Source organism: Balaenoptera borealis (genome assembly GCF_965194805.1).
Source record: "Balaenoptera borealis genome assembly, chromosome: 2".
Classification (NCBI taxonomy): Eukaryota; Metazoa; Chordata; class Mammalia; order Artiodactyla; family Balaenopteridae; genus Balaenoptera; species Balaenoptera borealis.
The window spans coordinates 76,470,325-76,542,413 of NC_138867.1; positions in this window are offsets into that span (position 1 = coordinate 76,470,325).

Consider the following 72,089-nt stretch of genomic DNA (forward strand, 5'->3'; position numbering starts at 1 on the left):
CTAGGCACTGTGGATAGATCTTTTAAATACATTATTTCAGTTATTGTCAGAACAGCTTAAGAAGTAGAGATTGTTATCCCTGTCTTACTAATGGAAAAGTTAACGGTAAAAAATTTTAAATACTCTGCCAAAATCACATGCTAGTAAGTGATAGAGCCTCGATCCCAACACAAGCCTGCTTGTCACGAAGGACCATGTTTTTACCAATAATCTAAACTGTCTCCTAAAGCCTCAGCAGAGTGTTCAAAGCTAGTTTTATTCAGTTCTGTCAGATGAGATATTCCTATAACCAGGTAAGAATATCAAGGGGGGGGGGGCACTTCCCTGGTGGTGCAGTGGTTAAGAATCCGCCTGCCAATGCAGGGGACACGGGTTCAAGCCCTGGTCCGGGAGGATCCCACATGCCGCGGAGCAACTAAGTCCATGAGCCACAACTATTGAGCCTGTGCTCTAGAGCCCGTGAGCCACAACACTGAGCCCACGTGCCACAACTATTGAAACCGCGCACCTAGAGCCCGTGCTCTGCAACAGGGGAAGCCACCACAATGAGAAGCCCGTGCACCACAATGGAGTAGCCCCCACTCACTGTAACTAGAGAAAGCCTGCGCGCAGCAACGAAGATCCAACACAGCCAAAGATTAATTAATTAATTATTTTAAAAAAATTCTATTAAAAAAAAGAATATCAAGGGGAAGGACGATGTTGCAAACTAAATTCAACTCATATTTATTGATTTACATAGGTTGTATTAAGTACTGTGCTGGACACTGAGTTTAGGATGATGAACAGGACATAAGCCTTCAAGAAAATCACAAATTGGTCAGGAAGACAGACACTTACATGACAAACTGCAATGTAATAGCGTAAGTCCTAGAGACTTATTACTCAGCAGGCTGTCTAAGGCATTATTTGGTAAAAGTATAAGAAATCCTCTATATTATAAAACACACTAAATACTATAGCAGTTCTTACCATAATACTTGTGACAATCATTTTATAATTAAAAAATAACTAGATAAATGGCAAGAAATCCTGCTTGCATGTTCTTAAGGCTCAGTTCTATCACATTCTATTTCAGTAAATTCCAACAAAGTTCAGCTGAATTGTTTCATTTAAATTTTACTATAACATTTTTACAAGCCACAGTTTCTGGTCAATGATGCTTTGGCTATGGAACTGAGTACATGGTAATACCTATTCTGTGCTTTAACATACAGCCCTCTATTTACCAAGCAGAAAGACAAATGCCAGTTAAACTACTCTTAGTTCCATCTTTCTGATGTTCAAGTGCAGGAACAATTATCTCCATCAATATTTAATGGCCTAATCCTAAGCAGACAGTGCCACAGTGTAGGCAATAGTCCTGTTAACATGCTGTTAATTTCCAAGCATAGAGGCAGAAATGGACTATACAGTTACTGAAAGTGCACAGCAGTACATTTCACTAAGGTAAAATTCTCTCCGCATTCTCTGGTCTACCTTCATTGATAGTAAGGGAATTAGAAACATTTCAGAGTTTTGTTCAGTGGGTTAAGCTTGTTCACTCTTTAAAATTGGTGGAGAGAATGCAGCTTTCCCACTTCTCCAGTATTTTGAATAACAAGGTTTGCAGCTCATGGATTCAAGGCACATATCTCATGACCCCACCTACCTGCAGCTTTATTTTGTTTGGTTTGGTCTTTTTCTGATGTAATGCTTTAAATATCCATTATATAACAAGAGTCGTTGCCTAGATACTTGAAATCTAGACCCTTGGACTTCAATTAGAAATCTTCCTATAAAATAAGAGAGAGAAATGCCAACATAACGAGAGTCCTAAGAAAATGTAATGCAAATAATTTTTACAACTACAGCATGGATAGAGAGGACTTCAGTAGCCTAAATAATTTCATTAAGAAGATCGCATTGTTAACCGTATAGGATTAGTTCTCTTTCTCTTCCTATTCTTTTAAAAAGATTGAAGACTGCGCGGGGGAGGGATGTAGGAGGAAAACCACCACGTAAAACAATCCTTTGGGAGAAAACAGCTTAGAGAAAGTGCGGGCAGAGAAATCACGTAAGGATTCAAAGAGCAAGAGCAACGGTAGAAGAAACAAAAGCGCCTTCTTTTTTTTTTTTTTTAATTTATTTTTGGCTGTGTTGGGTCTTCGTTTCTGTGCGAGGGCTTTCTCTAGTTGCGGCGAGCGGGGGCCACTCTTCATCGCGGTGCGCAGGCCTCTCACTATCGCGGCCTCTCTTGTTGCGGAGCACAGGCTCCAGACGCGCAGGCTCAGTAGTTGTGGCTCACGGGCCTAGTTGCTCCGCGGCATGTGGGATCTTCCCAGACCAGGGCTCGAACCCGCGTCCCCTGCATTGGCAGGCAGATTCTCAACCACTGCGCCACCAGGGAAGCCCAGATTCTTCTTTATCTGTTTATTAATAGGCTAAATACATTCCTGGCAGCTGTACTTGAGAATAAAGTCTGTATTATCTTCCTTGTGACTTCAAGTTTGACCTTAAAAATTATCTAACCTCCTCTAAGTCTGATACAATTGGTTTTTAAACCCAACTTAGTTCAGATTTTCCACTGAATGGAAAATTTCCCCAAGTTTCCCTCTTAAAGGTGTTGTATTACTTAAAATGCTTTCGGGTTACTCTCCTTATTTTTTCTTTCCTTTTTGTACGTCATGAGAATCCAGATTTTCCAGTGTTAAATATCAAACATAGTGTCAACATTACAGAATAAAGCTCAAATACATTTCTCCTAAGTATAAAGGTAATAAACATCAAATTTGTCAACGTTATCCAACTGGAGTAAAAGCAAGAAAGCTTGATCGGTTTGGTAATCTTGTTGAGTCAGGTGAACATGGTAGTAGCTACTCACTTTTCACAAATTGGAGGGGAAGGAACTTCATGTCTTTATACAATTCTCTAGTTCTTATAAAGAAAAGTGCAGAATGTCCCTGTAAGAATATTTCTTGTTTCTTTGCCAAATACAGCTCTTAAGTACTATGTTTATATAACCATCTGCCATGTTTACGCAGGAGAACTCAAAGGCAGAAATCTCTCTTTCGTCAAAAGCATAGCCATTCCCATTCGCTTACCTATTAGATAAATTAATATGGAGTAGATTACAATCTTTCTCCATAAATGTTCATTAACTTAAAAGCAGTGTTAGGCCTAATGTAAAATGGGGGTGTGGATAATTTTGTCTTTTACATGCTACCTTTCTCCTCTTGCCCTCCATCAGGAATCTAGTGACTGCTGATTGCCTGGTCGTTTCCATTCTGCACTTCACGTAGACAATGTTCCTGCCCACGTCCTTCCCTTCATTCGTTCAACAGATACCTGTCGAGCTACCACATGTCATCAGGCAGTGTTCCAAGCAGGTATTTGGGTTATATCGGTGAACCAAACAGAGATCCCTGGCCCCAAGAAGCTTACATTATAAGAAGGGAAACAGAAAGAGAATAATAAATATAATAAATGAATAAATTATATAGGATGTCAGCAGATAATATGGTATGCAAAAGAGAAAAGTAAAGCATGGTAGGGAGGACTGTAGGGGTGCTCCATGTGGGAAGGAAACTGTGCTCCCCATGAACTAGAAGTTGGCCATGAGAAAGTCTGGAGGAAAGCTCATAGGAGGACAGGCCAACGCCCAAAGGCCCCAAGGTCAGTGTCTGCTTGATGTGTTTGGGGAGCCACAGGAAGGCCACTGTGCTGAAATGGGATGAACGAAAAGGGGAGGACTACGAGAAGAGGGAGAAAGGATACAGGCTGAGGGAGGAGTGGGGATCCTAGCAGGCCACTGGGAAGCTTTGCTTTTTAATCTACCTTTAACCTCATTCCACAAAGTTCTGTGCCTTCTTAAGGCTCAGAGCTGATTGGTTTGATGATATATTTATTTATTCATTTAATCCTTTATTCATTCATTCAGCAAATATCTATGGAGGGCATAGTACTGTACTAGGGATCATGATAGGCAGTAAGGATGTAACAGTAAGCAAAGGCAGACATAAGCCCTGTCCTCAGGGAGTTTATGATCAAGTGAGGAAGACAGTAATCTGATCATCGTAGGAGAAGTGCTGTGAAGCCAGTGGCACAGAGGCACATGGTGCTCTGGGAGTCTGGCATAGGAGGACGTGACTTAGTCCTGAAGGTCAGCGAACACTGCCCCAGGAAAGCAGCAATTAAGTGGCAAGCCAAAGATAACTAGGTGCTCACTACGCTGTCTAGGAAAAAGTGGTGAGGGGAAGAGCAAGCGGTAGCAGGGTGATTGCTGGAGACTAAAAGAGCTGGTGGAGGGCTTCCCTTCCCTGGTGGCGCAGTGGTTGGGAGTCTGCCTGCCAATGCAGGGGACACGGGTTCGAGCCCTGGTCTGGGAAGATCCCACATGCCGCGGAGCAACTAGGCCCGTGAGCCACAATTACTGAGCCTGCGCATCTGGAGCCTGTGCTCCGCGACGAGAGGCCGCGATACTGAGAGGCCCGCACACTGCGATGAAGAGTGGCCCCCGCTTGCCACAACTAGAGAAAGCCCTCGCACAGAAACGAAGACCCAACACAGCCATAAATAAATAAAAAATAAATAAAAATAAAAATAAAATAAAAGAGCTGGTGGAGAGTGATGGGGATGAGTCTGCAGAGGGGGATAGGGAGGTGAAAGTTGAATTTCTAGGGTTCAAAGGCCACAATAAGAAGTTTCTCTTTAACCTAAGTGCATTGGGAAGCCACCAAAAGATTTTAAGTAAGGCAGTGATCTGATCAGATTGAAGTTTTAAAGATCATTAATCCATATTGAATATGTATTAATGAGTTTATATGTCTATCTTCTAGAGAGTTTGTTGGCATTTTAAAGAGATCCTTATAGGGATAACCTTGAACCCAAACAAATCTGGGTGGGAATGTTAAATATTGTAACAAGTCAATGCAGGGGAAAAAACTAGTTGGTTTGGGAGATTATTGAGCAGCCCATCAATTAAGTCACAAAACAAAGTCAGATTCTATGTACTAAGCCTATAAAATATGGCTTTCATTAAACTATTAAGATGTCAATGAAGAACAAAATATTGGTTTAGTGTGAATACTAAATCCCTTTCATTTCTTTGATAAGCATTTTGAGGCCTAGTGATATTAAATGACTTTCCCAAGGTCACAGAGAAATTTCATAGCCGTTTACACAGCGTAAATTGCTTTTAAAAAAGTAAAATGGGCAAATTAATTCAAGAGTCAAACTGGAAGGTGTGGACATGTTAATGACTCCTCACTTTTGTTTCCACTTCTAAAACATTATGGAACACTTATGTCCATACGGCCTTTAAAATCCTGCTGTTCTCTGGGCACAGTTCATAAATCCCAGTCAAAAGGCTCGCCTGCAATATCTTTCTCACAGTTGTGTATTGAGTCTTCTCAAATTAGTCCTCAGAGGGAAAGCTGTTTGGTGCGCACCTTTCCTCTCCCTCATCTTCAGCACTATGCCCTCCCGCCATTATCACGGCCACACACATTTAATTCAGTCAACATTATTGAGCGTCGACTGTACACCAGACAGTCTGATAAGATACAAAGATTTTTAAAAAATTAAATTCCTATCCTCCAAAAATTCAGTGTAGTGAGAGCAACTGGCAGGCAAATGATTGGATAAAAACAATGTCACGGCTCCTCTTTAGAGTTGGACACGGAATGTTGTAGAGCAAGACAAACATCACACCTAAACGTGCCATAGAAGAGGCTGCACAGAAATGACCAAAGTGGCTCGTTCTGATGGACTTGGAAGAGTTTGCCACGCAGACAGGGGAGAAGGGGTACTTCAGGCAAGCAGAACTGCACGAATAAACAGCTACTTCAGACGGTGTGGACAGCTACAGCACGGGGTAGGTATAGGGAAGTAAGGCACGATTAGACTACAGAAGTAACCAGGACATAGATCCTAGAGGAAATCTTATACCCGTATAAGAATTTGGAATTTTCTCCTTAGAGCAACAGAGAAACCTTGAAGGTGTTTTAACAGATATTAAGATGTAAGGTAAGATACAGAGAAACTGATAAGATTTGCCTCTTTGATACAATTAGTAAATATTACATTCCTAGCATAGTTATTAAATGGTTTACATATTTCTGGCAATATGTTCATTGAGTTCGACTAGATTGGCATTCATTCTAAATTGTCATTGTCCTGAATTATCAAAACATCCATTTTTTTTTTAAATTTATACTGGCCCACACTAGATCACAGAAAATATTCTCCATACAATAACTTGATATTCATCCTCAAGGTTACATTATTTCTTCAGAGTATCAAATGGTACTCATGTAATCTGAAAGAGTTGTGTCCAATTCCCTTCCCAGGGAAGAATTTGCTGACCATGAAAAAGATGTCAGTTAGACAAAATATCACAGTGTGTCTGTTCAGGGCATGTTGGCAAACAGTGCATATGGTTAGGCTTTCCAAAAAAAAAAAATGATAACATTTAAGTTTCGGGTTTTTCTGTTTTTTTTTTTTTTTTTTTTTTAAAGGAATGCCATGATTAGCAATAGGAAGCCTTAAACACAATAGTGGGCTGGCCAAAAAGTTCGTTCGGGTTTTTCTGTTAGATGTTATGGAAAAATCCGAACAAACTTTGTGGCCAACCCAATAGCATTGAATAGATAGAACTCCCAACTCATTAGAATCAGAATGATCTATGGGTTAAAAAATTGCTGCCTAGGAAAGGGTTGACACAGTTAGAGCTCATCTTTGAGAAATAAGGATCTGCAAATAATTTCAAATGCATTAGGCAAAATGGCAGTGGTATATACTGAAGCATTCAGGGAATGGCATTTTAAATAAATACTTTAAGATATTTTTTAAGTGAAAGAATATTTATGGAATATTTCTTGATTATATGATATTCATAAATTTTTCAATTATTGTCATATGATTTTCAAATGTGTGTGCATGTGTATTAGGGTTTTGCTGTAGTAATATATCTCCTCTGATATTCTCATTATCTCTTTGATAATTCCAAGAGATTTGGTATGGTTTATGTAATTTTCTTCAATTTATTTTTAGTCTAAAGCAACACTGCCTCTACCAAAGTGAGTAAAGTACTGAATTTCCCAAGACATGACAACAAATATACCCATATTTATATCTTTCGATGACATTCAAGGCTTAATGTCAAACGATAACCAGAGAGGTTTTCTCTTCTGTCCAGTGTAGCCAAAACACAAGAGGAAGCACTTAATGTTAAAGTATATTATATTTTATTGTGTTTTCCCCAGATTAAGTTTGTAAATTAAGCTTTTTTGAAGTGACATGAATGAATAGGGAATTTAAATTATTAAATTGGATTGAACATTTGCCACTTATACAGAACATTATTCTCTTATTTAAAATTTGTGACATAAAAAATGCTGTTGAAAATTGGTGTTTTATACCTGCACACATTTTATGACTACAATGAGATGATACAGGTGCCACAAAATTAATTTTATGTCTTTATGTCTTAATGACCACACCTTACCCTTTCACCCTTGCCTTCTCCACCCTTCCTTTACATTGTTTTGTGCTTGTAATCATTAAAAGTAGTCTTTAGAAACCAATATTATTTGAAAGCTAAGCTATATAGAAGATCCTTCAAAGGCTATGTTAAAATTTACCTCTAGATTGCGCAAAATAAGGATATTTTTTTTCTTAGATTACATGGAGTTGACACACCTCGAATTAATTTTACTCAGCTGTGTTTTGCTATGATGCCATCTGCTTATATTGAGGCATCCAAAAGGAAACATTTCAGTGAAACCCATCATTGTTCATGTAGGACCTTATTGTGTGATTAACACATTGTTCCCTTTGTGAAGGCACATCTGGTATCAACATAAATAGTAGTTGAACTTCCTCAGAGTTCCCAGTATTTTTTTCTCCATTCTGTATCTTGTAAATTATGTAACTGAACAAATTTTCTTTTTCCCATTATAAAACCTGGAGCCAGCTTTGAAACCTAAATACTTTAGTCTTATATTTTTTTCTATTTGTTGTACAATTCTATGTATTTTAACACACGTATGGATTTGTGTGATCACCATCACAATCAGGATTCAGAACGATTACACCTTCCCTGTACCTAAGCACTGGCAACCTCTGCTGTTTTCCATCACTGTATTTGTCTTTTCTAGCCTGTCACATAAATGGACTCGTATGTAATCTTTTGAGACTGGCTTCTTTCACTCAGCATAGCATCGTTTGTAAGGCTTATCTAAGGTATTGCATGTATTGGCATCTTGTTCCTTCTTATTGCTCAGTACCAGTTTGTACGCTCACCCATTAGAAGGCTTTAGATGGTTTTCAAGTGTGGGACACTAACATACAGAACTGCTATCAACTTTCATCTACAGGCGTTTGTGTCAATATAAGGTTTAATTTCTACAGATAAACATCAGGAGTGATATTGCTGATTCATATGGTAGGTATATGTTTAACTTCATAAGAAACTGCTGTACTGTTTTCCAGAGTGGATGCACCATTTTTCATCCCCACCAGCAATGTGTGAGAGGTCTATTTTCTCTACAGTCTCACCAGCACGTGGTATTGCCAGTATTTTCATTTAAGCCATTTTGTTTATTTATTTTTTTTATACATCTTTATTGGAGTATAATTGCTTCACAACGCTGTGTTAGTTTCTGTTGTACAACAAAGTGAATCAGCCATATGCATACATATGCATTCCCATATCCCCTCCTTCTTGAGCCTCCCTCCCATCCTCCCTATCTCACCCCTCTAGGTCATCGAAAAGCACCAAGCTGATCTCCCTGTGCTATGCTGCTGCTTCCTGCTAGCTATCTATTTTACCTTTGGTAGCGTATATATGTCAATGCTACTCTCACTTCGCCCCAGCGTCCCCTCCCCCCTCCCCGTGTCCTCAAATCAAAACTACAATGAGGTATCACCTCATACCGGTCAGAATGGCCATTGTCAAAAAATCTAGAAACAATAAATCGTGGCGAGGGTGTGGAGAAAAGAGAACCCTCCTGCACTGTTGGAGGGAATGTAAATTGATACAGGCACTATGGAGAACAGTATGGAGGTTCCTTAAAAAACTAAAAATAGAACTACCATATGACTAAGCCATTTTAATAGATTTGTGATAATATCTCACTGAGGTTTTAATCTGAATTTCCCTAAAGGCTAAGAATATTGTACATCTTTTCATGAACGTATTTTCTTTGGTCATTTTAATTCTATTACATGTCCACTTTTGCTTTTCCGTCTTTTTTGTGGCTTTTAAATTTATATCACTGCTTTTTAGCACAGCTTTTCCTCCGTTATTGAAGAAACTTAAAACATTTCTGGAATAAGTGTGAGTATAAATGCATAAGTTAAATTAAATACAAAATAAAGTCACATAAATGTAGCATTTCAACAAATTCCAATGTTAGTTGTTTTATTATTTTAGTCTTATACTGGATGTGTTTTGTGGTCTATGAAAGGTATAAAGAATTGTATTTTCCTCTTCTCATTTCTAATTCTGTTACTTTCTAAGCTCTGGAATGAAATCTAGAAGGAAAAAAAAAACAGTAGATCATTGAAAGCAGACAAAATAATACTTCCAACAAAGAACCCCATGGAACTGTTCTTTTGAAATGTTATTACGTTGTCTTTGTGTGTATTTGGCTCTGCCAGTTGCATTCTGCAATTCCTGTTCTCTGCCAGCTCTGGAGAGATAATAGAGCCAAATAACTGTGGGTTTTTTTGATCTAGTTGTCACCAAAAAGTTTGACAAAAGTCCCATAAGCATTAGAACTATAAAAAAAAATTTACAGCAAAATCGGTAAAAGCTTGAAGTTTAACTGAATTGGTTCTGCATTAAACCCATGGTTTAGACCAGGCTCATTAAAAGCACAAATCTTGTTGCAAACCCAAGATTATTTCAAATGATGTGATTCATGCTCTAGATAGCTGCCATAAAGGTTTTGGTAAAATATGATGGTTTCAATTAACTCTTCATTTGAAATTGTGTATGTAAAATGCACAGCTAAAAGCAAAACTCAAGTACTATATCGCATAAACAAAAATGCCCCATCACTTTTCCCTGAAGAAGTTAGGGCAAATGCTCTGCCAGCTCGTAACAGGAGATCACTGTGCTTGGAGCACTTCACATGAAATGCTTGCCTGCTAAGTCTATGAATCTAAGCCCTAAAATCGAGAGGAATTTGTAAAGGCTTCAGAGGGGTCTATGTGTATTTTTTTAAGCTTCTCTAGGGGATTAGGACTATCTGGTTTTGGAGAAGTGAGTGACTTTCTGACTCTGTTGGTCTTCTTCTCTCCAAAATGGTTAAAAAAGTTTACCTTGAGGCCAGTCTGTGGTTTAGCAGAATCTCAAAAGCAAGAAGAAGACCTTACATCTCCTCCACTTCATTGCCGTACTTCTTTAAGAGAGAAGGAAGGGAATTAGGGACAATGGAAGGAAAAGAAAGAGAAAGGGAGGAAGGAAGAAAGGAAGGAAAGAAGGAAGGAAGGAAGGGAGGAAAGGGAAAGGAAAGAGGTTTCTGGAACACAATAAAACCTCAATACATATATGTGGAGTGAATGAATGAATGAATATAAATTACTTAAAAGAAGATATCACAATGTGAATGGATTTAGTCAATGCATAAATGATGAATACTGCATTCTTTCTTCTACATAAGGTGTGAATGGTGGCAGAGAATAAGCCGGTGGGGTAAAGACTGCTCCTAAATGTAAGGGAAGGGTCCTGGAAAAGGACATGAAAGATGTCAAGTAGTTTTCTCAAGAGGACACTAAGATACAAAGATGCAAGTAGTTCACAGGATTTTGCCTAGAGCTGGTCCAGTTTAACTTTATCGAATCATCATGAATTGTTTGATGTGGTATAGCATGTTCATAAGCCAGGTTCCAAGGGCAAATTTCTTGGGTTGAATTCCTGTCACCAACTACTGACTATCTGTCCTTAAGCTTTACCATCTCTGTGCCTCAGTTTCTTCATCCGTTCAGTGAAGTTTAGTGGAACCTATCTAATAGTGTTGTTATGAGGATTGAGTTAATGTAAATAAAAACACTTAGTTCAGTAAGCGTATTGAAGCCTTAATGTGTTGGCTCTTATTATTCAGTAAAACTAAATTATGAAAGGTATATCAACCTATTGTCCATAAAGAAAGAGTGGGGCTATCTTCTTTGTGATTATAGGCCCTCAAAATTAGCCTCCCATCAGTTTAAGCACTTTTTCCTTTGACAGAAAAAGGCTTCCCAAGACAGGTTAAACGTAAGATCCTAGAACTGCAGAGTTGAGAAATATATAAGGAGAGAAATTATTCTTAATGTATCAAGAAAGGCACTCCTCACAGCCCCTGTTGGTGACCTGCAGCTTGTTGAATAAAGCCAACTGCCACGCATAGGAGTAAGCAACTTGTGCGTCTCAGGTCTGGAACACGACTAACAATTACTTATTGCCAGTAGTGTCTCACAGCAGACTGAGAAGACAACCATTCTCTGTCAGTAAAGTTATATTGATTGCATTCTGGGAAAAAAAATGGCATGTTGTTTGAGCTGAAATTTGGCCATAATACCCAAATTTAGTGTTCTTAAGATTGTAAAAATTATTGGTGATGATAAGAAAACAAGACCATATTTTTATATTTTAATTTTAATCCAAAGAGAGAAAACCCCAACAGAGTTGGCAGGAAAAAACAATTGGAAAGGATTCAACTCTCCCAAATATTCATTGATACAGAAATGGTTTTGAACACAAGTGATGAGGAAATCCCGCAAACTGAGTTGGCATGGATTAAAGGAATAACACAAAAAGTTGAGGAGGTTTAGTCCATGCAGAATGGGAAGGACTGAACAGCTCTAAAAGGGCTGAACTATACAGAACGCTAAATTCCTAATGTATTACTTACTAACAAGTTTTCAATATTAATCTGTTTATTCTTTTAACAAGGTCATTCATGAATCAATCAACAGTTAGTTCCAAGGGCAAAAGACTAAATTGCCCATTGACTGCTGCAAGAGCTTTCAAAAACACCTACTGATCAATAGTGATCATTGGTACAGCAAACTTTCATTTCTTTAGGGATTTGCTATACCACAGACTTTCTCTGGAACCAGTCTCATAATGCAGCATCCCTTTGCATCTTCAGTAACCTCATTAATGGCTGCCCTGTGTTCCCTGTCTACTTTTAATTTCTTCTAGTAATAGAAAATACTTCATAATGGAAGATTTAATTAACTGAGTTTCCAAAAAGCTATTTACAGTGAACTGGGAACATTAGCTTTAATTTTTATTGTTCAAGAATGAAGATACCCTTTTTACAACAGATTAAATGCAGCAGGAAAACAACATTTTAACCACACTAAAGCATGGGAACCCCCCGGCAAAAGACAACTGAGCTGCTGAGAAGACAAAGGCTATGACGGTCTGATCTGAGGAGAAAGGCCTTTCTTGAAACTTGTAATCCTTTCCTTAACTTTCCTTGGGTGACTCTCATCAGGCCTCACTCATATCTATAGAAGCTCTAACCTGGGTGAGGGTCCACTTTCCACAACCAGAAGAAAAGCATTATAGTTAGATATGCAAGAAGGAGGGTCCTTTCCTTTCCTCCATCCCGTACAATAGAATCTTGCTTATTTTTCAAAAAATATATAAGAAGTTTTTCTAGGCTCATTAGAAATGTGCCTTTTACAGCTAGGCCCTATTTCCAAGAAATATGTCATTGGGCCCCACTAAAGAGGGGGAAGAAAAATCAGTGTAACCTTGACAAAACACAGAGGTCTTGGGATCAATCAGCTGAATACTTGTTCAAAAATATTTTTTTAAATATTTATTTATTTATTTTGTTGCACTAGGTCTTTTAGTTGTGGCTTGAGGGCTCCTTAGTTGTGGCAGATGGGCTCCTTAGTTGTGGCATGTGAACTCTTAGTTGTGGCATGCTTGTGGGATCTAGTTTCCTGACCAGGGACCAAACCCGGGCCCCCTGTGTTGGGAGGGAGGAATCTGAACCACTGCACACCAGGTAAGTACCCCAAAAATATTTTTCCACAACATTTATTATTTTATAACCTTTGAGCTTGTCCTGCATAAGTTTACTATACACATAATTTGGTTGGCTGTTATTTACCTGACAAAGTGATAGAGCACTCATTGATTAAGTGGTCCCAATCCCATACATACACATCTATTTGGGGCATGCACCCCCTTTGTTTAAAGTGTGTCTTTAAAAACCTTATGGAAATTAGCTGCTGAATATTACACACTAGCCATTTTTTAAAGTGAATATCTTTCACAGTTTTACCTTTTTCTCTCATTTACCAAATGAAATTAGACCACATTACAGACTAATACCTTGTGAATTGCATTTATTAGATCAGAGCCAGTCTGAGTTATAGAGGCAAATGCACCCAGAAGCACTAAATGTCCTGTGAAAAAGCAGAAAGGTAGCTTAAAGGTTTATAGCACCAAGTAGCTTTTTATCTGTGAAAGACCTGGGTTCAATTCTTTGCTTGCAGCCTGAGTAAAACTGACATTCATGACTATATCATGACTTGTGTCACAAAAGCCACATTGTTGGTTCACTACAAACATGGAAGCTGAACAAAGAATGGCAGCTACATATTGCACATTTCTGTAAAAGTGGAAATCATGAGTGTCGATCGGTTTCTGAGTCCACTATGCACAAACTAGGAACAGAAACTTATTTGTAAGAGCTCTAAAATTTACTCTTCAATAAAAGCAGAATAATTTTCACGTATATTATCCAAAAAGACTTGATACAGTTCACAAGAACCAATCTTCAAAGACAAACACAAATCCCAAATTCCCTTTTTTCAGAAAGGTCTAAATATATAGTTTCTTTGTGGTTGGACCTCTGAAGCAACTGATTTAAGAGTTAACTTTTGTAGGAGTTTACTGCTCCCCCAAATAATTCATTACCGATGGTTATTCTGCCTTTGCAATTAATCAGGTTTGAAAGTGCTTCTTGGTGCATTGGTATTGTTTAAATAAATCTGGAAACACTAACCCTGTCACATTCAGGGGTCGAGTGTGGGAATGAATCTGTAGACAGAGAGGGTAAAATACTTCAAGGCGTATCCCTAAGAGATTTCCAGCTGGACAATCAGAATTTATTTTCTGAGAGGACAGGGTCCCCGTGCAAGTGAGCCCTATGGTGTGTTTTAAGGTCTCCTTAACCTGTCTCGGCCAATTGCATAAATCACAGCAATAAAGTCTTCCTATTCAGCATGTTAGGGCTAGGGAAAGCTGACCAGCTTCTGACCTCTTATTCTGGGCTCCACCTGACCCTAACTTCGAAGTTCAAGCGGTCAATTGCAGGTCACTGAGGGCAGTCTCAGAGTCTTTTTCATTCCACTTGGGCTGCAAGGTTAAATTTACGCAGCACAGGTACTTTCCTAGGTGTTCTAGATGTGCTGCTCATGGAGTGCACACCTAGATGACCAAAGGAGGGGGGAAAAGGAGAAAAAAACCCACAAACTCTAAGTGGGTGTCCTCCTAACCAGCTCTGCTTTAGTATACACCAAGGCAGTCGTTTATCAGTATAATGGATCTACAGACAGCCTTAAACAATTGTCAAACATTCTTTTAAAAGCCATTAGTTTTTCAACTAATATATATCTGTTTTGTGCATTTGTTGAACCCTTCACTTGTCACTGAGATCAGCCTGTTAAACTAAGCAGAGGCCTGATCAGTTTTCAGTGAGTGCCGAGCCTCAGGGTTCACCTGGGTCAGCCACAAGATTTATGAGGCCCAGAGCCAGTATCTGATTGGGGCTGTTAGTGCTAAAGAAAGCTGACACTTCCTCTCTTTCTCTCCGCCTCAAGCTCAACACACAAAGTCCAGTGACTTAACTGGTACATTCCCACTGGCTGCCTAAGAGGCAGCAAAATTGATGACCTGTACAGACACCAAAGTGGACATCAATAAAAAAAGATGGATGTGAACGAGTGGAGTGACATGCCTCATTGCTGAGGGGACTGGGGAGGGGAGAGAAAAGGTTAAAAAAACACTGGAAAGTTATTTATATAAGCTTCAAGGACAAGGATTTTGTCACTACTTGCCTAAGGATTTGCTCTTAAAATATTCTTTCCTCTGACTTCCATCCTTCCCCAGTTGGCAAAAAGTCTGGGGACCTCTGGTTATTACTATTTATTTTATTTGTTGGTTTAAGTTAAGAAATTTTTATTAATCATTTTTGGTCACAAAAGAGTGATACCATGCTATGGACTGAAAACTTGAAATATATGCAAGAAAAATGTAGGGTGACATTTTCAAAAGGAGCCAGGATTGATTAAGCATTACCATTGTGCTTCTTAATTAATAAGGATGGTTTAAAGCTGAGCAGATTACATTTTCTATAAACTGGTAGATGTAAATGCTCTGAAATAACGTGCTCATTGTGAAACATCTCCCAAGGAACTGCCCTGAAACACTGGGAATTATATTCTGAAAGTTGGAATCCATGGAATAATTTACCAATGGGAGATGAATAAAAATAACTGGATTAGACATTAAAATAGAAAACACACTCAGTATACTAAAGTGCTTGTGAGAAAAGTTATTTGGTAGCTTAGCTAGCATTCCAAAAAAAGGTCCAAAAAAGAGAAGTAAAACGAATCAAAGAATAATTTTCAGTGTTTCTTCTCTTTCATTCTTGATGTGTTTATCTGCCCTCTGGGATGTTTTCTGCATGCTTATAAATTATGTAAATGATATCTAAATCTAAAATGTGATCAGAGAAGTTAGGAGTGATTATGTACTCAGCCATATCAGAATAAATGGCAGACTCCCTAGACCACAACGTTTATAAGCGATTGTTCCATTCTAACTCTGCCTCGATTTTGAGGTTTTTTTCAGTAAACATGGTCTGATGGTCTAGTCTACTATCTTATAGCAGAAGAACACTGCAAAAATATGGAATTTATTTTTAATAATTTCAGGTACTCCCGATTATAATAGTGTCTATTATGTTGAGACAAACCCTTACTAGGTTCAAAATTAACACAGTAAGAATTAAGGCTGTCACACTGTCCCTTCTGTGTACAGAGACGGAACTTGACAACATCTGGAACTGGAGTTTGAAGTTCTTACCATTTCAGCAATGTTAAGATGGGTCACTTCCACAGTCCACAGTCAAATGTCTCTTACACTCCTGCCGATGGCAGAATAGGCTTTGCACTAATATCACAACAGAACTTGTGACAAGGTGGAGGGAGGAAGTCCTTATCTCTGGTGACTTTGTTTCCTAGCTCAGAATAGCATCCCATGTAGAATCAAAAACCCTAAGTGAGGTTGTCTATGAAATCCATCCTCTCTTCTGCCCAGTTCCTGATCCAACCTACCTTCCCATGCACTGCTTTATCCAGTGTGCACAAAGCAACTCGTGAGCGCAAAGGTTTACTGTTAAGGAGAGAGTAATATCAGCCAAGTTTGGTTAGTCACCATTTCCATACTAAAATAGCATATGGTACACCATCAAATAATCTGTCAGAGGAGGCTTCTCCCAACTCTGCTACTTTGGCTGATACCATCTTAATTTTAGAAGTGGCACCAAACCAATCTCTCCAGTTTCCCCAAGTAAGACGTCTCATCATTGCCCTTGGGATTCTCACAGACTCCTGACATACCACTGACTTTTCTCCAGGCTCAACAAGCTATCCCTTTTTTCTGTAAAGAGAGCAAAGTCCCCACGAGGACTTCAATGAGATCAGGAGGAAGGATTGGCATAGGCAGTCTCAAGCTCAACTTATGAGCTAAAGTAACTGCAAGCAGGAAAATGATATGAGTTTATAAAATCCCTGACCAATGTATGTTAAGAAGCATTTTTAAGAATTTGAGTGTGAGCTATTTATTTTTATTTCCCTTAACATCAAATGTGGTTTTGTTTGTTTGTTATTATTATTATAGTAATAAACTGCTTTGGGTTTATTTTTACCTCTTTATAACAAAGACTTGACAGAGTTGTGAGATTTACCTAGCATAGTGCTTGGCATCGAGTAGGTATTTAATACATTTTAATTGATTTACCCAGCTCCCTCTGGTCTTCTTTGCAGCTGGACCATCATCTGTCTGGGGTATGGACTTTCAGGGGACCTTAGTCAAAACACATAGCTCAACATTTGACTGTAGTTTGAGAATATGATAAAGAAGTCCCAGGTAACAACCCTCACTTTCTCTGCAATATCTAAGAAAGTCTCTGGAATATCTATCTTAGATCCCAATGCCTGTTCATTTTCATTTAGATGCACAAGTATCATTGGAGACTTTGTCAATAGATGGTTAACAGCTCATGGTTACATTCTCTGGGCCTATCACAATCCATAAGGTCTTCTAAAGGGTTGACTGGGGATGCAAGAATGACACTTCCAAGGTGTTCAATGTCATCTGTTTGAGAGAGGATTTGAGTTCCTAGAGGGTTAAATGTAAGTCTGGTTCTTCAAGAACAAACTCCGGATCCCCTATCTGCCAGAACACTTCTGATCTTTCTTTCTAGTAAACTAACAACATGGATTTCTCATTAGCATCAGGCAACAATAGTTGAAAATTCCCTCAAGCTGCTCAGGATTGAAGTCTAGTGTGCTCTTTTCTAGGTAGTCAGTTACACATCTTCTCTGGGACCCCTTCACTGAAGAAGTCCCAAGGAGACATCTTTCATATTTATCAGAGTAGAATGAAAGAATTCTTAAATTCTTAATTCAGGGTCTAGAGTATATGAGAAGATTCTCAGACTACTGGGACTCAAGGGACCTTAGTCAAGGGAAAGTTCCTTCTTCCAGGCTCATGGGTTCTGGGAAGTGACATTCCAGAGTTTCTCCAACTTAAGGGAAATAATTGATTCTATCTCACTTGATCTGGAAGAAAGAGCTTAACAAAATCTCCTTGGTGTCTTTTTATGCAATATAAAGCTTTCCTGGAATTTAAACTCATATTGTTAATCTAAAAATCATGGATTTTACCAAAGAATGAAGGCACCTGGGACATATAACAAAGAGGGTAAAAATAACTTCACAGATAAACACAAAAGTTTGCCAGCTCTCAGACTGTTTCTACTAGTAGTTCTCTCCTTTTGAGAGAGAGAATCATGGTAAAATGAATCAAATTATACCCCTTTCTCCTTTTTGATATTTAATGTTATTTTTCAGTTTAAAAAAATCACATGTGACAATTATGCATAAAATCTAAAAAAAAGGTACTAAGAATTAAATTAGAGAACCAGCCAATGTTGGTAGTTTAGTGGAATCACAACCAAGTGAATTCAATACTATTGAATTCATCAATTAATGTAGATGTTTCAATTGAAAGACTGAGTTATGAAGTTAATATCTCCACCTAAATCTCGATTTTATATGTAAGTTAATAGCCACATATTTCATATTTTCCTTTCTGAAGACAGATCATAACATTACCAGATACCAATACCAACACAGTATCAGATATTCTATCCAGGTGTCTCCCCATAAGATCAAAGTGCTCCAGACATCTTAATGATTTAGTATATACACTACACCACCCAAAACTTCTCTCAGAATCAAAAAAGGAAAAAAAATCCACTGTCAAGCTGTTTTGTTCAGAAAATATGGTGTTGTCAGTCTTTAGCCATTGACAAATAGGGCATTGTCAGGATGGACAGCAAAGAATGTTCTTGAAGACTTCTATGTTTTAAATATTTTTTTTACTCCTACCAGGCAAACTTATACTAAACATCTGCTCAGTTTCTAGAGATGAGGCATTCCTGTCACATAAGAGCACTTCACAGGGACCGTGGATCTAGTCCTTAATAGCAAGGGACTGTTTACTGTGCTCCCACAGCAAGATAGTCTTTTGCCACAATGATCAGAAATGTTATTTCCACTCAAAACATGTCTCAATAAAACAAGCATTTGCTTTCAAAATTCCTTCTTAAGCTATTTGAACTCTACCAAGTAAAATATTTATTTGGCAAAATTACTATTTTAGAAGAAAAATATTTTCCAAAGTAGATGCAATTGAGGATAGCCTGTCTCCTTCTTAAATGGAAATAGAATCTCAGTTATTTTAAAAGATAAACTACTATTGTTTATTATTCTTATCATTATTTTATTATTACTTTCATAGGAAGGAAAAGGAAAAGGAGAAGGATGAGGGTGAGGGGGAAGAAAGAAGAGAGAAAGGTGTCTTTCATTTTTGCCCAGAATTATAAAGGATTTTCATCAATAGTTCCATTGAGATATGCATCTTATCTCTTCCTAGGACTCTTGAACTAGTTCACTGAAACCATCTATTAACAATTTTGGACAAATAGTACAACCAAAGTGAAAAATGGCAGATATGTGGTTAATTTAATTAAATGGCTACCTGCATTGATCCAGTAAAGAGATGCATACATAACTAGAACAAAAGAGTGCCCCACTCTGTACACATAATCCAAGCAACCATCTTCATAATCCTTGCAACCACCCCACCTAAATTTAATGTTCAGCCCCTCATAAGCATTAAGACCTCTGGTGGTTAAACAGCCTTCTTTGCCATGCTGGCATCCAATTTCTATTTTTCTCCCAGACATAGCCAACATTCCACAGCACAGAAATTTCTCTTTTTTTAAATATTACTTTCTACTACTTATTCTATTCTGCTACAATAAAAAAAAATCTACATTGCAAACTGTGGGTAATACTTTCCATTGTCTATTCCCAGGATAACTTTTTTGTTGTTATAATAAAAAATTGATTTATTCAAAATTAAGAAATAAAAATTCGAATTCTAATGCTCACTTCACTTTCTTTTTTTTTAACATCTTAATTGGAGTATAATTGCTCTACATTGTTGTGTTAGTTTCTGCTGTATAACAAAGTGAATCAGCTATACATATACATATATCCCCTTATCCCCTCCCTCTTGCGTCTCCCTCCCACCCTCCCTGACCCACCCCTCTAGGTGGTCACAAAGCACTGAGCTGATCTCCCTGTTCTATGAGGCTGCTTCCCACCAGCTATTTTACATTTGGTAGTGCATATATGTCAATGCCACTCTCTCACTTTGTCCCAGCTTATCCTTCCCCCTCCCCATGTCCTCAAGTTCATTCTCTACCTCTGCATCTTTATTTCCAGGATAACTTTTTAAACTATGCTGTGGCTCGCGATTGTGCTGATACTCATTCAACAAACAAAACTTACACCTCTATAAACAGCAAGTCTGCATTTTAGATGAGAAAAGGATATGCAGCAAAAAGCACAGTTTCTAAGAAACAAGAAAAAAAGAAAAGAGAAGCCTGCAGTGCAAATTGGAGAATGGGATTTTTGCCCCCTATTCCAGAGGACTGCTTCTGTCACCAAGTTTTCTCTCATTTCCATGAATTGCTTTTTCTATTAAGATCTGCTGGGGAACTAGAAGCAAAGGGTTGAGCAGAGCTTGCTGGAGATGACAGATGGCTCTTCTTTAATGACTTATAAAAGTGGCATCCCAAGTTTTACTTTATGGAACACAGAAGGAAAATGCTAAGCAATGCTATAGATTTTATCTAACATGCCCATTTTGCTTATTTGTGGAAATATTCTCATTTGACAATTATGATTATTGACACATTTCTAAGGAGCATGTCTATTTATCTTGAAAAGATTAGGCAAATGCAAATCTAAGTTCTTTTCTCCTTTCTAAATTCTTATTAAGAATTAATATCCTTAAAATGAAGCTTCTGGTCAGTATAAGAGAAAATTTGCAACTAAGTAGACTAGTTGTAGCACGCAGGGGAGTTTTCTTCAGCTAAAGCAATTTTCCATTAAAAATAAAGAACCTTAAGTTTGCTGCTCTATGGCAGGTATTGTATGAAACGTTCCTTACAAAAACTAAACAGTAGTTAAATTAAACCTCAGTGAAGTTACAGGTTAAAACAAAACAAATCAAAACAAAAAACCTGTTCATCCCCTCTACAGGTAACATCACTTTTTTTTTTTTAGTGATAGATACACATTTATTGCAAAAAAAAAAAAAAAACCACCAAAAAGTCCAATATTAACCATAGTCAAAATTCTGGTGATAATTTTTTCCCAGCTTGTCATTTATCTCTTTAATCTTATTTATGGTGAGTTTTGGTCATTAGATACTTTTGATTGTTAAGCAATCAGATATTCTTTTATGGTTTCTGGTCCACATGAAATGTCGCCAAAGTATCCATATATTCATTGTTCTAAAATTTTAAAACTTTCTATTTAGGGTCCATGTGCTTTTAATGGAATGCTTCTATAAGAAGCTTCATTGTCATGAAAATCGCATGCTTGGTAAATATTTTCTTTATTTTTAAATTAGATGGCACTATTCCAATGTAAGAAAAAAAATTATTGTTACCCTATTTGTTTGAATATATTTTAGATAAGTTGTTTATTAAAAATATTATTGTATTTGAAAACATAACTCATATTCTGCTTTTCTTTTTATGTCCTATGTATTTAATTGTACACTGTACAGCTTAAATAACAAGGTGGCCAAATTTTAAGATAAGAACCCTCAGATTTCACTTCTTCATATGCTGTTACATATAATTTTTCTTCCTCAAATAAGCCAAAAACTAAATATCTTCTTTGATATGTATTATCTCTTTATCCTTCTTGTACTTAATGTAGAATTTAAGATTTTACGATCTTAAAACAATTTAAAATGTACAATTATTATATTCTTCCTAGACTTCATAGAAATCATAAGATCATAGAATCAGTCAAAATCAAACATTTTAAGAAGCTTCTGTATCAGGTTTTTAGTTACAAGAACTAAACAGCCGCAATTGTATTTTCTTATCCTACTGAACCTCTAAACTTTTTTACATCACTTGAAAAGTTTAGTGTTATATTTTAAATTGATCTAACTCTCTGCAGCCTGTTTCGTCTGAGACAAAGACCAGGAGACTCTCTTTTCCTGTGTCTTTAAACTAGTACATAACTTCTGTTTAAGGGCCTAGTGACAACTGTAATGGATAATTTACAACCTACAGGGCTTCTGGATTAAATAACAGAGGTTCTGTAAACCAACAGGCTTCAGACTTCGGTGAAAGCACCAGTAATTTGTTTATTGCCCTTTCTCAGTTCCTCAATTACAATTGATCTCTGCTAAACAGTCTAGTGCTGCTAATTGTTGAGAAAGGGGGAAATACCTTAATCTTTATAGGCATCTCATAGCCTAATGTTAGTCCTTATAATTCAGTGCCATAATTGCACCAAAGCACAGATAAATGGAATCCATACACCTAACTGTAGCCAAGGACTTTTGAAATTAATTTATAAACAACCAAAGTAGAAGAAGCTGTGTTTGGAACAGAAGAAATGGTGACTGATTGTATCTCATATTGAGCCAATGACAGACAAACAAGAGCACTTGATTAGAGCTCTTGTCCTGCCACATCAGTATTTGAATTCTACTGATAGGAGTTTAATCAGGACTTAATCTCCTTATCTTGTCTAGGGTGTTGACCAACTTTAAGTACTTAACATAATACAGAACCCCTACAGGCATTTCCACTTCAAAGCCTGAAGTGCAGTGGTTAGGTGTCTCCCTAATCTTATTTTTTTCCCATTAATAGTGTTGAAAAGAAATACTTGTCATCATCAACTAAGCATATCCTAATTTAGTCTGTTTAACTTCTGAATTGTTTTAGAAAGGTTTGACTTATTCATACTAATCCTTCATTTTCTTGACCCACCACGTTAGAAATTGAAAAATACTGTACACATACATGTGTGTAAAGCATGTCCTAATTTACACTGTTTAACTTTTGAATTATTTATTTTAGAAAGGTTTGACTAACTTATTCTAAACCTTTATTTTCTTGACCTAAGAAAAAATATTAAATATATATCCACACATATATATATACATTAAATATCTATCTATACATACATATATATGTTTGTACAGTATGTGCTTTAAATTCTAGCTTCTCCCTTTAATACAGTATATCACTTGAATGTCCAGTTGAACAAGTAGTACATTAAAACACAAAGCAAAATCACCCTTCAAATCTTTTCAATGTTACGCATTACAGGTAAAGTTCAACGACAACTTTTGTAGATCACTCCCTGGACTTAGTATTCCACTTTTTCACATTAAAGTTTGTCCTTTAATCCTTACTGCAGCCCAATGAGAAAGAGCAGGTATGTTTACTGTCTATTTGCAGTAAGTTAAAACTGTTTATTTCACTATAGCATATCCTCCTAAGGATACATTAATCGTTAATCGTTTTTTTGCCAAAATGTAAATATTTGTCACATGAATTGTTTTCATGTCTCCACAACAGATTGAAATTACTTTAAAAAAATTGAAGCAAAATTAACAAAATTGATAACCAAAATAATTAAAACTTCATAAACCAGATACTATTTATCTAGAAATGAGGACTTCTACATTTGGTATTTAATATACTCTTAGTATTTTAATTATTCCAAATGTCCAATAGTCTACTAAATTTTATGGTAGCATATATCCAAAACAGTGGATATATGCTACCATATATCCTCTATTTTGTCTAATGTACTTTAACTGGAAGATATTAATCTCAGAGATGAAAGATATTTTACTATTCAGAAAGATCAGTAAACTCAAATGTTCAACTCAGTTCAAGTTAATCCTTCATAAAAGAAATTATTTAGAAGCAAATAGAAAATTTTTCTCACTTTATTATTTCTTCAATTATTCATTATTTACATTTTGCTCAACTCAAAATACTATACTTTGGAGCTTTATTTTTACTTTGTCTTCTCTGAAATAAGTTTACCCATTCCTAGTTTTAAATATAACCATAACATTAAATCAAATGCTAAATATTCAACCATCCATGATACAACTAAATGCGATTGAATTTAGTGGGATAGTCCCATCTAAAAGAGAGGCTTGAGAACAACTATACAGATAAAAGATAAAGTAGGCAAAAGCATTATAAATGTTGCCTCAATTTTCACAGAAGGATTTTCAGCAATTTTATTTTTTGAGAATTTCTACAAACATCCATAAACATTACTTTATGGTATTTCACTTAACTCAGAAGGTTATCTGTGATAAATGCCCCTGTACTGACATGTATATAAAATTTTAAGAGATAAATTAATAGATTATAAATAAACCTAACCCTTTATAAAAGATGTATATTAATGATATTTTAAAGTATATTTTAATAATCTATTTTAAACAAATATGTAACAGAAAACTTGATTTATGTAAATAATGGTCTAATCTTGGAACTGCTGATAGGATTCATTAAATTTAAATTTGGAAAGATCATGTATCTCAAAAAATGTGTAATATTGAGCTAAATAACAATGTTAGCTAAGTAGCACTGAGGCATAAATAGGGAAAAATAAAATAAAAGCCTATTATTTCTTGACTACGAATTCTTCCTAAAGTAACTCAGGTACTTCCATTTTATTTGAATATTGCTTTTTGTTTCCTCTATTAAGTAGTGCTTAAAAACCACAACTTCAGTCAATCAGTAAACAGGATCATTACTTCTAAGTGTTTCAGATTCTAAATCAAGGGTTTCATTTAATTTTCCTAGCAGAATAGTGCATATAGATGAGGATGTCAAACTGCAAATAACCTGTATTAGAATAGGGTTTACAGTGCTTATGGTAAGTAATCAACATTATTGACTTAGCTTAGGGATTTAAAATGCTGAAAAACACTAACAGAATAAATTGATTGGAAGAATAGAGAAGTACATCACTGTGTTAAAGATTTGAAATGAAAGTAAAACACATTATATGATTTTGTAGTTTAAAAGTACATGTGCATATATAGATATGCACATAGATGGATAATGTGGCATTATTGATTTAAATTCCCTATTGGGACTAAAGGGAGAATGCTTCGTTTCTTTTCAATGGTAATGTTGGCATTCATTATCAATATGATAAAAGACAAATTGGTGGCTATGTAATTCAGATATAATGCCCCTGCTGAACTTCTTTCCATTAGTAGCTAATGGCTATCCTGTTTACCTTCTATGACTCCAAATGCTCATTCCATCTTCTTTTCTGTGATCATCATGGTTGTACAGGAAATGATTTTGCTAAAAATGAAAATATCCTGCTTTAGTTTAAAAATGATAGAACTTGCATCTGTAAACATTACTTTAATCTATGCCTTCCATGATGTGTCAGCATTCTTAAAAGGAATCTTGTTCAGAGTTTATAAAATAGAAGTGAAACATTTTATAACTTAGAATAGTTAGTAAGAAAAAGGCTTGTTGAAATTACTAAAGTGAAACATTTTACTCTCAGAATAGTTTATATTTTTCAACATATATACATAAAGTGAGCATTTCCTGTCCATTATTAAAAATCTTTTTATCATGATAAACAAATCTATCCATTGAATTGCTTTTCTCTATTCTATGTAGCAACAGTTTATTTTTAGGATGGCTTTCCACTACCAAGTTGGATTTATTTTAGAGAAAGAGGAGTACAAAAACTCCTATTAATTTATTTTAATTAAGCCCATTACGATAATCCCTGGGGAGAAAACAATTAAACATTGAATAAGAAACAATAGAAAATTAAGATCATTTCCTCTTTGCAGTTGAGTTCCCTTAGTCATCTCTTTTTCTCAAAACAAACCCTTTAAGTCTCATAGATTTTTCAGTGAAATAGCATAATTTTAAATGAGGTTATAATACTACTTCTTAATATTATTGCACATCTACTGTATACCAGACAGTGTTCTTAGTACTTAATGTACTTGCATAATTCTACCAAACTTGTGGTATAATATAAAGAAATAAACCAACTTAAAAATGGGCAAAGGATCTGAACATTTCTTCAAGGATATACAAATGGCCAATAGGCACACAAAATAAGTTCAAGATTATTAACTATCAGGGAAATGCAGATTAAAACCATAGCAAGATACCACTTCACATCATTATTACCACTATAATCAAAAAGACGGGTAATAGAAAGTGTTGGCAAGAATCTTTAGAAATTGAAACCCACACATACTGCTATTAGGAATGCAAAATGGTGCAACTCCTTTGGAAAACAGTTTGGCATTTCCTTAAAAGATAAAAAACAGAGTTACCGTAAGGTCCAACAATTAAACTCCTAGTCATATACCGAAGAGAAGTAAGGACCCATGTTTACACAAAAACTTATACAGATGTTCATAAATAGCCAAGAAATGGAAACAACCCAAATTTCTATCAACTGATGAATGAGTAAATAAAACATAGTATATACATTCAATGGAATATTGTTTGACAATAAAAAGGAATTATCTGATGTTATATGCTACAGCATGGATGAAACTTGTATACATTATGCTAAGTGAAAGAAGCTAGACACAAAAAATGACATATTGCATGATTTCATTTATGTGAAATACCCAGAATAGGCAAATCTATTAAAACAGTAGAGTTGTGGTTGCCTAAGGTTGACAAGTTTTGGGGAATGGACAGTGACCGCCAATGGGTATGGGATTTCTTTTTGAGGTGATGAAAATGTTCTAAAATTGATTGTGGCATTGGTTGCACAACTCTATGAAGATATTTAAAGACCATTGACTTCTACACTTTTTTTTTTCTGGCCACGGCATGCAGGATATTAGTTCCCCAACCAGGGATCGAACCCACACCCCCTGTGCTGGGAGCATGATGTCTTAACCACTGGACCACCAGGGAAGCCCCTGACTTGTACACTTTAAATGGGCAAGTTGTATGGTATGTGAATAATATCTCAATAAAGCTGTTTTGTGTGTTTATTTTTTTTCTCTTCCCCCTTGCCCCAAAAGACAGCAAGAAAGGTATAAAGAAGTTTAACAACTTAACCAAAGTGACAGTGAGAGGTGATCCTGAACTTAAACCATGAAATCTGGCTCCAAAGTTCATACATACACCCACTGAGCTTACTGACTCTGCTGATGGAAGTTTTGCTCTTCAATGTGAAGATTTATTTCATTGAATCAAATATTTTGTTTAAAAAGCCACTCCCCAACCGAGCTCCAAATGAAAGTGTTTTGTGTTAACATAGATGGTAGTTCTTTCTATAATAAAAAATGACATATGGTGAATAACAAGGTTGACTAAGTTATTTCAAGGTATTATATGATTAATTCTGAATGTCTAGATTCTTAATAAATTAGGACAACCTGCAAAGACTGTTACTAACAACAACAAATTCTCCACAGATACTTAGAGTTTTTATTACTTTAATCCCAAAGCATTTTAGTTATTATCGAATCATGTTTCTTAGTCTAGAAAAAAAAGTCACATGTCAAAACATATTTGTGTTTTTTGTTTGTTTGTTTGTTTTAATAGATCTTTATTGGAGTATAATTGCTTCACAATACCGTGTTAGTTTCTGTTGCATAACAAAGCGAATCAGCCATATACATACACATGTCCCCATATCCCCTCCCTCTTGAGACTCCCTCCCATCCTCCCTATCCCACCCCTCTAGGTCATCGCAAAGCACAGAGCAGATCTCCCTGTGCTATGCTGTTGCTTCCCACCAGCCAACTAGTTTACATCTGGTAGTGTGTATATGTCGATGCTACTCTCACTTCATCCCAACTTCAACTTCCCACCCCATGTCATCAAGTCCATTCTCTATGTGTACCTCTTTATTCCTGCCCTGCAACTAGGTTCATCAGTACCATTTTTTTTTTTTTTTTTTTTGGATTCCATATATATGTGTTAGCATACGGTATTTGTTTTTCTCTCTCTGACTTACTTCACTCTGTGTGACAGACTCTAGGTCCATCCACCTCATTACAAATAACTCAATTTCATTTCTTTTTATGGCTGAGTAATATCCCATTATATGTATATACCACATCTTCTTTATCCATTCCTCTGTCCATGGACATTTAGGTTGCTTCCATGTCCTGGCTATTGTAAATAGAGCTGCAATGAACATTGTGGTATATGTCTCTTTTTGAATTATGGTTTTCTCAGGGTATATGCCCAGTAGTGGGATTGCTGGGTCGTATGGTAGTTCTATTTTTAGTTTTTAAGGAACCTCCATACTGTTTTCCAGAGTGGTTGTATCAATTTACATTCCCACCAACAGTATAGGAGAGTTCCCTTTTCACCACACCCTTTCCAGCATTTATTGTTTCTAGCTTTTTTGATAATGGCCATTCTGACCAGCATGAGGTGACACCTTATTGCAGTTTTGATTTGCATTTCTCTAATAATTAGTGATGTTGAGAAGCTTTTCATGTGTCTCTTGGCCATCTGTATGTCTTCCTTGGTGAAATGTCTATTTAGGCCTTCAGGCCATTTTTTAACTGGATTGTTTGCTTTTTGATATTGAGTTCCATGAGCTATTCGTATATTTTGGAGATTAATCCTTTGTCAGTTGTTTCATTTGCAAATATTTTCTCCCATTCTGAGGGTTGTCTTTTTGTCTTGTTTATGGTTTCCATTGCTGTGCAAAAGCTTTTAAGTTTCATTAGGTCCCATTTGTTTATTTTTGTTTTTATTTCCATTTCTCTAGGAGGTGGGTCAAAAAAGATCTTGCTGTGGTTTATGTCAAAGAGTGTTTTTCCTATGCTTTCCTCTAAAAGTTTCATAGTGTCTGGTCTTATATTTAAGTCTTTAATCCATTTTGAGCTTACTTTTGTGTATGGTGTTAGGGAGTGTTCTAATTTCATTCTTTTACATGTAGCTGTCCAGTTTTCCCAGCACCACTTATTGAAGAGGCTGTCTTTTCTCCATTGTATGTTCTTGCCTCCTTTGTCATAAATTAGGTGCCCATATGTGCATGGGTTTATCTCTGGGCATTCTATCCTGTACCATTGATCTATATTTCTGTTTTTGTGCCAGTACCATACTGTCTTGATTACTGTAGCTTTGTAATATAGTCTGGATCCAGGAAGCCTGATTCCTCCAGCTCCGTTTTTCTTTCTCAAGATTGCTTTTGCTCTTCGGGGTCTTTTGTGTTTCCATACGAATTGTAAGTTTTTTTTGTTCTAATTCTGTGAAGATGGCCATTGGTAGTTTGATAAGGATTGCATTGACTCTGTAGATTGCTTTGGGCAGTAGAGTCATTTTCACAATATTGATTCTTCCAATCCAAGAACATGGTATATTTCTCCATCTGTTTATGTCATCTTTGATTTCTTTCATCAGTGTCTTATAGTTTTCTGAGTACAAGTCTTTAGCCTCCTTAGGTAGCTTTATTCCTAGGTATTTTATTCTTTTTGTTGCAATGGTAAATGAGAGTGTTTCCTTAATTTCTCTTTCTGATATTTTGTCATTACTGTATAGGAATACCAGAGATTTCTGTGCTTTAATTTTGTATTCTGCAACCTTACCAAATTCATTGATTAGTTCTAGTAGTTTTCTGGTGGTATCTTTAGGATTTTCTATGTATAGTATCATGTCATTGGCAAATAGTGGCAGTTTTACTTCTTCTTTTCCAGTTTGTATTCCTTTTATTTCTTTTTCTTCCCTGATTGCTGTGGCTAGGACTTCCAAAACTATGTTGAATAAGAGTGTTGAGAGTGGACATCCTTATCTTGTTCCTGATCCTAGTGGAAACGCTTTCAGTTTTTCACCACTGAGTATGATGTTTGCTGTGGGTTTGTCATATATGGCCTTTATTATGTTGAGGTAGTTTCCCTCTCTGCCCATTTTCTGAAGAGTTTTTCTCATAAATTGGTATTGAATTTTGTCAAAAGCTTTTTCTGTTTCTATTGAGATGATCATATGGTTTTTATTCCTTAATTTGTTAATGTGGTGTATCACATTGATTGATTTGCATATATTGAAGAATCTTGCATCCCTGGGATAAATCCCACTTGATCATGGTGTATGATCCTTTTAATGTGTTGTTGGATTCTGTTTGCTAGTCTTTTGTTTAGGATTTTTGCATGTATGTTCATCAGTGATATTGTTCTATAATTTTCTGTTTTTGTTTTATCTTTTTCTGGTTTGGTATCAGGGTTATGGTGGCTTTGTAGAATGAATTTGGGAGTGTTTCTCCTTCTGCAATTTTTTGGAAGAGTTTGAGAAGGATTGGTGTTAGCTCTTCTCTAAATGTTTGGTAGAATTCGCCTGTGAAGCCTTCTGGTCCTGGACTTTTGTTTGTTGGAAGATTTTTAATTATGGCTTCAACTTCATTCTTGTGAAATGTCTGTTTATATTTTCTAATTCTTCCTGCTTCAGTCTTGGAAAATTGTATCTTTCCAAGAATTTGTCCATTTCTTCGTGGTTGTCTGTTTTATTGGCGTATAGCTGTTTGTAGTAGTCTCTTATAATCCTTTGTATTTCTGCAGTGTCAGATGTGATTTCTCCTTTTCATTTCTAATTTTATTGATTTGCGTCCTCTCCCTTTTCTTCTTGATGAGTCTGGCTAAGGGTTTATCCATTTTGTTTATCTTCTCAAAGAACCAGCTTTTAGTTTTATTGATCTTTGCTATTGTTTTCTTTGTTTCTATTTCATTTATTTCTGCTCTGATCTTTATGATTGCTTTCCTTCTACTGACTTTGCATTTTTTTTGTTCTTCTTTCTCTAGTTGTTTTAAGTGTACAGTTAGATTGTTTCTTTGAGATTTTTCTTGTTTCTTGAGGTGAGACTGAATTGCTATAAACTTCCCTCTTAGAACTGCTTTTGCTGTGTCCCATAGGTTTTGGGTCGTTGTGTTTTCGATGTCATTTGTTTCTAGGTATTTTTTTATTTCTTTGATTTCTTCAGTGATCTCTTGGTTATTTAGTAGCGCACTGTTTAGCCTCCATGTATTTGTGTTTTTTGCAGTTTTTTTCCTGTAATTGATTTCCAGTCTCATAGCATTGTTGTCAGAAAAGATGCTTGATACAATTTCAATTTTCTTAAATTTCCGAGGCTTGATTTGTGACTCAAGATGTGATCTATCCTGAAGAATGTTCCATGTGCACTTGAGAAGAAAGTGTATTCTGCCACTTTTGGGTGGAATGTTCTATAAATATCAATTAGATCTATCTGATCTATTGTGTCATTTAAAGCTTGTGTTTCCTTATTTATTTTCTGTTTGGATGATCTGTCCATTGGTGTAAGTGGGGTGTTAAAGTCCCCTGCTATTATTGTGTTACTGTTGATTTCTCCTTTCATGGTTGTTAGCATTTGCCTTATGTATTGAGGTGCTCCTATGTTGGGTGCATAAACATTTATAATTGTATATCTTCTTCTTGGCTCAATCCTTTGATCATTATGTAGTGTCCCTCCTTATCTCTTGTAACAGTCTTTATTTTAAAGTCTCTTTTACCTGATATGAGTATTGCTACTCCAGCTTTCTTTTGATTTCCATTTGCATGGAATATCTTTTTCCATTCCTTCACTTTCAGTCTGTATGTGTCCCTAGGTCTGAAGTGGATCTCTTGTAGACAGCATATATATGGGTCTTGTTTTTGAATTCATTCAGCCAGTCTGTGTCTTTTGGTTGGGGCATTTAATCCATTTACATTCACGGTTATTATCGATATGTATGTTCCTATTATCATTTTCTTAATTGTTTCGGTTTTGTTTTTGTGGGTCTTTTTCTTGTGTTTACCCACTTAGAGAAGTTTCTTTAGCATTTGTTGTAAAGCTGGTTTGGTGGTGCTGAATTCTCTTAGCTTTTGTTTGTCTGAAAAGCTTAAAATCAGCTGATAACCTTATGGGGATTCTTTTGTATGCTATTTTTTGTTTTTCCCTTGCTGCTTTTAATATTTTTTTCTTTGAATTTAATTTTTGTTAGTTTGATTAATATGTGTCTTGGTATGTTTTTCCTAGTGTTTATCCTGTATGGGACTCTCTGTTCTTCCTGGACTTGGGTGACTATTTCCTTTCCTATGTTACGGAAGTTTTAGACTATAATCTCTTCAAATATTTTCTCAGACCCTTTCTTTCTCTCTTCTTCGGGGACCCCTATAATTCGAATGTTGGTACGTTTAACGTTGCCCCAGAGGTCTCTGAGACTGTCCTCAATTCTTTTCATTCTTTTTTCTTTATTCTGCTCCTCAGCAGTTATTTCCACCATTTTGTCTTCCAGCTCACTTATTCGTTTTCTGCCTCCATTATTCTGTTATTGATTCCTTCTAGTGTATTTTTCATTTCAGTTATTGTGTTGTTCATCTCTGTTTGTTTGTTCTTTAGTTCTTCTAGATCTTTGTTAAACATTTCTTGTATTTTCTCAATCCGTGCTTCCATTCTATTTCCGAGATTCTGGATCATCTTTATTATCATTAGTCTGAATTCTTTTTCAGGTAGATTACCTATTTCCTCTTCATTTATTTGGTCTTGTAGGTTTTTACCTTCCTCCTTCATCTGTGACATATTTTTTTGCTTTCTCATTGTTTTTTTTTATGAGTCAGATTTAGTTCCTGTTTTACTGGTTGTTTGGCCTGAGGCTTCCAACACTGGAGTTTGTAGGTTATTGGGTAGAGCTGGGTCTTGGTGCTGAGATGAGAAACTCTGTGAGACCTCACTTCAATGAATATTCCCTGGGGTCTGAGGTTCTCTGTTAGTCCAGTGGTTCAGACTCAGAGCTCCCACCACAGGAGTTTATGCCCAACCCCACGCTCTCAAATCAAGGTCCCGCAATCTGCGTGGGGTTGCAAAAAAAAAAAAAAAAAAAAAGAGAGAGAGAGAATAATAACGAAGTAAAAAATAAAATTAGATTAGGAAACAAACAGATATGTTAGAAAGAATGTAAGAATAAAAATATAGATGAATCAACAACCGGAAGGTACATCAGTACCACAATAGTAAAAAAAGAGGAGAAGGGAAAAGAAAAAAAGAAAAAAAAAAGGAGGGGGGGAAAGGTCTTGGCTGTGGAGAGCAGGGCCTAAGCAAGGGTGAGGTTTGGGTGGTGGGAGGGGCCAATGCTCAGGACCCAAAGGGCTGGAAAAGGCCCTGGGGTTTGTAGGGGTGAGGCTTAGGCTCAAGGAACAGAAGGGGCCCAGGCGTGCCCCCCACCCCTGGTCTCAGAGGGCAGGGAACCTCACCTGGGAGCCCAGCAGGCTCCCCATGTCCAAGTGGGCAGGGCAACCGCCCTCTGCTCCTCTCCAGGTCTCCCTGAGGGCCCCTCCCACCTGCCTGTCCTGATCTCCCTGGCCTCCTCCTATGCCCCCAAGGACCCATGTGGCCTGCACAGGGGTTTGGAGGGCAGGGGATCTGGCCTGGGAGCTCAGCAGGCTCCCCGGGCCCAAGGGGGCGGGGCAATCGCCCTCCACTCCTCTCCCGCTCCTCCCAGAGGGTCCCTCACACCTGCTTCTCCTGATCCCTCAGGCCCCCTTCCTATGCCCCCAAGGACCCACACAGCCTGGATGGGGCATGGAGTGCAGGGGATCGGCCTGGGTGCTCAACAGGCTCCCTGCACCCGAGTGGGCGGGGCAAACGCCCTCCACTCCTCTCCTGCTCCTCCCACAGCCTCCTGCCCCTCTTGATCTCCCCAGCCTCCCTCCTATGCCCCCAGAACCCACGCGGCCTGGATGGGGCTTTGGATGGGGGAAAACCGGCTTGGGAGCTCACCAGCCTCCCCAGCCGCAGTGGGCCAGGCGATCTCTCTCCACTCCTCTCCTGGTCTTCCCGGAGAGTCCCTCCCACCTGCCTCTCCTGATCTCCCCAGCCTCAGGGGCACCGACCTTGTCTGGCCTCCACTTCTCCTCCCTGCTTGGTCCCCCTGCATCCTACCAGTTCACTTTGGGGCTCCTCCCGTCTCCTTGGGGATTAGAGTCCCCCACGAGTGGCCGGCAGGCGCCCTAGTTGTGGGGAGATGCTAACTCCACGTCTTCCCACACCGCCGTCTTGACTCCTCCCCAGAACATATGTTTTAACTTCTCCTTTTCACTTAGGATTTTGTTGAAGGCATGTGGAAATTCAGAATGGATTCATAGAACTTTACAGCTAAGGAAACTAAGAGACATGCTAGTAAAATCGCACAACTGGAAAAAAACGTGACTCAAAGATGTCCAATAGTTTATAAAGTCACTAGATTCTACAGCGGTTAAAACTAAAGTCATCATTATCAACACCTTCAAAATAATAACAATAGAAATAATCAGTACTTATTGGAAATATATTATGGGCAGGCAGTGCACTATATATGTCTTATCTCATTTAATCTTCATAGCAACCCTATGTAGTGTAGGTACTATTGTTATTTCTATTATATAAATAAGAAAACTGAAGCTTTGGAAAGTTAAATAACTTGGCCAAATCATAGAGCTCCAAGTGGTGGATCTGGGATTTAAACCCAAGCCTTTTTGATGTGTTCTTAAATACCATTCTAAGCCTTAATCACAATCGATTCAGCAATCTCATCTTTTTTATTAAAAATAAACATTAGGAGAGCTAGCATGTTAGAAAAACTGTGACTGAAATTTGAATCATAAAATGAAATTAAATCATAAAATAATTTGTTCATATATATTTATTATATTCATTTACTATTACATTTATATTATAGGAGATAAAATACAAGTAAAGCATAAAATAAAATTTATCATCACAAAAAGAATTAATTAGCCAGAATCTGGACTCAAAGAGGTATTGTGACAGATTGTCATCCTCATCCCTAAACAATATATAATGGCAATGAACATTTTTCTCATCCTGGCGCATAAATTAGGCAGATTTTTACCAGAGAAATACACTTGCAGTAAATAGTACATAGTTAATTTAGTACCTTATTTGAAGTTATTGGTGTGCCTTTTAAGAAAGACTTTGTCCCCAAAAATGATGGAATCAAATCAGTCACTTTGGAGACCCCGATATATTAATCATCATGTACAACATAGAGACAGATACAGTAGGAGGCATAAGAGCATTGATGTCTTGTTAGCTGTGTGCAGCTCACATCGAATGAAACCAGTCTTAGTTAACCAACATTCCCCTTTCCTATCATCCTTCTGCCTGGCCCGACTTCTCTCCGCTCCTCCCCACACGCCTACAATGTCCAGTCCTCTCCCCTTGAGATTCTCCTCCAACCCCCAGTCCCTGGAGACAGTCATGAACTAGAGTTGCCGTGACAATTTCAAAGCTAATTAGTTAGGATCAGCATTACTCATGCTATAACTTACATACTAATCATATGTTACTAATCCCATGTTTTATTGATTGAGCTTATTTTCACATGTTCATTTTTTCCTCTGCAAAAATGATCATATACTTCCTATGACAAAAGATGCTAAACATCTATTGATTTGCCATTAAATTTTACCTAGGAAGGTTACATGTGCACCCTGGAAAGCTTACAGACTTTAATGTACATGACAGTGAACAAAGCCAAAAAAAAAATAAATTTTCATTTTTTAAAAAAATTTCACATCTATTGCTCAGACACCTCATGGAGCATGTCCCCTGGGGTTCTGTGGATCTCTGACCTGTCATCAGGCTGCAGACCCTTCTGCTTTAAGCACCAATCACAGTTATTATGGAAAGTCCTGTCTAAAGATAACAGGACTATATAATAATAATTATAATATATAATAATATAGCATAATATTTTAACATATTGTAATAATATGGCATTTGTATCATTATTTTTTCCTTTGAGAAATGCAATCTATTCATTTACATTTGGATTAAGATTTTTATGTTTATTAACCATAATTCATAATTCTTGGTTTGGGGACAAGCAATTCTCCCCTTGAGGAGATTAAGATATTTGGACTGCAATATTCTTTATTTTTTCATGAGACATTTTAAGCTTTTAAACAGAAATACTGATGTTCTAAATTGGTTATTATTATTTTTTTTTTTTTTGGCCCGCACAGCATGTGGGATCTTAGTTCCCTGACCAGAGATGGAACTGGCACCCCCTGCATTGGAAGCACAGAGTCTTAACCACTGGACCTCCAGGGAAGTCTCCCCAGAATTGGTTATTTTGAAACAATGAAGCAACTTCCAAATCCATGGAATTTCCACCATACACTTCTAAGTACAAAGTAGTAACTGCATCCTCCTAATCCATATATTTAAAAGAAAAAAACATGCCTCGTTTGCCCATTTGATCTTCCTTCACTTTATCCCTAGGAGCATTAGGATTTCCATTTGTCTCTTTTGGGACTGAAAAACTTAATTCTGCTGCTGCAGGCTAGACCGGGGACACGCTCAGTGAAGCAGCAACTCAGAGCCTATTTCTCCTCGCACGTTACTGCTGCAGATGCTCAGAAAAGCTGCACCTTGGGTGTCCCACGTTGTGGTTACAGGCATTTATTTGGGATCATTACCGCAGCAGTTAGAGGATCCCTGTCTGCATATCCTGTAGGGTCCCCCAGTAGACACAATTTTGTACAACCACTGGTGTGAGCATCCTGTTAATGACGACGGCTCCATCCACCGTGTTGGTAGGTGGGGCTCTTCCTCTAAGTCCTGTTCAGGACATGTCAGGCAGCTAGTATAACATTCAATCGGGTGTTCTGTTCCCCTACCTGCTATCATCTTTGTATGTTTTGCTTGGTATTCTTAAATACCATAATTCCTACTCTGAAAAGTTTATATATAATAAACTTTTATATACTATAGTATATAAATAATGCTATACAGAATTCGATTATACTAGATTAGGGCTAATTGCCACCAAAAAAGAAAAAAGTGTGTTCTTAAAAAACTCAGAAGCTCTTGTGACTTCAATTAGATTTAGACCAAGAAGGATTTTGTGCTCCTTCCTAAGAGCAAATTTAGAGAAAAAGAAAAGAGGTATTAAGTAGCTTTTCCCCTCTAGGAATTTTTAATACTATTTTATTGAAATAGAACAGTGTAAAATGTGAAATGTAGTATAATTTCATCATTTGACTCTAAATATCAGTCTGCATTGGAAATGCATTTTATCAGTAATTACAGGTTCACAATCATTTATCCACAATCTAAAATCCAACCAGATCTGAAAAACAAACATTTTCATAAGGTGATTCCAAAACTCATCTGGTGGCAAAATCTGATTCAAATTACATAAGGTTACTTATCCACTTAGTGTGAATACTCATACATTTTACTTCAGAAATATTTATAAGTGTGATTTCCTGATGTTGCCCCAGCACCCCCGGCCATGAGCATTATACATGGCATATGCACTCTCTAAATGTTAAAAATTCTAAATTATGATAGCACATCTAGCCCAAAGTTTTCATATAAAGGGTCGTGGATTGATAACTTTATAGCTGAATGCTAGTACTTACTTAGGAGCTATGCCTAATGTGTGTGTGTGTGTGTGTGTGTGTGTGTGTGTGTATTCATGAACACACAAAGTTGAAATAAAAAGGCAAGAATCAGAAGAAAAATTAAGAATATGTTAAACTTCAAGCTATATTGTATTGTGTAAAATAAAATTGAAAGCATAATAAATATAAACAAAAACAGGGTTTTAGCTAAATGTATTCGGGTACATCTGTATAAGGGATCCAAGTAGCCATAAAAATAAGTGTATTCCAGAGTATTTGGTGACATGGAAAATGTTCACAATACATTATTAATGGAAAAGCAGGTCACAAACACTTTAAATAAAATGCAACTTTTATAAAACAATATACATACATGTATAGAAATTAATGTGAACAAATATACAATAACAGATTAATGGTTATTTCTGGATGATGGGCTTTTCAATGGTTTTTATTTTCAACGCGTTGGTTTTTCCTTAGTTTCTTTTTCTACCATAAAATTTTATTGCTCTTTTTTTTTTTTTTTTCAAGTATTTGTCCAGATTTTTTCTTTCATCTTCCCTTAGCCTTTCTTAACAAACAAAACAAAAGCTTAAAAAAATATAACTGAGCCTCAGATGCTGAATAATTGTTTGCCCTTCCCTGGCTGTGTATATGAAAAGCTGGTGCAGTGTTTGTTTGCTCTGGTGGGTTAGATTTCATTTCATGAAAAAGAGAATTACACAGAAAAACACAAAGAAATTTTAGCATTTATGGGCTGTGCTTTGTATACAAAGATGATGTTATTGACTCCTTGACACTAGGAAACTTCAGTATTTCTTCATGGCTGCAGTTATCCAATTTGGGAAATGAACCAGACAACATAGTTGCATCTAAATGATACCTGTAGACATAAAATGCTGTGGCTGCCATTTTTCTCCCAGCTTCTATTGCACGCAGCAAAGCAATAATGTACAGTCCTAAACTCCCATTCCCTTCAAATTGTATGTTCTTTAAATAAACTGTATTTTAAATTAGGATCATAAATATTACTCTTCCTCAACACATGATATGTGACATCATCTTTGTGTTATAATGCAATATTTTAATAAGCTTATACAATATTATTTTATTGAAGTGCTGCAAAACAGGAAACATTTTCACAGGGAGAACAAGAGATCAATCTAGACTTTTTGTGAATTTATATCCTTGAACTTTGAAGGCCAATCTAAATATTGATCTAAACTGCCCATACCAATCTCTAGGTCCCCAGGCCACATAACTCCATATGCAGCATAATTCCTTCTACAATGGAGCTTATAGTCAAGGTCATAAAGTATTTTGTTAATGTATCAGCAAATATCTATTAAATCTCTTTAACATACATAATCTTTCCCTTTTTTTTTAAGTCCCAAACATAGGTCTTGCCCTGTCCTTGGAGAGCTTATATACTACTTGGGAAGAACAAATATTCATATATGGGAAGTTAAATCACAATACAAAAATTCAAAATAATATGTGAAGAGAGGTTACAGAGATGCACGTGATTCAATGCCAAATATCTGCGAGCACTTTTAACTCAGAGTATTGTTGATTCCTGGGATTTGGACATTCATAGTGCAAGACTATGAAGGAGGCAAGGCTGAGAAGGAGGCAGAGCTTCAAACGTGCCCTGAAGAAGTTACAAGATATGAGCAGAGAGGAAGACGCACATTCCAGGTGGGGAGAAGAGTGTGAGTCGAGATTCAGAGGAGTTAAAAACAAAGATAATATAATTGCTAAATTCCCTGGGGGTTTACTGTGCACCTGGCACTGTTGACTCCTATAATCTTCACAAAAACTCTATGAGATTAGTGCCACTATGAGCCCATTCATGACCACTCCACCTAAAACAGCCTTCCCACCACTGCCATCCTCTCTCTCTCTCTCTCTCTCTCTCATATCACTCTGATTCATTTTCTTCATGACACTTTCATTATCAAAATATACGTCATTTATTAACTTATTTATTTCTTTAATGAAAGCTCCAGGAAGGCTGGGACGTGTTCAACCACAATATCCCTAGTGCTGAAACAATTTCTTGTCCAGAGTCACACACAATATGTATTTATGAATGGTATCATCTCCTTTTCCAAATTAGGACCCTAATGCAGTGAGAGGTTACAAACTAGCCCAGGGCCCCACAGTCAGGATTCGAACTCAGGTCTGTCTACTCCAGAACTACATGCTACACTATCCCCAAAGAATCATTAGAAAACAATAAGTAGGTCCCTTTTGGAGAACATATAAACTTTCCTGGAGTTTCTTGTTTTATTTATTTGTTGTTCACTGCATCCTAACAGTAGGAAAAAAATTATAATGGAATTTTAGTGGCAGACTATAAAGACATTGATTTTCAGTTTAAAATTTCTGAATTTTATTATGATAAGACATTATAGAATGTAAACAGATTTGGAGAAAATTAATGTATCTGTCTTGTATAGGTTGGAATGAGGAAGACTAAGGCTAAAACCAGAACTTTCATTGCTGAGGCGATTAATGAGCATATAGCTTTTAGCACTGTATAGGAAGGAGAGAAAATATATGAGGAATTACAGAAAAAATTTAATTCTTGTTATGTAAATCTCTCTGCCTGCAAAGTCTTCCATCCATTTCTCCTCTATGGGAAGCTTAGCCTTCCAGACTTGTATAAATCTAGACTCTCCTAGGATGCCTTCTTATGGAATTCTTTCAGCAATTCCAGGCCCAAGGCCTTTGCACATGCTCACATAGTGTCACACTAGAGTCTAATACGGTTAATGACATAGGGAAAAAACAAAGGTGTAGGTCTTCTGTGAGTTCCTTGAGAGCAGAGAGTAGGTTTTATCATCTGTTTATCTCCAGCATCTACCACAGTATCGGGTACTTATGACACTAGCATTCATTGCATGGGCAAAGCAGATACCCTGAGATTCTCAGACCTGGGTGTGGGAGAGAGGTGGCCATTCTGACAGAAATAGGCACTCCAGGACTGGGCTGGAATGATAGCTGGGGAGGTTATTGACAAATAGAGATGCCTAGAAGAGGAGCCAGGGAGAATGACACATACATTTTTAGACATTAAATAAGCTGAAGTGTTAGTCCGGAGTCACGTTGAAATGTTCCACCAGAATCAAGAGGTAGGACACTGAAGTTCTGAAGGCCAAGACTGAAGATGTGGGATGCAAGTGTTATTCACATAAAGATGAAAGTTAAAGATGTGAGTGTAGATGTAATCCCTAAATTCACAGCAGCTGAAACAACAAGAGACCAAAGAGCTAAGAGCTAAATCGTGGAGTAAACCCACGGACAGGAAGCAAAGGGAGACACGGCTACCCTGTGGAGAACCACAGAAGGAATAATACAACATAACCTTCTCGTCTAATTTTATGCAAATTTATTTTACAAAGCTTCTCTTTGCAAGTAATATTGTGTGTACCTCTTTTATATTCAAAATTCAGCTCCTCTGAAAGCAAATATTGGTAGACATCAAGTTTCTCTTGCCCTCTCCGTCATGTTATTATCAAACTGTGAGTATTTTGGCATATGTGTGTGTTGGTGACTATTAGGTTATAAAGTTTTCCATCTGATCAGATATTACATATTCACCAAAACTTGTGCAGAATGCACTGATTAAAAGGAAATTGTGCAAGCTTCAATAATTTCTCTTGATTATCATTAACCATACATATTGCATTTTTAAGTTGTTCTAACAGATATTCAGTATCAACAGATTGTAATTCTCTAGCAAGGTATAAAATAGGCATTAAAACTATTTCTAAACTATCATATAGGATAATGTATGAAGCATTTCACATAATAGCAGATTAAGTGTCATAAAATATTAGTCAAGTACTAACATAGTCATTAATACTCTTCTTTAACAAAAGGCAATTTCACAGCCTCATTTACCAACTGGAATATCCCAAGTCAACTTCATAATTATGCTTTTTATTCATCTCTGTAAATTCTACTTAGTGCTATTTGGCAATTTCTTAACATAAATGCCCTGGATGTTGTTAAATTGGATTAATAGCTTTATAAGTAATATATAATATGTATATATTTAACTGTAGGTGATTTGACTTGTAGCCATCTCTTTTTTTAATACCCCATTATATGTTTAGAATTTATTTTGTTGGAGCTAATTTTAACCTCAATATTTTACAACATCTCTTTATGATGTTAGTTTTATAAATAGAAGGATATGGAGGACTGGGGTTGTGATCAGCCCTAGCTCTCCTCACATTGTTTTGGCCCGAGGCATGCCTGAGGATGGAATCATTTCAGGTGGATTAGAAGCCAGATAAATAATCATAAAAGTCTTGCAACAGAATCTCCTTTTTAAAAATATATATTTCCAATTCTTTTCAATGCGGATGGAGTATCAAAGTAAACAACTTCATTAGGCATGTGAAAGCACATTTTAGAGAAAGTACATTTGGCTTAAAATTATAAGCATCTTTCTGCATCAGCTTTTTTTGAATTTAAGGACAATCTTTCAATTAACTGGGCCTGCTGCTAGTACTAAAAGTAGTTTGAGTCAATAGCAGTTTGATTGGACATTCAGAATTACAGCTCCTGGAAGTTCTTAAAAGGTCAACTACTCCTTCTCCCTGCACTTAAGCAATTAAAATTGCACTTAAATATGGAGTGAAACGATAGAAAGGGAAAAGTAGGTTTACTGAAGACAAACAGTAAGCCAAGTACTGCTGGTACCGAGATGAATACGCCAAGGCCCCCATCTCAATAAGTTCACAGACTAACTTGGTTTATGCGCATATAAACAAACAATTGAAATAATGCATGCATAGTTTTTGCATAGTGCCTGGCACATAATTCCTCAGTAGTGATCCTTATTTTAGCTGTTAATAAAGTGCTCACCAAATGCAAGAAGTCATCAAGCTAACACACAAAAATCCAAAGAAAACATGCTCACATTTCAGTCTGCAGGATCTCCGATCAAAGTGATTTCATTCGTTCATTTACTCCTTCATACCTGAAAGGCATTAATTACAGTGTAGTGACTAAGAGTGTGGAAACTAACAACTGTTTGGTTTCCAATCTAAGCTCCACAACATAACTGGCTGCTCCCCCATTAGTTAAACAGGGATGTAGCTACTTCACAAGAGCGTTTTGAGGGTTGATGAATTTACATGATTTGATACTTGTAAAGTGCCTGACACAGAAAAAGTGCTTAAAAATTCAGAGATTATTGTTTTCATCACATTTGTATCACACGTTTACAGGGCAAAGTACTAGGTATTCTTGGGAGCCAAAAAGAGTACACCCTTCTCCCCAGCTGCACTGTTCTCCCCGCACTCTCCAAGCCAGTCAGACAGCCTTCTTTGGCTTCTTTGACGTTGTCACAGTTTGCTCCTATGCCTGTGACTGTCCCTCATACAGCTCCTTCTGCCCAGAAAACTCTCCTTTCTTTTTCTATACAATTCTTATTAATTCCTTGTATTTCGGTCAACTATCCCTTTCTCTGGAAAGGTTTTCCTGATTGCTTAGTTTCAACCTTGTTTCTTTGCTATCTGCTGTCATAAAACTGAGTTCCTTCATGGCACTTATGTCGGTTTGCAATTTGCTGTTTGATGCTAGAGGACAGGCATCTTTTCTGTTTTTCTCATAATTGTATCCCATCTCTGAATGCAGTGCACAGTGAAGTGCACAGTAATCCTTCAATAAATATTAGTTGGAAGAATGAATGTACTCACAGTATTCTGATTTTAACAATATAGAATCTCCTACTTTAAATCTTATGTAATGAAGACCAAAGTCAGCTTAATGAGGCTAAGAAAGCAGCTGCATGGGTCCACTATCTCATTTAACTTTTAAAAACAACCCTATAAAATTAAGATTATCATTTGCATTTTGCTAGTGAAAAAGGTAAGCCTAAGAGTATTTAGGTAGCACAAGAATTCTAGTGAGAAGAGACTGAAATTGAAACATAAGTAGAACATATTCTTTTCTGCTTATTACACTTTTCTAAAAAAGCTCTACTAGAGAGACAAGGCCTCATCTGATAATGCATGGGGGGCTGAAGATAAGACTCCAGGAATTAATAAGTACGATCCACTGTGTATAGTATTTTATCTTCCCTCTCCACTTCTAAGCTGCACAATTTCAGTATTGGGTGCCTCTAGCCTTACACGTTCTCAAAGTAGGTGAGTGTCTCCGAGTTTCTTTTGAATCACAGCTGCATTTACAACAGTCTAGGAAATGGCATCCTTTGCTTATACAGTGTGTTTTGGTTTCGATCCAGTCTCTCATTCTCTAGCCCAAGGCCATAAATATAATGTCTCGTTTAGGCCTTTGACTATGTGTCCTGAGCCAACAATTTGTGGATTCTATATTATGGCAAATCATAATCTAGAGGTCTCCACAGAGAAGGCTCTTACCTTCTAGTGACTTTTTCAGTGGTTGTTATATTTGTTAGGGGTAAATCCTCAGTCCTTAATTTCTTAGTTTATAAAACTGTTTTAAATTATAAACCCTGCATATATTTGGTAAAACAAAAATTCAGAGTAGTACAGAAGAGTATAAAATAAAAAGTTAAATGTTCCATTCCCAAACCATCTCCTATTCCATTACCAGAGACAACTTATTTTAATGATTTCTGTTTTAACTTATTTTATGGTGATTAGTACCATACTTTAATATTTATAATTCTATGTCTTTATCACTTTCAGATAGTATCTACTAACTTCCCACTATGAAAAATAAAGAATTTAAACCAATTATATACCTACCTCTCACCTCTCTCCTCTTCCCACTTCTTGCTTTTGTCCGCCATGTTTTATAAATTTTTCTAGTAGCTACATTTTATCATGAAATGTTAACCTCAATCCTCTGCTTAGTCTTCTTCCCTATTCTTAGACAATATCCATTCACTATGCACTGTATAAGATGAGGAAATTAGTACATCTACATATCCATTTCTGCCACCTGTTTTCTACCAACTTCTATTGGCTAAACATTTATTCATATTGTTGATGTCTATAATATTTACATTCTATTCTATATTTACTTTTGTTTTCCACATTTTGTCTATAGATGGATTCAAAAATTTGAAAACGATATATAACATTTATATAATTATTGTTATTAAGTAGATTTTTTTTACTGTGAAATTAAATAAAGTAATTAGAGGGTTTCCAGAGTTCTGTAGGATAATGGCTGCCACCTAAGTTTGAATCACCAGCATCTTCCAAAACCATTTGGGATGAAAAGAGCACATAGTATCATCTGTATCCCATGCCAACAGCAGAACAAATAGAAAAGACTAAAACTTCAATTTACATGTAAGTGGGAAAACCTGACCCTAGCAGAGGCCGTCTCTGAGAATCCTCCAAGGTAGAAAATGTTGGGAGACAATTCTACATTAGGTCTCAAGATTCTACGTGTTCTGTGAGCAACTCATTGATTGCACTTTGTTTCAGACTATCTTTTCAAGGTTGTTTTTATAGTAAACAGCCATAGAAGATAGAGATAGTGTTTCTTTCTGGGAAAAAAAAAAAAAAGTCAGGCTTGCCTTGAAAGATAAATACAGTATCACCATCTGGAACACAGGGTGGCATGCTTACTGCCCAGTATAGGGATTTGGGTTTGCAACGCTTCGAATTCCCCTCCTATATCACATCCAAATTTATGTGCAGATATCCTATGGCCCTCTTTTCATTGCTCTATGGAAATTGGCATTTAGAGAACTAGCAAAAATAATACTGATCCCCTAATTATTGCTATTGCTGTGAGTAATAAACAGTTCTTCAGCTCTGATCCAGGAGTCTTGTGTCTTCTACCAGCACCCAGAAACCTGTCAGATTAGCTTACAGGTAGGGTAAAATCTCAAACTCTTCATTCTTGACAGTCAGGTGGGGACTATGAGGAAGAGAAGAACAGAGTGCTAGGGGTCCCCATGGTGGCAAAATAGAGATAACGTCAACTAGGATTCCACCACAGAAGGAGATAGTCCTATCCTGAGTGGGAAATACTGAGAGATCTGAGACCTGGATGACCCAAGCTAGTGTTCCTAGAAAGTCAAAAGAAAGGCCCTTGAAAAGTATGCACACTAGATGTGGCAGTTTGGGGGAAGGCAACTCTCTGGGAAGGGATGTATGTAGCAGTTAGAGTGTCCCCTAGAGGTAAATGAAAGAAGGAAATAGATGCAGATGAAGGTCCCTTTGAAGGAGACACACCAGAAATAAAAAATAATTAAGGTAAAAGGTAAGAAGAGTATTCCTTAAAAAATAAAAGCCCTTCACATTCCACTAGAGCAACAAAAGAGGGAACAATTAAAACTGAGAAACCTAGTAAGCCTCCATATGCCTCCCTCATCCAATACCCTCTTTCCTAGTGTGTAGGGAACATGGATATCTTTAGACCACAAAGAAAGCTTTAATTTCATTAAAGAAAGCTTAAATTATATTAAGTAGAAATAAAATACATAGAATTTTCTGATCACAATGAAATAAAATCCAAATTAATAACAAAATCATAAAAACAGAAACAAAACCCCTTTCCACTTAGAAAACTCTATTAACCCTTGGAGGGGAAAGAGAAAATGTAAACATAGATCACAGAATCTCTAAAATAATGTTAATATAAACTACACAAATATCCAATCTGTGGGATAAAATTAGAGCAATACTCATGGAAAATTCTTTGCTTTCAATATTTATGTTGCTAGAAGTGAAATAATACAAATAAATAAAATGAACTTCTTGCTCAAAGGTAGAAAAAGAAAAATTAACTGAAAGAAAGAAGAAAAGTAAAAACTAATGAGTTAGAATTAGAAAAATAAGACAAATAATAAATAAAATTGGTTATTTGAAAATTTTAATAAGATACATCAACCAGTAGCTAATCTAAACAGGAAAAAAATGAGAAAGTAAATAAACTTAAAGAAGAAATGACAAGGAGAAATAACCATTTAAACAGGGGGATATTTTTAAATTGTAAGAGATCATTTTGCACAACTTTACGCAAGTAAATTTTAAAACAAAGGAAACTAATGTTAAAAAAGAGAGCAAGTGAGAGAGGCCAATTTGAAAGAAGAAATAAAGGTTTTAAAAAGCTATTCTATAAAAACACACCAGCCCCAGATGGTTTCTCAGGGGAAATCCATCAGACTTCAAAGATCAGATAATCCCAATCCCACATAAACTGTTCCAGAGCATAGAAACAAGAAAAACATAATATGTACTTTTTTTAAATGAAAAGAGTATAATATTTATACCTAATCTGATAGAAACTACACAAGAAAAAAGCAACTAAAATCAAACTTCATTTATAAACTCTATATTAGTTTGCTAAGGCTGCCACAACAAAATACCACAGATCAGGTGACTTAAACAACAAAAATTTATTTTCTCACAGCCCTTAAGGCTGGAAGTCCAAGATCAAGGTGTTGACAGGTTTGGTTTCTCCTGAGCCCTCTCTCCTTTGCTTGCAGATAGCCACTTTTCCACTATGTCCTCACATGACCTTTTCTCTGTGGGCGCACAGACAGCCCAGGTGACTCTTCCTCTTCTTATTAGGACAGAGTCAGATCAGATTTGGACCCTTAAGACCTCATTTAATCTTAATTAGCTCTTTAAATCCCTATCTCCAACTATAGTCACATTGAGAGTTAGGGCTTCAACCATGAATTTGAGGGGAAACATAATTTAGTCTTTAACAAACCTTTCTCAATACTCTTAACAATAAAATGTTAGGAAGCAATTTGGTAACACAGAAAAATATAATTATACTTCATTCATTACTAAATAGAGTATCACAGGAATGCAAGAATAAAATTACCAGTCAAAAATGTCAGAGGTATTTTGCTTTTGACTTAGGCAGTCTCACATCTAGGAATCTACACGGAAGTATTTCCCAACATGTATGTATAAAGCCACATTTGTACACCATTATTGATTATTGTAGTATTGTGTAATAACATAGGACTGCAAACAACCCAAATGTTCATCAGCAGGAGACTGTTTGAATAAACTATAGTACATCCACAAAATGCAGTCATAAAAAAGTGAGAATGATCTGTGTATACTGCTAGTGAGTGATCTTCAGGATATATTATTTTATGAAAAAGTAAGGCATAACAAGGTACAATACAGTATGCTATCTTTTGTATACAAAGAAAGAAAAAATATACACACATATATACGTGTGTGTGTAAGAAAAAAGTATATACATATATACACATACTTTTTTTTTAAAAAAAAAGAAACATCTATGTATTAAGGGGGAAAAAAAGAGTGGAGGAAATAGAGATATAAGAGAATTTCTGAGTATGTCTTTAAATATAATTTTGACTTTAAAACCATGTAAATATTTTACTGATTGAAAAAATAATTCAAAGAGAAAAAAACAAACTCTAAAGCTGAAAAAAATGAAATAAGTGAACCTAACCATGCAGTAAATTGGCAATATAATCATATAAAGGAAAGACTCATTTTAATTGTCTTTTGGATAAAGTACTCTATACATCCTTTCTGGGATATACTCTAAGGACAAAAAGAACAACAAAAAAACTTAAACCTCACTCAACAGTTTTATTTTTAGTAGTAGTTAAGATGCCATTATTTTGGGAGTTATAAACTAAATTCTGCATTGCTTAATAAGGTGTGCTCAATGGGTGTCGGGTTTAAAATCTGCTATTTCCTCATAAATGGCAAATTCATAAGGTGCATTACAAAACAATGGGGTGAGAAGTGCATAGGAGTACTGGTGGTGTAGCGAAATCTGTAGTATAAGTAGGAAGAAGATAAATCTAGTCCCCTTTCTTTTTTAACTTGAGTCAACAAGGTAACAATTGTATGCAGTTTAAAATTTTTAAGTCAACAAATACTCAAGTTTTGAGAAGGTTCGAGAAGCTTAAAACCTTAGCTCAGGTCTAAAATGTGTTCATGCTATATACTAATGATATTTGGGAAGTTTAACAAATGTGTTGCAATATCTGTTCTGAAGGACAGTCCATGATGCCATTTCCTGGCTATCTGAAATTAGTCTGACCCAGAATAACAACTCCTATTTTCCTAAATAAAATGAATGTTAAGAATTAAGCAAGTTATCCATATATATTTGGATATGACGTCCAGAAAAACAATCCAAACCTTTGGGTTTCTGGAGAGTCATCTTCCTGTTTTGGAGACCATACATATCACATAAGACAGGCAGAGGAAATGAGTATTTGGAATTATAGAGCTTGCATGACAGAGTAAGAATGATGAGATTACACCTAAGGAAAAAATAAGTAAGATTGTATATCATTTTTTAAAATTTAACTGTACAAATTCAAGATGGGAGAAACCAGGTTTAACTGCTGTTAATAAAACCGCGTTTTATTAACATGCTTTCATCAGTTAAATTCATTACACCTGTAACCTGCCTTCATTAATCAAGGCACGTAGCCTAAACAAGAAGACGTTTGCCTGAGTTGTTTTCCAGGAACTTGGAGCTTGGAACTTCCAGCTCAATCCAGTTAAGACTGGATAGGACCACCAGCCCTCCAACTGGGCATGCGCAAGTGTCCACTCAGCGACCTTTTGATATCAGAGGGCTGAACACTACACCCTCAGATTGTGCTGTTGTGGCCATTTTCTGAACACCAGTCCCATGAAGAAGCCTGTAGCTCACTTAGGCCTCTGCAGAATGACGATTACCTCACCTTTTTCTTATTTCCAATCACCTTTCTCCATACTCCTCATGCTTCACACTCTTCAGCTGGTCCTGCTGCTTTATTCTTCATCCCACAAATACCCCAGCCCCTTGCCTTGGTGGGGGGGGGGGGTGGATTTGAAATTCGTTCCCCTGTCTCCTTGCTTGTGAATAAACCCTCTCCTTGCTGCAAACCTCTGCAACGCCTCAGCATCTGGCTTGCTGAGCATGGGACAAACGAACCTGGTTCAGCAACATTAATATTATTTGGTTTTATTTTATTTTATTTTACTTTATTAATTTTTGGAGACTTGCCCACAATTGTGAATGAGCCAACACGTTATGATGTAGGTGCAGAGGGATGAATACAGTCATAGGCTTTAAGAAGAGAAATACTAATCAGAACAAGGGAAGTATTAACTCCCTTACTGTACACTGAAGCCCAAGTCTAGATTCTATTTAATTCTAGGCATCCTGTTTTTAAAATGATATTGATATGAAGTATAAAAGGCTCAACATTCTGACCTCTTAGTTTCTTGACCTTCTTATCTTCAATGACCTTATCTTCCAACTTTCCTTAGTCTCCCTCCATCCTATGTGTGGTGGCTTGCAGAGTGAGGAGGCATCTGTAAGAGTTTATGCAGATTCTCTTGTCCTAAACTACCAGTTCTCATGCCCATGAGTGTAATCTGGGGAGGCATTAAAATATATTCATGTTTGAAACCCACTCTGGTATAATTAAAACAGGGCTGGGGTGAGGTGTGGGAGGAGATCTGGTCAATTTTTAAAGTTCTGCAGATGTTTCCAATGTGCAGTCAGGGTTGAGGATCCCCATTTAAAAAAGATCCTATGGGCTTCATGGGTAGGGATTAGTATTCCCCTGACAGTGCTGGTGGGATCTGAAAGGTATGCTTTCTGAGTTCATATATTTTCAAATACTGATTTATTAAAGTAGAAAAATATAGAAAGCTATTCAGGTGTTTTATTCTGGGTACCTTCCCCAAACATTAACTTATGCCCCCCAAATTTATAAACATCATTTACCAGAGAAGGGAAAAAGAATACTTGGGTAATATTTTGATAAAAGCTTTCAAATCCAGTATTGTAAATAAAATTGATGAGATATTTTTTCCAGGTCAAGATACTAAAAGTGTCTGGTGATTTACATATAAATATTTCACAATAGGAACATGACCTAGTAACTACCTCAGTGAAACACTTTTTTTTTTTTAAAGAACTGTTTTAGCATGATAGTTTTGAATTATAAACATATACTATAGGGTTGAATGTCTTAGCAGAATGAGAAAGGAAGTTAGTCTCACATGCATAGGCTGATAGAAGAGGACAGAAAGGATGTAATTAAATGTAAAATAAATACATACTTTGTTTTCTTAAGAATGAAGCAAGTGGTAAAAACTGTGGTAGATCTTTTCATCTGTTGCTATGCCAACAGGAAATTTTTTAATGGATCCAAGAAATGGGACAATTTTCAGGAATATTAGTACAACCTATTTCAAATAAGTAAAACTGTATTCATATTATCCCCCCCAAGGGGATAGAGTCTTGAGGGAATTAGTGCAGAATTAATTGATCAAGTTTTGGGGTTTTTTTTCCTGTAACCATAGCAGGCATGAGACACAGAATCTCATGCTATATTTTTCTGAGATCTAGATCTGGATTTAGGTAAAACTTTTTGAGGATTGTGGGCAGAACTGTTCCCCAGTGTATAGGTAGCAAGACAGCATGTTTCTACCATCTTAAGAATGATTAATACATATAACAAGAGACAAAAGTCAATAAATCTTGACCTGCATTTCTCAGCATAATACCAAGATGATATAGTTTTCAAATATAAAAACATCTTAACAAAATACATCTCATATACAAATTACCAGCATCCTTTCTGAGTCAAAGAGAGACATTATTTTTTCTAAGGAGAAACAAAGATTAAGATGAAACATGACCTGAAATCTACAAATTATAGAAAATTATAAATTCATCCAATTCTATTTATATGAGATAGGATTTTAACAACTGGATATTCAGAGAAATGATCAACTTCTTCACAGCTTTTTCTCAAGTAAATTCAGGCATTTGGTTTTGGGGGGGAACGCTATTTTGTTTATATTGTAAAAGTACATTTAGGAAAACGTTTTAGCACATCCAGAGGATCTTTCCTTAACTGGGGAGCAAGTCAGGAATAGATTGCCTCAGCAAAAAATAAAATGAAAATTTAGCTCAACTGCCTTTCCTGGAGGTATGTCTGTAAAGAAAGAAGTAGATAATCCACAGTAATTAAAAGTATTTTCAATTAAATGCTTGTCTGTATTGGTGAGTCTGCCTTATTGCCTATGAGAGAAAAACCCCTACTTCAGCTTCATTTCAAGTGTTTATTTTTAAATGACTTAATTACCAAATGGAGCAACTGTGAACTATGATTTCTTATCATATTATGATTTTTTTTTAAATTCTGAAGCTGAGAAAACATTTGAAAATGGGTAGCATGGGGGGAAGCGGCATTCCTTTTTTTCCACTAGGTTTCTATCATTTATCCTTGGTTTTTGCTTTATTTTTTAAACATGTGGAGCTGAACAGATCTACAAATAGACTGTTTGAGCTCATCTTTAAGTCTTGAGCATATTCACATAGAGAGAAAGATTGCCCGCTGGCTATTGCCTATCACCCAGCTTTATCTTTGTTTTCTGAATAGTGAACCACTACTATTATTTACATTAATATTACATGATAAATGACAGCTTTATCGTTAACAGTAGCGCCCTTTAGCAGTCAGCTAACGTGACTATGCATTTATCTAAGAAATAGAAGCTCCACTTACACCTATTTCTATACTTAGCATATATTATTTCTTGGACTATCTGGAATATCTAGATATCTTGGGGTACAGTTGTAGCTTGTTAGTTACCAAAAAAAAATGAGATTGGGTAAATATACATCATCATATGCTTAAACATGCCTAGTTGTCCAGTCTTATGTCACAAAGTAGATGCCCACAAACAGCAGCACTTTGGAAAAATGTTAATGAGCATGTCGAACACACACAGGGAAATCTGATCTGTACCAATGGCATTCTAACCTTTTAACAACAGAGTTCTTTCTGAGCAGAGCCCAATATGTAAAATAGATAGACAAGCAACAGTGACCCTCACGCTAGGCTTTCCCCACCCCCTAGGTACCTCCAAGAAATCTTAGCACCCTACTAAGGATAGTTTGAAAACCACTAGCATTAATTTTCATCACATTCTTTCGTCATTCTTTCATCATATTTTTTCTAAGTTTTCCCTTTTAACACGGAGTACTGTATATTTCAATCTGTAAATATTTGGAAACTCCTCCACCATCTCAATTAGTCATGATTCTTCTGGATCTTTCATCTCATGTTTTATTCAACCTCTCCATGCTTCTTTTTCCTCATCTGTAAAATGGTGATTATAGCAGTACTTAATTTTTGTAAGTATTACTATATTTATACATTAAGTATAATATATAATTAATAATATTTAATAGTACATAAGCATATTTATATATTATATAGTTGTATAATATAATAAAATATATTTTTATTGATATGTAGAAAGTTTGGGGGACAATAAGCAATAAATAAAGCATTTGTCAAGTGCAAAAATAAATGCTTAAGTAGAGTTGATGTAATTTTATCAGTGTAGAAGCAACATGTTTTTAAAGCCAAAGGATTATTTTCTATTTTGTTTCTAATTTTTTACGCCAATGTTGAGTTGAAGTATTCAGGAAATGATCCATCACAGAGATTTCATTTTCCGTAAACGGACCTTTCCAAAAGTCCAGAGGCTCAGCTATACATGGGAAGATATTTGTGGTTCTTTTTCCCCCTCACACTTGCCCCCAGTCAATCTCATCTGCCACTCGTCAGGCACACTACAATGTAGCTTATTCTCATCTGTTTGGTCTATCAGAACACTGAGGAGCTAAATATCATCTCTAAACCTACCTGATTTCATTGTTTACTGTATTTTCAGAACATTTATAACATGCTAAATATGGCAGCAGCCCTGGGCCTTCAGAAACGCCTCTGTTTTTACTTTTCTCTCCCACATTTTGTTTACTTTACATCATTTAATGAGGACTGGGATCCTGATTGGTTTAACTTTAGGATGATTTCAAGGATCTTCTTCTTGGGAATGAGTAGGAAGAAATAAAACAATTTGCATAAAAAATGTGTTAGTGGCTTTACCTAGAGAAACAAGAAAGCAAGAAAAAAAAAATTCATGAAAGTTAAAGACCCAAGGCCAGAACAAGGGCAAGTGCCTGGCTGCCAGAAATACCAGATAGTCTTTTCTTCCTGCATTTTTGTCATAATTGTATTTATTCTGTTTATCAGGCTATCTTAGGGGGGTTCCTCATATCCTTGAAGTGAGTTTGAGTAGGTGGAACTGCTGCTCAAGGGATCCCTCATTTAATGGCAAAAGCAGTTTAGATGACAAAGCTGAGATCTTGAGGCATTAATAAATGAAACCAAAGTTCTATGTAAGAACACACAGTGAACAGTCAAAATTTGGGGAGATCTCACACCAAAGTCATATTCCTGAAAATTTTATAATGGGACCATCCATCTAGTATCCTGAGTATTTCAGATAGAAACTTTCCTAGTTTCTCTACTCACTAAGGGGGTAAAAATAAAAACACAAAACTTTTCAAAGCAATGAATCCTTCTACTTTAATGTGCTAAAACATTATTTTTTTATGAACACTTCAAAAAAAAGTCCTTGCTCTAGAAGATTGAATTGTCATGATTGAATTGTCAAATTTGGAATTGATAGAAAAAATTTCTAAAACTGGCTAGGTTAAACTACTTAAGGGGAAGCTCAAGTAAGGTCTACAAAAGTTTTCTTTTCTTACTATATTCTGTCTGAAGTCATTGTATGGAAATACTAAAATTTTAGCTAATAATTTAAAGTGCACAACTTAATTTTGATTCAACAAGTGCTTATTAAGCAGCAACTATGTGAAAATCACTCTGCTAGACATTGCACTAGACTTTTGGGAGGTGCAACAATGTATAAATCATTCTCGATATCATTCTCTTAAGGAACATACAATCTAGTGAAGAAAATATTACAAGTCCACAAATAACTATTATAGTAGTAGTATCTAATGCTTACTAAGGACTATACGTTATGCACTTTACCTTCATTAATGCATTTAACCCTCACCACAACATTAACATTTATGAAGGAGCCACAAATTGGTTAAAGCGTCTTGTCCAAAAACCATAGAACTATTAATGATAGAGCCAAAATTGACCCCAAGCAGTCTGGTCCTCAAGTCCATACTCCGAACTACTATTCCTCTCTACTCTGTCAAACAAAATTGTATGTTGCAAGTATCAAATAAAAGTTAAAAGTGTAATGAGAATTAAGAAAGAAAACTAATAATCAGTGGCCCATATAGACATATCTCACCTTGGTTAAGTTCCACTGTAACAGGAATTTGCCTGAGACCCACAAAATTTGCTTTTCCTTATAGTTGTTTGTCAAGGTATTATATTTTGATCATCTCAGTCAGTCACTGTAATAATTATATCCTATGTGTCTTAGTCCATTTGGGCTACTCTAAGCCAAATACTATAGACTGGAAGGCTTATAGATGACAAATTTATTTCTCACAGTTCTGGAGGTTGAAAGTCTGAGATGAAGGTGCCAGCATGGTTGGGTGTTGGCCCTCTTCCTAATCGCAGACTTCTCGTTGTATACTCACATGGCTGGCTCTCAGGAACCTCTTTGATAGGAGCACTAATCCCATGTATCAGGGCTCTGCCAAAGGCCCTACTCCTAATACCATCATCTTGGGAATTAGGTTTTCAATGTATGAAATTGGGGGGGGGGAGATAGAAACATTCAGACCATAGCACTATGTTTACATTTACTAAGCATAGGAATTATTATTTCCACTTTACAAGCCAAGAGACAAAAGCTCAAATAGTTTAAGTATTTTTCCAAAGTCCCACAATAACTAAGTTGCAAAGAAGAGTCTCCAAGGTGAATACTGAGTTGGACCTTAAAGAGTAGTAGTATTTCAATAAGTCAAAATACGGTGGAATTTTAGGCAAAGGTTGAATAAAGCACAAAGATTCAAGAGCAGATAAAAATATGCCTGAGGAAGCCATGAATTGTCTAGTTTTGCTGGGATATAGGATTCATTTAAGAAATAAGATGTTGGTTTTGGTTTCATTAATGATCTCCAAGAGAAAAATCTAACAAGCAACAGGAGCTATGAGTATGGGGCTCAGGAGAGTTGTTGAAACTGACAATAAAAGACCGGAAGCTATCTTGTGGAAGGGATCACTGAAGCTGTGGGAGCAGACACAAATCACTAACGGAGGGAAAGTAGAGCTAGGGTTTTAGAGGGAGGCCAGGGGACATGTCAACATGCAGGATGGGGCAAAGAAGAGAAAACCATGACTAAAATAGAGGAGAAACAGTCATAGGACCAGAAAATAGAATAAGATAGCAACGTCCAGGAAGGCAAGAGAAGATTGCAAGGACTGGGTGGCCAAAATGTCAAGTGCTCTATTTTTTAATATACAAAAAAAGAAAAAAAGAGTCATGTGTTTTTAAACAGATATCAAAAAATTAAAATGTCTATCTACATTGATTCTTTAAATGTTAGTTACTAATGGTCATACCACCTGTCCTGGAAAACAACCCCATAAAACATTATCAAGGGACTTCCCTGGTGGCACAGTGGTTAAGAATCCACCTGCCAATGCAGGGAACACGTGTTCGAGCCCTGGTCCGGGAAGATCCCACATGCTGCGGAACAACTGAGCCCCTGAGCCACAACTAATGAAGCCCACGTGCCTAGAGTCGGTATGTGCACTGCAAGGAAGAGTGGCCCCCGCTCTCCGCAACTAGAGAAAGTCCACACACAGCAACAAAGACCCAACGTAGCCAAAAATAAATAAATGATTATTTAAAAAAAAAATAGAATGTACTGAAGGCAGCAGTGAAGTACATGAAATACATGAATTGTACATCAAGATCTTCCTTTGTCCTTTGCAAACCCTAAATATTATTCTCAAGAAGAGACCTCCTTTCTCGTTTTCCTACTAACCATCCTCTCCCTCCTTTCTCCTGCCTCTGTTTTTCTGCTTTTGTTGTTCTGGGTAAAACTGAACATTGCATCAGGTTGATATTTCTTCCTAATGTTAGCAACATTTATTCCTGGAGGGTTTCTCAGCTAACCTGTTTCACCTGTGGCGGTCTTAGGTAAATCTCCAATTGGAATTTCTATTCCAATCTAAATGGATCCTTTCTCATCTTGCCCCTAGGCTCTGAGGTATGGAATCTGTGGTGTGTTCCAATGCTATTCGATGATAAGGCAGGAGCAGAGATTAGATGTGTTCTGAACTGTATTCATGTTCTCTCTTTTTAGTTGCCTAGGAGAAGGAAGAAATCTTTAGAAAAATATTTCAGAAAATCTTTTCTGAATTGATATGTAGTGCATTCCTCCTTCTTTATACAAGGTGACAGCATGTGTGAGATGTAAAGATGAGTTTGCTCAGGCAATTACCCCTTGTTGATAGCAGATTATTTCCTCTGGCAAACTTGAAAATAACTTGTTGGTGTATAAGTTACTGCTGTTCTGGGGATGTAGTAATTTACTCTCCTGCCTTTTTTATGAGCACATTTATTTTAATCAGTGGAGTTCAGAATAGCTCTTTTTCATCTAACTCCATCTCTTTTGGAGTTATGCACCTTCTAACACATAACGAAGGAAGGTCCTTTTGCACACGCAGGAGAGAAGAGGCATGATATATTGCTGAAAAAAATGGTCTTTGCACAGGAAATCATAACCCATGATCTTTTTTCCATGTTAAAAGCACAACATTTATCCTCTACAGCTCTAGCCCAAATTATTTTTCTGAGGAAAACAATGTCTCACCTCACAGAGCAACCCGATATTATCTTTCATTCTGGGGACTGATAATGTATAGTTACACATGTAGGATGAAGGAGAACACAAAAGAATTCAGGTTAGCAAAACCGATACAACTTTTAAGAAATATTACTGCAGGTTATGTACATTACACTGAATGCCTGTGGGACAGAAGCAAGCTGGAGAGTTTTACTCCCTCTACCATTTTGAAGAAGAAAAAGGAAAGAGTCAAGAAAAGTAAAAGAGGAATTTCCATGGCATCTGGGAACTTAGATGGGGATCAAACAAAGATTTTAACTAAGATGCCTCACCTCTCCTAAGTATAACACTTACTCATCTTCTCGTAGAGCTCTTGCTAATTCTAATAGAGGTATAGGGAAAGCAAGAATAATTTTCTAACATTAATCCCTTGCTGGCTAAGTCTAGAACAATCCACAGGCTTTACTTATGATGAAAGTTCAGTACATGATAAAAAGGTGGATCATATATTCTTCTCTAATCCATAGTAACAACGACAATCTTAGGTACTCCACCACTCAGGTCTTTCCTGGGGAAGGGCAAAGTTTGCCTGATGGAGCACAGACACCAAAATCTGAGAGCCATACATTCTGGGCACTATCTGCTGGTGATCACTTATGTTCTTGTTACTCTATTCTCCCAGTCGTAAAACACTAAGAAGTGATTTCCCTCTCATCTTGAGGTTTATTAAGAGGACAAAGGAAAATTAAGGATGTAGAAGCATTTCGCTTTCTTGAAAATAAATGGAATGTAATTTGAAAACATTACTTCCTTGTGCTTCTTCCACTGAAAGTTTTCTTTAAGGTGAAAGCAGAATATCACAAATAATTTTCTTGTTGAGAAAGAAAGTTGGAAAAGAGAAAAATGAAGAATTGCGAGACTATTTTACAAATAGTTCTGTGACTCTTTTCATACAAAACATACCTGAGCAAGTCAGTAGTATACATGAAATCGCCCATTGAAATATATAAAGCCAATTCAATGTAGGTCCACATCAGTGGTAACATTTTCATCTAGAAAATCACATGCATCTGTGTGTTAAATATATTAATAATTAAACAGAACAGCAGCAAAGGTTTTTATGGTTTTTGTTGTTGTTGTTTAATAAGTAAAAATTCTCTTATCTGCCTAGAAGTACATTTGTTTTCCATATCTTAGGTGAGTGCAAGAAGGCAGCTCAAATCTATGCTGAAGCAGGAATCCATGACATGTTGTCGTCGTTTTTTTTTTTTTAATATATATTTCAAAAGTAGTGAGTTTGCAAATCTATTTTCTTTAAACTGAAGTCAAATCTGGAAATATATACTAAACAGATGCTCAGTTTTCTTTCATATAAACCCTCTACCAAGAGAAAGTAGAGAATGATAATCACATATATCAATATTGTATATATATTGATATATCAATAACTATGCTTGTGATTAACTTGTTCAGTAAACCAATACTGAATATTATACAACTTGAGTCATGCAGCTTTTTTGTCTAATTCTGATGAATGTAAACAATTTACATTTTAATATATTATAAAGGTCACTCCTATTATTTGACTGATATTTAAAAGTAATGAAATTAGTAAGAATTACTTTATTTTAGTGATATAATTATTGAGTACTGTGTCAATAAAAAGCACCATACAAGTCTCAAATAATTGAGTAGCTGAATTGTTTAACATGGAGATTATGGAAAATTTAAATTTCTGGGACATTTTATTATGATTCCTTGAGCACATGAAGGTGAGAAAAGAAAAAGGAATCACCAAAAGGAAAACAGAAATTCCACATAGAAATTCCAGGAAAAAATTAAATGAAATAGTTGAAATATCATAAAAAGCCACAAAGACTGATAATTTTCTCAGGGATAACATTATCACATCTCATTTATTTAAAAATATAGTGTAAAGAACACTAAATCACCTCTAAAAAATTGCTTCATTTTTTCCATACAGGAATCCACTCTCATACAATTACTCTGAGCAGTTTTGCCAACAGGAGACCTAGTTTCTCAGGTATCTCAATTTAATCATTTTAATCACAACCCAACTTATAGAATATAACAATTGTCAGTAAGAGTAAGATATAGGTCCTAATAAAACTTTAAATGATATAATTGGACAGAAAACTTTCTTATATTTAAGCATATCAACTTACTTAAGGAAGATATTTTTCTGCAAGAATTAAAATTAGAGAAATTGAAAAGATGCTTCTACATTATTAGCACTAATTTGGAATGCTTAACACTGGCTCCATAAAAGTAACAGATTTAAGTATCATTAGCTACATTATTATCTGTTGAAAAGGCAAGCGAGTTTCGGAAGGGGTGGTGGAACAATTAATATACTACACAGCTTGCATCAAAAGGTAACTTTTAGTAGAAGTTAGGGAAGTAGGGGCCAGGGATCTTCTGAAAAAGAGAACGGATGCAACAGAGCTACGCCCAGGGGACACAGTGATGAAGAACCAGCTGTTGCTATTGATGTTTTCTCTTCCCTCCTGCTGCTTTTGACTAATTGTGCTGGGGAGGAACAGTACCAGCTACAAGAAAAACTCCATCTATTGGAGAAAAAGAAACTCCATCTACTTCGTGAAGAAAAGAATAGTCTCTAAAGCCAGGTGCCTTGGGTTTAGAATCCCAGGGCCACCACTTACCGGCTTGTGATGTTGGGCAATTTGTGGAATACCTTAGCCTTGGTTATCCCGTCTATGGAAAAAAAAAAAAAAAAAAGAAAGAAAAGAGGAGGAGGAGGAAGAAGGAGGGGGTGGAAGAAGAGGAAGGTGATAGTTCCCCATCTATAAAAAAGGAAAAAGAGCCTCGTTTGAAGATTAAATAAATTATTATACATATAGAACCCTTTGAATAATGCCTGATAGATAGCATTCCATCAACAGATGTTAACTAACATAGCAAAAGCAAAAATTAAAAGCAGGAAACACAATGCTCAATGGTGGCAGCAACCATAATCTTCCATTCCATAGAACATGATATGATTTAGATGGGGGGATGTTATCTTTGAAGAAGGCAGCCTAATATAGTGGAGTCAGAAAAAATGTGAGTTTTCATCTGTTGGTTCTGCCATTACTGTGCTGTGTGGCCTTGGGTAAGTCTCTTAACATCTGTGCGCCTCATTGTTCTTATCTAGAAGGGAAGGAATTTCAATTTGATGATTTCTAGGGTCTCTTCCAACTCTAAATATCCACTTGTCTATGATACTTAGGGAAGAATAATCTGGCAGTCATTGCATAGTTTATGCTCATAAGAATGGGTCTTCTTTATGTGTTCATTTCTATCTCTGAAAGGATTCAGACAAGCAACCAGAAACATTTGGAGAGTGGAATATTGCAACGAAATTGAATTAGGTCCTCAAAGGGAATGTCATGTAATTCTTACACTCTCAGAACTGCATGTGTGTGTTCTTATGCATCTGTACCAACAAATCACATGTACCAAAGAGTGGTATACCTTACCTTGGTGCTCTGAAAGAATAAATGCCCACCACATAGTGAATTTTTAAATTGAGACATTTATTCTATTTCATTATAATGTGTAAAATTGTTTCTTTATACTCTGGTGACCAGAGGTAAATTGAAGAAGTGTATACAAAGTGAAGCTATTTCTCTAATAAAATCACTGACATGTTAAGAGGGTTCTCATTTTAGTTATTTATGCTGTTTCCTTTCATTTTTAAAGATGACACTATCCTTTATTACACATTCTGAATGTGTGTGTTACATTTGTACAACATATTTTCTTTCCATGACCCATTAAAGTAGCATAATGCTTTCTATATTCATGCATCTCGTAGCACATAACCTATAGTTTTAAATATTTTTGCATTCTCTCTCAGAGGGAAAAAAATGAGTTTTGTAGTGAAGAAAAAAATGTGGCCAATTATGTCATTTTTATCTCAGTTTCAACTTAGCATTATCTTAGGCTTAGGAGCAACAAATGATAAAATGACAAATAAATTCTGACATTCCCTGCATAATCTACATTCTTGGCCATCGAATCTTCGTTTTACCAGCCTCTTAAGAAATGTTTTTCAGAAAAGAAAAAAGAAAACTTCAAACATGACTGCCAATCTAACCCATTCCATTATGTGTGTCATGCTGCCGAAGCTCACTTGGAATCTAGAAGCACCAAGTGCCACAATTCGTCTCCTTGTGACTCATGGCACCAGATGACAAGCAAGCCTCTGTCCTCCAACAGCACCAGAAACAGTGGAGGATCTGGGTGGGTGTTCGTGGCATTGTGAATAGACCTAGTCGGGGGCAGAGGTCCAAGGCTCAGGCTTCCGGCACGTACCACCATGCTGACAGATGGCATATTCTTGGCCAGAGTCCCAGGACCTTGGTCACCTAGTGAACTTCCCCTGACTCTGTGCTGTCGACATCCCAGACATCCAGGGACACAGGCCTCACTTATGAATCATTCTCTTAGAAGCTGCCTCTATGTATGTTTTCTGAATGAATGTTCGTAAAACTATTTTGCCTAAACCAAAGTAAGACTGTTTAGCACTTTGCCACACAATTACCATGGGTTGTATCAACACAGAAAGTGTGCTTTATAATTTAGTCCTAATGAATTTTTTGACCCATAAATCAATGAACCTGTTACAGATTGAATAATAATATTTGCTTCCTGAAAGCATGTATGATATCAACAAGGTCACAGTTTACTGTCATTTTTAATAGGGGGAAAAAAATGTACACAAGGGGCATTTAACATATTTTGACAAGGTGACCCACAATTATCCATTAATGTTGTATTTGTCTAAGCCCTACTGCATTGATATTCAGGGACCATGTAATAGTTCATTGATGTCCCACTTGGGGGTGGAAAATAAGGAAAGTGGGACCTTTCCAAGGTCTTTCACAGCCAGAATGCATCTTGCTATTGCTGTATTGATTAAACATTTGGATAGTTAATCAACACAGCTCAGCCCTTTTAACCTGCCATATACAGTATACGAAAGAAAGAAAGAAAGAAAGAAAGAAAGAAAGAAAGAAAGAAAGAAAGAAAGAAAGAAAGAAAGAAAGAAAGAAAGAAAGGAAGGAAGAAAATGAGAGAGAGAGAGGGAGGGAGGGAGGAACAAAGGGAAAGAAAGAAAAAGAAAGAAACGTCTGGAAGAATGAGGATATACTTTTCTTATTTTCAAATGTAACAGGGAAAGTATATCAAGTATATCTTTAAAGACAATAGGACTATAATAAAATATTATTGTGTCCAATGTGGTCTTGAATGTAAAGATGTCTGGACTTTTCTGGACTGTTTTTGCTTGACTTCATTTTTCAACATTTTAAGTGAATGAAGCAGCCACTCTTGGCCAGCATCAAGCTGTATCCTTTACAATCATCTATGTTCAGTCCATGATTGATTTCTTATTCAGATAGAATATTCCTGAAATTCAAAACAAACCAACCGGCAGTTCCCCATTTGGGACTCGCTGGTTCATTTCTATCCCTCAGTTTGCCTCTCCTGTCACAGGTACCAATATTCTGATACCCTCTTCCCTGATATCTAATCTCATCATCTCCATGCCTCATTTCCTCTATTAGATATGTAAAGGTATCTGTATCCATTTTTCTATGTATAAAACCCTCAGTTTTTCTTCTCTGTAGTTCCTCTGCTAAATCTTTTGCCACAAACTGATATTTTTTTTAATAACTTAATTATATCCTCCTTTAGGAGACCACCCATTCTCACCATTCTTCCTGTCACTTTCCTACCAACTGAAAAGGAAAAAGGTTATACACCACTCACCTCACATTCTGCCATATAGACTTGTTTTGGATTTCATATGATACCCACAAGTCAACATTACTGATACTTAATAATTCATGTACAATCATGGTTATATTCTAATTTACTTTACCCATTTACTTCACAGAAAGTTTCTAACACTTTACTTAAACCAGTTTTTTTCCAAAGTTGTTTGAGCATAATCACCAACTCCAATCATAACTACTTGGTCATAATATCCAAGAACAGGACCTAGAAATATAGAGTTTAACGAGCACCTTGGGAGTTTCTCAGGAAAAGTTTTCAGACCCACTGATTTAATAATCCATCCTTTATCCATTTGTTCCATAAGGCCACGTATGCCTCAGCTGATTTTTTAAGAATTTAGCTTAAAAATGCATCTGCAACAAGACTTTTATCTGATTAAGTACAGTTATTGAGAACTTTTTGTGCACAGTAATTTACATATATAACTCTATTCACCTTGCTGCTGAGTTCATTCTATCTGCCTTTTGTTTTTTATGGTCAAGATGTACATGATCATGTATGTATGGCTAAATTACATAGATTATAATGTCTATTTTGAGAAGAGACTCCCTAACCTACAGAAACTGAGATTAAAAGTGTGTTGTGTTAACTGCTAAGTTTGTAGTGATGTTATTATACCTCAACAGACAAGTAATACATAATACTTTTACTTTATAGTCATTGTTATTTTGAGCCCCATGCCCTTTGAAATTTGGGAATTCTGACTTAATTACATAACTATCAAGTGCTACCATTCCAATTTACCATCACCTGTGCATTTACACTACATTTCAATGTGCACCATATGAAGTAGGTCTTTCAACCACTTGTGCAATAAAAATAACATCCTTATGTATTTTTCACCTGAGTTTACTCCTAAAAGAAACAACTTCATCATTCATAAGCTGGAACAGCACATATTATTTTGCTTTCAGAGATTTGAATTAAATGTAATAAAGCAGACTTCCTATTTATCATCAAGGAAAATAGGCTTTTTTGTATATAAAAATTACATTGCAGATCTATACAATTGGGCTATGTTACTTCTAGGGTGCTTTTCCTATAATTTTTTCAAGTACAACAGCAGCCGCTGAGGAATTCCCTGGTGGTCCAGTGGTTAGGGCTTGGTGCTTCCACTGCAGAGGGCACAGGTTCGATCCCTAGTCGGGGATCTAAGATCCCACATCCCACCCAGCGTGGCCAAAAAAAAAGAAAAGAAAAGAAACCGCAGCCTATCTGTGTGTCATGTGTCTGTCCATCATGACCAGTGGGCGTGTACATTTGTAAAGCACTGCTTACAGATGAACCTTCAGGCAGCAACTCAGGCATGAACCAAAGCTATTGATACAACCCAGAAAAAATTGCCATCCACTGTGGGATACCTTAATCAGCCACACCAAGGAGGCGGGTGCAAGTACTGGGGAGAGATAACATAAAATGCATGTGGTGCAGCAAACTCATGATCACAATGGACAGGTTCCTCAGTTTGCAAAAAATAGAGATCCCATTGGGTGGTAATTATCTCCCTAAAGGTTTAGAATACGGTGAGAATCTTTCTCAAAAATAGGTCACTATAAACCGGAAAATATGATTCTAGTCTTAAAGAAAAAAAAAAAGACTAGAAAATTAGTGGTGAGCCTTAATTTCTTGTTATTTATGAAAGCACTTTGGGAACAGGGTCCATTGAGCCTTATTTCCTTTTTATGGAAACAGAAACCATTATTCAATCTTGTCCTATCTTTTTATTAATAGGTGCAAAACACCCCCAGGGAGTTCCAAAGCTGCAGCAGAAACCAGGAGCAATATAATAATTCTACACCTACATACTCTTGCTCAGCCTAGGAATCCTCCAAACCACAGGGAGCCCAAGCAAGACTCTGTTAGGCTGGTTCCACCTTCTGAAGGGACAAAATGACCGTATTACTTAAGCAGTGGCCCCTGGGCACAAGAACTTACCACAGTATCTCACATTCTTTCTTTTAGAGTTTCCTTATTTTGTGTTAAGAATGCCTACTGTAAGTACATCCTTTAAAATGCACATTTCTGTGGAATGATAATAACATCCTAAACTGAGCTTCTTAACAGAAATAATTTTTAGACTCCTATCTTCTAGGTTGAAAGTGTGGGTCAACAGAAGACAGTGGCTTATTGCACAAAGAAAAGAAAAACTAAACCAAAATAAAAAAAGAAAAGCCACAGAAATTACAAGAGAAAACTCATAAAGGAAATTTGCTGCCTTCGCTCTGGACTAGCCGAAGAGATAACAAAAGATGTTATTCATACTTCACTTTAAGACTTTTTGGCAAGGTCAATCCTTTGAAGAAACTGGACTCTTTCTGCAGGATTGGGCACAGATAACAACTCTGATGCTGATGTTAAAGTCTACTGCAGTCACGATATATTCTAATGAATGACTAAAATTTGTGAGTATGAACTCATATAGCACATAAAGATTAAAACAGAGTAATTCCCACTTAGCTATGTTACTAGTTGAAAAGGCTTGGATCCCAGATTTTGTGCCAGATAAACTGGCTGACCTTATCTACTACATAATGAATCCTCCCTGACTATGAATTGGGGCAAGATAAGCAGGCAGCCAACAATCTAGAACGTTGATCCTATAAGGAGATAAAGGAGATAATTTTACTGAACTACCACAGTTCACTCAAGAAGATAAGAAGCTGAACTTCTGTCTCCAGAGGTTACTATTTGAAATGCTAAGGATATCAGTCAAACTTCTCCCTTTGAAGCGGAAAGAGTATAAACATATAAGCCAACAGGTGACAGTAGCATGGAAGGAGAAAAGGAGTAGAGATTGAAAAGGGGATGAGAGAGTAGAATGGAAATAATTTAGGAGAAACTCAAATTTTAAGGTACTTTTAAATGTTAAGGTTTTACTGGATAGTTATTATGTAGATTGCTTTGAATGAAGCATTATTGATGATATCAAAAAAGTATTAGCTGACTTGACATTTGAACGAAAGAAACCACAATCTTACTGGTGTGATATGAGACTGTTATTAATTTTTTCTTTTAAAATGTATTAACAAAAATGCAATTATGCCACATGGTACAACCAAGGAGGCACAAACCTTGATGAGACACTATTGTTTAATGGATGCTTCATCCTGGCCTGCAACTCCAGACTCCGGAATTTTGACCTAAATTATCATTGAGTCCACATGACCATAATAATAATGAAATGTGAAAGGCTATTTATCCTAGGATTTTATTTTTAAATGATTTTTAAAATAGGTTGGTTAAGGATGACCAATAAAATATGATGAAATAAACATTCTGTACTTAGCTAAGCAGAGCTATGTAAGTAAGAAAACCACAAATAATATAGATTATTGTTTTGGCATTAAGGAAGTAAAAATCTTAGCCACATATAATTAAGGGATGCATCTCCATGGTGATTTTGTCCAAAGACTTTCCTCATTTCATAACCTCAATTCATAATTAAGGGATGCATCTCCATGGTGGTTTTGTCCAAAGACTTTCCTCATTTCATAATCCTGTTTCATTTCACTCACTGATAGTTGTAAACATGTCCACATATATGACTGAGTGGCTTTACAATCCACGTTATTCCATGCTGTCTTGTGTTGGAATATTGATACTCTTTGGTCTCACTCTCCAAGGATAAGCCAAGCTAGGGTGCAGGTGAGGCAGGCCAATGCCAATGTTTTAGAGCTGAATAAAATGAGAGGAAATGCCTACATTGAAAATCAGGAAAAGCAAAGCTAACTGTTACACCCAGGTGAGAGTAGGGCAGCAAACATGCAAACAAATCTAAGATGGTCTGAAGTCAAGAGGAAGACAGCTAGCAGCACACAGAGAGGACAGGAGCATTTTAAGAAGTACTGAAGTGTTGCCACCAAAAATCTTCTGTCACTGGACCCTGGCCACATGGTGTGAGACATGGTGTAGCTCAGTGGTTTATAAGCCTGGCTATGCATTAGAATCAGCTAGGGAACTTTTAAAATTCCCATTTCCAGGTATCACCCAAGACTCCTTATGTCATAATCTCTGGAATTTGGGACACAGGCAGGCAGCATTTTAGAAAGTAGCTAAGGCAAGTCCAATGTGTAGCCAATTATTGAGAACCATTGTTATAAAGGCCTATACAAAGTGGGTCATTTTCCTTTATTGGGAATTAAAAAGCAATAAAGAAAATCTCAAGTCTTTCTGCGATTGTTTTAAGTTCACACTTTAAACAGTCTTCAACATCTGGGTTTTTATGACACTTCTTCTACTGCTCTCAATCTGCTACTTGAAACTTGGAGATGTTTATTCCCCTCCAATGCACACTATTCAATGCATGCCTGTCTCTGTTATCTAGGCACAGGGTCTTGTTCTTTTTTTCCTTACACACTTTTCTGCAGCATCAGAAAGAATAATATATGCAAACCAGTGTTTCAGTGAAAACAGAACGCGTTTAGTTGAATATTACTCCTCCAAAGTACCTCAGAGTGAGCCTCAATTATGGCCCAAAGGTTACTTTCTGCATTGAGCAATCAAACATCTCCCTGACAGCAGCCAGCCAGTATTAACTTGTTGAATCATTTGAACAACTATAGGTCATTCAATAACAAAATCACATGTAAACAAGTGTACTTTAAGTGGCATAAACTCTATGCATAAGTTCTGAATAAAATGAAACTAGAAGGATGATGAGAAGGAAAGCAATTAGGGAGAATCGTGAAATACACCCAAAGTAAACAATAAGCCTAAGTCATTCTGACAAAGCAAGAGTTATTGGCAATGAACTATAAACAGGCCACCCTTTGGTCTCAATTTCCAACGCTCAGAAACCATAAGGCATTCACTTTTCCCCTTATAGCTCTTTAGTTTTTGCCTTTATTGGACAGTCTCTTATCTGTTTCTATTGTTCTTAAATTAAACCATAGAGCATCAAACTACTTCATAATCCTATGTATGATGTCATTTACATTTGCTAGTATCATATGTGATTCTTTCCAGCAGAACTTGGATTTACCAGATTAGTTGTATTTAGTACATTTCACATTTGTCTTCCCATGCCCCTTTTCTCTCATTTTTGCCCATTGTTCAAACCTCATTTGTTAGGCTATCAAATTCATGTAAACCTCATCATTAATGGCTCCTCCACTGACTTTTCAAGGTCATCTGGAATTATAAGTAGATCTTCCAAGGTTCTTGTTACCTCTCCCAACTTAGAGTCTTCCATGAAACTTTATGATCTTGTTCCATATTTTATCATCCAAGTCACTTATAAAACGTTAAATATTACCACCCTACACAGACCCTGCAGAACATCATTTGATGTGTCCTTTTAGGTTGCCTCTGAAACATTAATAACTTCTCATTGAATATGATCCTTGAACCAGTCTGTACCCAACTAAGAGCGAGAGCTGTATATCCTTAGATTGATAGTGCTGTTTTAAATCTATATGCTACAACCCTGAGGAAGAAATTTTTTTGTACTCTTCTATTCTCTCTCATAGAGATAGAAAAGATTTTTTAATTTTAGCAGCTTAAAACTGACTGGTCAACATATGCCAAACAATAACCCAGGATAATTTAGCACTGTTAATAAATGTGATATTTTCAAAAAGCCATAAAAAGAACTCCCCATTAATAACTCTGACTATAAAGGTTCATCACAGGCTACAGTTCTCACCTCTTTGAACTTAATGACAACTCAAGTCAATGCCTTCCTTTTTTCCTTTGTTGCAGCTGCTATTGGGGTGGAAAAGACTGTTGTTGGAAAGGACTGTTGTCCAGGCTCCAAGAAGTCCAGACAAGGTCTCCAGAGACTCTCTATTTTTCCTCCAGATCCTTTTACTGACATTAATGATGAAGCAGCTTTGTCTGTGTCTCTGCCTTGGTTAGCTATGCTTTAGTGACAGGGCCACTCCAGATGCATTAGATCAGCAGCTGATGCCATCATGCGAATGTCTAACACTTACTTTAGGTAGGTGACACTTCTTAATATTCAGTCCTGTCTTCACAATGTCGACTTGTCCCACCATACACGGGTGTTCTTTTTATCATTATTATTAGGCTTGTTGATATTTTTGCTTGTGATTTCTCTAAAGGGCGTATTTTTTAAAAAAACACATAATTATTTATAACCTTTAATGCCAGGAGGGCAGTATAGTATGCCTGGAAGAATATGCATCACAGTTATTATTTAGAAATGGTAATTAATTTTACAGTCAACAGTAGTATGACACACTGTCTCTGACTAGACGTCCACCGTGGCTTCCTGCCAGTCCTTTGTTAGAATATTAATTGACGTCCAGCACTAAGCAGCCCCTTTGCTGTGTTTTTGAATGAAACAACATGCTTCAAATTAAATAAATACATTCTAAACTCGCATATTCAACATCAGATTCTGTATCTTCATGTCGTCAAAATACGGCTGCTTTATATCTTTATCTTTCCCTCTTTTTTTTCCCCCAGCTTAATTGAGATATAATTGGCCAATAAAAATTGTATATATTAAAGGTGTGCAATGTAGTCTTTTGTTATTTTTCCTCCTTTTCTGTTTCCTTTTTGTTCCCTCTCTCACGTGGCTGACACTTAAAGTGCCTCTATTATTTGCCTTCCCTTAATTTTAACTCACTGCTTTTCTTCTCACTTCTTACAATATTTGGCTGTGGGGAAACTTCTGCAACAGATACTCTAGGTCTCCAAACAGTCCTGAACAATTTACTCCTAGGTTACTGTTCTTTCTCTTTCCAGGGTTTCCCAACTCAACAATTTTAGTAATGTCATGGATGATGTGCTCATTAACATGCCAAAGATGGCAGGGTAGGTGGAATGACCAGCATTGAAAAAAACAAACAAAAAAAAGTTAAAATTCAAAATGACCTTGACAGGTTAGAGAACTGGGCAGATAAACAGCATTTAGTTTCATGGGAGAAAATACATGTTCATTGACGCCGAGTGAAGAAGAACACTGAACAAACAGAGTAATGGTTAGCTACAATGCATGTGGAGCGGGCTGGAAGGGGACCAGCTTCTATGCAGCCAATTGCTACGATGATAAATTCATTATGAAGAACCTAAGATACCGGGATGTAGAAATTGGAACATCGTACGGCCATGTGAAAAAATACAATCTCTAATTTATGAGATCTGTTAAGACTTTTTAAAGTATATAATACTTAGAAACGCACAGCTTATGTGATAAGATTGCTGCGGAAAAAATAAAAAAGAATAGATTTTAAAATGAAGTTTTGGAAGTACAGGTATGTATACTCTCCATGTTCACACAAAAATCAGGTGATGGAGTCCTTAACGTATTCATTTCCTGTTTTAAAGCAAGCACAGCATTTCTCTGTAATCTACATGGTTTCTTTTGGAGAAAATTTTTATGAATTAAATTATTATTATATCACCTGAGTACATTATTCACATAATAAATATAATTTTAGATCTGGCTTTGAGTACCTTTTTTTTTTTTCTGAAAGATTCTTTTTATTTAAAACCTTACACGAACTCTCTGTATTCAAAAGGAAGAAAACTGGTAGGAGGTCTGGAGCACAGCCAGCACAGGCCTTCTTCCCCCATGAGGGAAAAACTGACTCAAATTGAAGTCAGGAATAAAGACGACCTTCCTGAGGGTCAGATCTAGTTAGTGCTGATGACACTATTTGAACTCAAGTCTCTGGTCCACCAGTGCAGGGCTCTTTCCACTGAACTACACTGCTTTCTAAAAAAACAGGTCCTATTCTGAGCCATTCTTGATCATCACAGATTTGTTTTACTCCCCTTTTTTACAGTCTTTTAAATTTCTTTTCTCATGTTCTCTCACTTATTTCCCAAAAGTCATTTGTTATGTAACAGATGCACATGTGTTCCTGTTTATAAATATTCTACAGTAAGTGAAGGAAATATGGGAAAATGAGGGGGGGAAAGGTGACTATGACCCTAAAACCCTCAAGCTGGAAATGTTGGGAGCGTGCTCTGTGTCTCAGGGGCAAAGGTCACAAGAGGAAGACCCAACTGGGATGCAGAATCTGGTCCTGTATCATTGGAATCCATCCCACCTGTTTTCCCCTCCATTTTCAGTCTATTCAAAATTAGGATGTTTGACGTTGTGGAGGATCACCTGGGGGAAATCAGTAGGGCACCGAGTATAACTCTATGATATTACAGTAAGCAAGAAGCTTAAAATCAAATTCATTACCAGGGAATTGAATCCACGGAACATGACTTCATTAAAAAGTATGACTTTATAAATAACTACACATAAACAGACTGCTCTGCCTTGGAGACTAATATATTTCAAAATTATTATCTACTTAAAATATTTTACCTAAAAGAATTCACAATTAGCTTTCAATATTTAAACAGTACATTAGAAATGGAATGTTTATAAATATCAGAAATAAAAGCCACTTCATTACAGTACAAACATATGCTAACACACCACATACTGGCTTTTGAATTTAATACTCATATGGTTTACTATATCTGTTTCTTTTTTTTCTTAACTGACATTAGGGTTTAGATAATAGCAAATATAAATATATGAAATGTCAGATTTAGAAGATAGTGTTTAAACATTTGTCTTTTGGAGAATATTGTTAAACTTAACTTTTATTAACTCAGGGAATCAAAGAGAAATATGGCGATGCCGGTGAACCTTTGAAAATCTTTTATTTTATCACTTTTAATGCATGTTTAATATTTAACATTCATCTTATTACAGACAGGAATTGTGAAATGCTTGTGCTTTCTCTAAACAGTTTTAAAGTTCAATGCACAGTCACAATTCAGAGGGGAGATTTCACACATTTATGGAAAATAAGCCATTTTTGCAGTAAAGTTGCAAAGTGCGAAAGAATTCTTGTTTTATCTGCCTTACTTATCATGTTTATGAGTTATTTTGCCTGGAAGTAAATTGACAAGTTGTCAATGAACAATAGACAGTGCCCCAGCTAGGCTTTTCACAGGTTCAGATGCCTTTGGGCAAAAGGGCTAAATCTGTAGTTGCAATCTAACATATGGAGCACTAAAAAAAGTGGCAACAGGGTGAGAGACATGCCCTGCAAAATGCATGCAGTTGTTGCTCTCTGAGCAATCTGCTTGGACTGCTGTGCATTATGAATTCATGTTCCTTCACCTTGCTGCCCAGGAATAGGATTGCTTGCCTCCGTGTAACAACTCGTTTCCATTTTAACCCCAGTGCACTCTGGTCCATTTTGTCACTTTAAACCATTTTACACCTCCAAACAATTATTATTAACTATTTGTCTTTAATAATAAAGAGCTACTTCCTCATTTTAGGTGACTCTCTGTGGGAAGCTTCTCACACAATCTCACAGGAAGGAAAACAATCTCAGCGTCCCTTTTCTCTGTGGTTCAGGGTGGACCTTGCCTTCCACGTCTGGCCACCACATATAGAATTGTTTTAACATTTCATGTCTCTTTCTTCCATCTCAATTTTCCAGAATGCTATTTTGAGTTTATTTCATGATAACACACACTGCTGAATAACTTACTAGAGAGCTAAGTGATCTTTCAATAGATGGCACTCTTTGGTCTGAATCAGCCCAAATATTGTTTTGCCACTTCACTCAAAGGCCAGTTGTTCTGAAGATCCTACCCTCCAGGTATACCATTCTCCAGGACAGAGTTAGGGGTATTGTTGGA